Below are 70,713 nucleotides of genomic sequence, written 5' to 3'. Positions count from 1 at the left end.
ACTCAATGCTCTCCTGACCTCTTTAGGATCCTCGATAGTGTGGATATGATAAACCAAAAAATGGGGACCAACCTTACATGGCACGACGTAAACTGGGTATACAATAGTCAAAAGGGAAAAGACATAGGTTATTACTTTAAGTCTAGAGTTCCCTCTGTTAGATTGATTTCCTGTATACTCGAGTTGAATAAGGGCATGGATGAAGATTTCCTCATCGTCTCAAGTGGATGGCATAATGGTTTGCATTGCCCTACCTAAGATGGGGAACCAGGTAGGGTTCCCAAGGTCTTTAGACTAATTTAGGGCATCCATCTCCCCATAACTTATTGTTTTTAGTTTCCAATAAATAATTTTGTGACTTATAGTTTCTTTATTCTTTTGCAGACGAGTTCCACACTACTCCGAACAAAAGTTTGGTGAACTTTGCATACCTAAACCGAATTCTCAAGTTAGAGATTTTTCTCCATCGAGATGGGTAACTTCTGGCAATGCACGTGATCCTCAAATTCACGCCTATCTCCAATCGTTTTCAAAGTCCCAAAAACATGATTAGAGCGAAGGATCTGAGGCTAGCCTTAATTGACGTGGCTGTTCTCGAATTTGTGATTAAGCCTCCTCCTTCCGGTACTCAAGATGCTCAATTACCAGCTTCGCTTACAGCCAAATTGCTATATTCCCAAGAGCAACCTATTCCTTCTGACGACGAGCAAGAGGAACACACACCCAAACCTACTTAGGAGGATTTGGACAAAGACTTTGAAGTCTTCTATCGTGAAGATCCCAAAAACTCCCCTACCCTTACCCACCATCACCTCGCCACCACTTGAGTTAGTACCAGTCAGGAAGCAACCAACATCCTAGAAGTCATGGTTCTAGACGAAAAGACTCCTGATTTATTGGCACTACTCACTGCCCACGCTGGGGGTAACTCTCTCATGATGCCCGTAGTACCTCAACCACCAACCCTTACCCCAGGTTAGGCCGCCACTACCGAGGCCATTGAAAAGAAAAGAAAAATGGGAAAAGCATCTTAAGGCTCCGAAGAAGGGGAAATTCCTCAACCTGTGCAACAACTCCCCACTAAAGAGCCCAAAACCACAGGCGCTCATTAAAAGAAAGGTGCCGCTACTGGGACTAGCAAAGGCACCGAAGGAGAGCAACGTCCCAAACCCTCCATCTGGAACCCCGCTTTTGTCCTTAGCTCGGGAGACCCTATAACTTCCAAGGCATCCCTAAGGGATCCTAAGAAAGGAAGATTTGGGTTGGTCTCGAAATGCCTAGAGAAGGCTTTTCTGCTCCCGGAGGACATGCAAGAGCTTCAGAGGTTAAGGAAATGTGAAGTACTCCTTTCACTAAAAAGGGACCTTGCCAAGGTTAGATTCCATCCTCTTACCTTGTTAGCACTTTGCGCTTGACTTCGTTCGATCAATCATTAATGTTACCATTTTTTCCTAACAGGCTGTGCAAGCATCTTTCATTGCCGAGTAGTGGGTGGATCATGCCCTATCTAAGTCCCGCGAGGCAGAGGGCAAGCTCACTCAATCGGAAAAAGCCCTAGCTATTTCCGAGAAAAGATTCAAAGACACCCTTTTTCACTTAGTCGAAGTTTAAAAAGGGCGCAAAAACGCTGAAGCTACCTGGCAGCGTCTGAAAAGCAAGCTGAGGAGTTGCGAGTTTCCTTGAAAAAATCTGAAACACAACTGGCCTTGGCCATGGAGAAGACCAAGTAGCAGCAAAAATAGCTTGAGGATAAAGATTGTGAAAGGGCCAAGGCTGAGCAGGCTACCTACAATGCTGGGATGACCAAAACTACCCAGAGTTTGACTGCTTAGCTCAGGGATGTAGCTCGGACTTTTTGTGCAGAAGTTTGGAGCGAAGCCCTTAACACTGTAGGAGTAATGGCAGCTTCTGACTTGAGGGGAGCCAACAAGGTGTACTATCCTCCCGCTCTTTGCCTCGCTCCAAGCATTGCTTCTCCTCCTCCTAACCCGAGCTCTACCTCTTCGACGCCCCAATCAACCATCACTTTAGCCATTAAGCCTGCCTTTGGGATAGACAAAGGACAGCCAGCTTCCACTCCCGTAGTGGAGTTAGAATCCGAGGAGGTTGCTGAAGTTGAACAGCTAAATAGGAAAAAGAAAGACAAAGAGAAAGAAGTCGCTGCTTGACTTCTCAAACATAGAGTATAGATTAGTCTTGATAAGGGTTAGGTTTAGATGATACCCTCTTTTGTAATCTGTACCTGAACTTAAACGAATATATTTCACTTTTATTTCCCTCCTATTTGCATAATCTTTACTTTTTTATGTTATTAAGTATTTCCTCATGCTCTTCTGATATAAGCATGTGACTTTAAATACATTAAATTTCTTCAAACTCAATTTCAACTTTTAAGCATATCCCTTTAGCTCGTATAAACCTTTACTTAAAACGCTTGGGATTTAACCTCATTCGCCCAAAGATTAAGTTTGATCAACCATTGAGTCTCTCTTGAACTTTCAAACCAATGGGTCTAATGAGACTAAGAATCATTTGGCTTTTAGCCTCTGTTTCACCCAAAAGTTAATTTACTTAAGGCCTATGATCCGAGGAGTCGAACAAACCCAAGGTTCCATTTAACACTTAGCCAATTTTCATATAAGAGTTAATTTACCCAAGGCATGTGACCTGAGGAGTCAAACAAGACCGAGGTTCTGTTTAACACATAACCAATTTCCATGTAAGAGTTAATTTACCCAAGGCCTGTGACTCGAGGAGTCAAACACGACCAAGGTTCTGTTTAACACTTAGTATTTTCACATAAGAGTTAATTTACCCAAGGCCTGTGACCCGAGGAGTTGAACAAGACCGAGGTTCTGTTTAACACTTAGTATTTAAGTTGAATTCAATAAAGATCCATTTGTAAGTAAAAAGAAGAAACCAATCAACAAACGGATGAAAATCAAATAGTACTTGTATTATTAATAATAATACTTATGTAGATTATTTACATTCCATGGATGCGGGACTACATTCACATCCAAGTATTCTAAGTAATAAGCCCCAATGCTTGCTACCAAAGTTATCCTGTACGGGCCTTGCCAATTAGGGCCTAGCTTTCCCCATGATGGGTTTTTGGCTGTTCCCACTACTTTCCTCAAGACTAAATCTCCAGGTGCCAATGGCCTTTCCATAACTCTTTTATCATACCCTTACCTAAGTTTTTGCTAATAATGTGCCATCTTGACCATATCTACTTCTCTTCTCTCATCGATTAAATCTAGGTTCGCTGAAAGTAAATGATCATTCTCCTCTACACTAAATTGATCAGTTTTCAAGTTCGGGAAGCCCGTTTCAAGGAGTATAACTACTTCAGATCCGTAGGTCATTGAAAATGGGGTTTCTCCTGTTGATCTTTAGGGTGTGGTGCGATATGTCCACAACAAATGGGGTAATTCATCCACCTATCTTCCTTTCACATCGTCTAACCTTTTCTTCAATCCAGATATTGTTGATGCTTATTTTGGAAGCCCAGTAATAGAAAGAAGCCCAACAATATGGGTAGAGAAAAGTTAGTGGATTGATAGAAAAAACCACTAAGCCTGAATGGCAGGAACAATGGATTATAGGCCCATAAGTAAATAAATGGGCCTTAAGAAAAGTAAATGGGCCTAAAGGAGCCTAGAGAGAGAGAAGTAGTAAACCCATGGGCATTCTGCGATATAGAAAAGTAAGAATGGACCACAGCAAACCCGAGGTAATGAAGTAAGAATGTAAGAGGTTGATGGAAAGCCCATGAATCCTAATGATAAAAGATAAGGTGATTGGGCCAAGGATGCCCAAAAGAGTTAGTAAAAGCTCATGGGAATACAAAATTAGAAAATGGGCCAAGGATGCCCAAGGAAAGCAAATGGGCCAAGAATGCTCAAGAAGGAAGAAATGGGATAAAGGAGCCCGCAAGCAATGTAATGGATTAAGAAAGCCCAAAGTAGCATGAGTATAAATCGAATGACCATATTGAGTCATTGAGAGAAAAACAAGCAGCAGGCCTAAAGGAGCCCAGCATGCACGGGTCAAAGAACGCCACAGCAGGAATAGCAGAGTAGTATGGCAAGAATAGCAACAAGATTACGGAAGGAGAAAAGAATGGGCTAAAGGGTGAAAAACTCAAAATCAAGCAAGACCCAGCCCTTTAAAGGAGCAAGCCAATAAAGAATGGAAAGTTAGAAAACAGTTCACGCCATAAAAAGTCAAGGATGAGCAGCAGAATGCATAGATGAGTCTCCAGATCATGGCAAACGCATGAGCAGTAAACAAGCTTTTAACGTACACGGGAAGTAGAGCACGCACAAGGCCCAAGCACTACCAACCTATACCCAACCAATACAGGAGTGGTGGGGTATGGTCTAGCGGTGGGGGGAAGGGAAAGCCTATTCTGGGGTTTCTGCTCAAATTCTTTTAGGGGTTATGTCCTACTAGGATGACATACTACCCTAAAAAAGGAAGGATGAGTTAGAACCACTAAGTGCATGTCATAAGGGATAGTAAGAGAGAATACCCACACTATGGTGGATAAGAATGCCACGATGAACAAGCAAACAAAATAGTCTTCTTTGTCTAGTAATGGGGAGTGGCACAGCCAACACAGGTAAATGATGGTGGCTGGGCAGCTGACAAACCAGTGGGTGGTCAAGAAGAACACCCTAAACCAGACAAAAGCAGTTAAAGGCTAAAATGGTAAAAACCTGTCACGGTAGGTAGTATATAAAGGGCCTTGCTGTGCACAGTAACATCATCACAACGATAGCAACCACTAGGAGAAAATCACAACATCACCATCACCATAACACTACACAAGTAAGCACTAAGAAAGAAAGAAAAGGAGTGGAAAGAATCAAAGTAACAAAACGGAGAAAAAAGAGAAATGAGAGAAATAGAGAGGGTAGAATGGTAGGCATGCACTAATAGGCTAATCTCTTCTCTCCCTCTAAAGGCCTACCTTCTGTTGAGGATAACGAACTCGATTAGGCACAAGCCATTCAAGCATGTTCCCTTAAAGTGGATAATTTCTATAGCAGGATCATCTTGTGAGGTTACCTACGCTAAGGAAGGAGTTCCCTCTTTAGGCTTAACCTCGTAATACAATTGAACACGGCAAACTGATCTTTTCCTTCTTTGATTTTATCACTTATTGCTATTATTTCTTATCTTGTCTTTGAAATTTCACCTACAATGTGTTCTTTTTCCCTGTTTTAATTAAGGATCCCTTACTTGTTTTGCCTAATAGTAACGCATTTCTTTTATCATTATTTTATTGCATTTATCTGTCATAACTCTTTTGTAGCAACTTCGTCTACCATAGGCATGTGACTAAAGTTTTGGTAAACGGGGCATAGTTTGTGTGCAAGCCAGACTAAGGTGAGTTGCAATTAGATCGGTCCTAGCTCTCTTATCCAGAACACTTGGGCTCAGTACAGTAGGAAGCAATCCAGCCCAAAATCACAAAAGGCCCACCACAGATACTATGGCCTTACTAACTGCTTCTACCTACCTGTTTCCTTGTGGATACGCCGGAGTAAAATACCTGTTTCTAATACCCAGCTCTCCACAATACTTTCTAAAGGCCTTGCTATCAAATTGGAGCCTATTATCTGAGATCAAGGTATGAAGAATCCCAAATCTGGTAACAATGTTCCTCCAAATGAACCTCTTCGCATCTACATCACTAATGTTAGAAAGGATTCAGCCTCTACCCACTTTGTGAAGTAATCAATTCCGATGAGGAGCCATCTTCGGTTACCAGCAGCCCTTGAAAAGGGCCCCACAATGTCCAAGACCCATTGGGCGAATAGCCAAGGACTCGAGAGCAAATTCAAGATTCCTTCAGGTTGATGTATATTTGGAGCGTACCTTTGACATTGATCACATTTCCGTACATACTCCTAGGAATTTTTCTGCATACTAACCCACTAGTATCCCTGGGTGAGGGCTCTATGCGACAAAGACCTTCCCCCAGTGTGGCTTCCACAAATTCCCTTATGCAACTCCTCCAACAAGGGTTCTACAGCCTCTGGATGTATGCATAGTAAGTACAATTCCAAGTGGGAGTGTTTATACAATTTTTGCTCCTTAGAAAGCCAATATCGCAAGGCCTTCCTACATATCTTTTCGGCCTCAACTTTATCTTCGGGCAATGACCCGTCCTTTAAGAATGAAACCAAAGGGTCCATCCAACTCGCCCCAACTTGTATGCTATGTACCCTAATCAGAGGCTGATCATCCCGGTTAGGTGCTACCAAGTCCTCCACGATTATGACCCGAGGTAGGTTTGATCCTAAAGAAGTGGCCAAAATAGCCAACGAGTCTGCATGGGAGTTTTGCCCTCTTGGGATTTGCCTTAAGGTGAAATTGTTAAAACAAGATTGGACATGCCTAACTTTGTCAAGATACTCTTGCATTCATGGCTCTCTGGCCTCAAACTTACCATTAACCTACCAAACCACCAACCTTGAATTCGAGTACACTTCCACAACTTTCCCCCCAAGCCTAACAACCATCACCATCCCAGCCAATAAAGTTCCATACTCAACTTCATTATTTGTGGCCGGGAAGACCAACCATAGGGACTTTTCCAATATGAGCTTCTCGGGAGAAACTAGTACAATTCCCACTCCAGAACCTTTCTGATTTGCCACCCCATTTGTGTATATCTCCCAAGTAGCAAGAGAAGAGATTGTATCCACCAAAGTACCTGATATGAACTCCTTATCCTCCATAACATCTTTGATAAATTCTGCAATGAAGTCTGCTAAAACTTGCCCCTTTACAGTAGTACGAGGCAAGTATTTAATATTGAAGGCCCCAAGCATGGTTCCTTATTTAGCAATTCTTCCTGTATAGTCTAACTTCCGTAGTAATGCCTATAGAGGAAGTTGTGTGAGCACCACGATAGTATGCGCCTGGAAATAATGAGGGAGCTTCCTCGTAGCGTATATAATAGCTAACACCGCTTTTTCCAAGTGCAAGTAGCAAGTCTTTGCCTCTTACAAAAACTTGTTGATATAGTAAACAAGCCTTTGCATTCCATTCTCCATTCTAACCAAAACCAAACTTATTGCATGGTCGGTGACTACTATGTAGGCATATAATACCTCCTCCTTCTCGGGCCAGGAAAGAACAAGAGGATGTGACAAGTATTGCTTCAACTCTTCAAAGGCTATTACACACTCCTCGGTCCATTCAAAGTTTTTCCATTTATGAAGGAGCTGGAAAAATGGCTGACATCGATATGCTGACCAAGAAATAAACCTATTCAAAGCAGCTGTCATCCCTGTCAACTTTTGTACTTCCTTAGGATTCCTAAAAGGGTGTAAATCTGTAATAGTTTTGATCTGATCAGGGTTAACCTCTATTCTCTGGTGTGTAATCATGTACCCCAAAAATTTTCCCAAGCTAACACCGAAAGAGCACTTAGATGCATTGAGACGTAATTTATGCTTCCTAAGCACTACAAATACCTCCCTTAAATCCTTCAAGTTGTCCGAAACTTGCTTACTCTTCACCACCATATCATCAATGTATGCTTTAACGTTTCTCCCGATCTGCGATTCGAACATCCAAGTTACCATTCTTTGGTATGTAGACCTAGCATTCTTTAGGCCAAAAGGCATCACTTGATAGTGGTAATTCCTGGTAGGAGTCCGAAAGGCTGTCTTCTCTTGATCAGACAATGCTAAAGGTATTTGATGGTATCACTGAAAAGCATCCGAGAAACTCATCCAAAGATATCCAACCGTTGCATCCACCAATTGGTCAATCCGAGGAACTGGAAAAGGATCCTGGGGGCATACGTTGTTCAAATCCGTGAAATCAACGCAAACGTGCCATTTCCCGTTCTTCTTCCTTACCACCACAGTATTGGCCAACCATTCAGGATAGAAGGCTTCCTTGATTGCCCCCGCCTACTTCAATTTGTTGACCTCTTCTCTGACGGCTTCGGCATGCTCTTTTGAAGAACGTCGAGGCGATTGCCTCCTTGGTACATCCCCACAGTTTACATTCAGTTGATGATAAATAAACTCGGGATCAATCCTTGCTGCACCATAAGCACTCCAAGCAAAGACATTTACATTACTCTTCAAAAAATTGACCAATTCCATCTTTTTTTCAGGGGGCAGCCGAGCTCTGATTTGAAAATACCTATCCTCATCTGTATCAATCAAACTCCTCTCAAACTCTTCAAAAATTCTCTCCGAATCTTCAAAGAGCAATTGCTGTGACTTGGCACCACATTCAGCCTCGAGCATGTTAACTGCTATAGAGCCTCCTCTCCCCCAACAGAAGTTTTATCCACTGATTGTTGATTAATAGCAACCACCAAACATCGCCTAGCTACTGCCTAACTTCCCACCAATTTGCCTACTCGTCCCTATATGGGATACTTAACCTTCAAATGCAGAGTGGATGACACTGCCCTTATAGCATGAAGCCAAGGCCTCGCCAAAATAGCTGTATAGGGGGAATAGGCTTCCACCACGATAAAATTAACTTGCACCTCCTCGTCATCTACCTGAACAGGTAACTTGATCATTCCACTAAGGATTACAGTCCTCCCATCAAATCCAACTAGGGGTAAATCATACCTCTCTAGATCTTCGGGCTTGAGATTTAATTCTTTATACAAATCTAGGTACATAATTTCATCTCCACTCCCCTGGTCAACAAAGACCTTTTTTACATCATATCCCCCAATTCGAAGTGTCACCACTAGGGCATCATTGTGGGGTTGATAAGTCCCCACTTTATCCTCATTCGAGAAACCTAAGGTCCATGATGATCCCAATTTAGCCCTTTTAGATTCTAGGGCTTGATTTCTCGACTCTGGACCTAAAACTACGAGCATAACTGCCGAGCACGAGGACACATCATTCTTGGGCGTGGCAAAAATCACGTTAATTGTACTCAGTGCTGGCCGAGAAGCAAAATCTCTTTGGTACCCAGTCCCAGCCTATCCTGTCTGCCCCGTAGGTTGATGCAAAAACTGCTTCAACTTCCCTGCCTTCACCAATTGACCTAAATGATCACGCAAATTTCTATAGTCCTTAATCATATGTCCCCTCTCCTAATGATAATGGCAATAAAGACTCTGGTTCCATTTAGATGGGTCTCCCTCCATCTTATTAGGCCTTTTGAAGTATGACTCATTCTTTATCTTCTCGAGGATTTGATATACTGGCTCCTTAAACACCAAGCTAACAATTTGAGCACTAGCCCCCGATGGCTGGTTAATAAAATCCCTCCTGGGTCGGTTGTGATTATAACTCCCCGACTGATGATCCCTCTTCTCCGGGAAGGCTTTGGCCTTGCCTTTCCCTTGGGTCTGATACTCTTCAACCCGTTTATGCTCATCAATGCAGTCCATAAGTTGACGCATACTACGAGCATGTTTTATCGTCAAAGATTTTCTCAAGTCATGTTCAGTTGGAAGCCCGACCTTAAAGGTCCTTATAGCTACATCATCAAAGTCACCATCTATCTCATTGAATGTTTCCCAATACCTATCAGAATAGGTTTTTAAAGTCTCTCCTTCCTTCATCACCTTGGACAATAAGGAATCTAAGGGATTTGGGACCCTACTACACGTCACAAATCTTGCTTCGAACGCTCTTGTGAGTTCGTAAAAGGATCTTATGGAGCCTTCATCTAGCCCATCAAACCATCTCATGGCAACAAGCCCGAGGCTAGAAGGAAAAACTTTGCACATAAGAGCCTTGTTCCTTAAGTGGATAGCCATCCTTTGATTAAAATGGCTCACGTGCTCGATAGGATCGATTCTTCCATTGTAAATGTTAAAAGTAGGTTGCGTAAACCGATGGGGAAGCTTGTGTCTATCAATTCTCCTTGTAAAAGGTGATTTTGAAATCTGACAAAAGGCCTCGCTCATCGCATCATTCCCCATGCTCCTAGGGGGTGATCTTTCTCCTCTATTTTTCTAACTTATCAACTCGTGAGGATACAGAGTAAGATTCACTTGGAGGGGTCCTAGACCTTCGCCTATAGTTTCGATCTTTGCCCCCATCAGACCCTTCACTTGATAAGGATGTTGAACCCCTCTTGTCTCGTTCCCTCCGTCGCAACTTTTTACACAAATGGTCAATCTCTAGTTTTAGGTTCCGCGTTTCTTGATCATGCGAAATGTGACTTCTAGAAATGTGCTATGTGTGTTGCGTTTCCACCCTAACGCTTGGGGTGGGATTATGATCCCTATCTCTCCTGTGCTCCAGATTAACAAAGTGGTTATCATGCTGAGACCCCACAGATTCTTCCCTATCATTCCCTAGGTTAGCCATACTCTAAAAAGATTGGACTACAAATGAACTTCCCACAGACGGCGCCAATTGTAAGTACTAGAAAATTGATGGCCCAAATCCACTAAAAACAGTGATGCCTTGTCCCTCAAACCAAGCCTACTCAATAGAATTTTTATAGAGAGTGGGAAAACAGTTCTAACATAATTTTGGGACTAAGTTCAGGTCTAAAGCCGAGGAACCAAAAGTAGTGGAGAAAGACAATTCAGTAATAACTGAGGATATTGCTGTCCTCGGATGAGTCCGAGGACTGGCTCTTATATATGAATGACACAAATTCTATACCAAATAATTCACTGTTCACTTTCTTGTTTGTTTTATTCTTAGAGAATCATCGTCCCCTTAACTGGGAGGTTCCCCTCTCTTATATATCCTTCATCTTTGCATCCTAGCCCTTCACCTGTATGCCTCAGGACTTTTCTTAGGTCACTTGTCCCATTAGAGTTCTACTGAAGGTGGTAGAAGGGGTTGCTAGCTGTGAAACTACTATTCGATTGTCATTTCCTCATCAATGCAATTGATAAGGTTGTTACAGTGCATTCAATGCGGAGGCGGAAGGTATACCCTTTACAGGAAGCTTCCTTCCATCGTATTGGCCCTTTTCCATGATCCTTTTTCCTCGAAGTGGGTTCTCCCGAAAGGTTATTTGGCATCTTCCTCCCTTCTCGGGTCGATGAAGTCCTCGGGTCAAATACACTTTTGCAGGTGGAACTGTGCGATACTTCATGTTCCATCCTCTTCAGTCCTCAAACGCCCTACAGTAGCATTACTCAATGATTAAATGTGATCAACTTAATTATAGAAAAATTACATAAAATGACTACGTGGCCAATGTTCTGCACTCCTAATATTAAGTTAAAAATTTTGTATTATTGTTTGAACATTATGGAAAATGGATTGTAAAGAACCAACAGACATGAACGGCATCATCACCCAACAATAATGATTATCTGTGAAGGAACAGTGAACTTTGAATTTTTTTTTGGCTCATCACTATACATTAAGAACGTTGAATTTATTTTTTCAGACTACCCAGATTCAAGATTATCTGACTAATAGCTAGTGACAGTGTAGAATGTTGCCCGTTGCTGAATCAAGAACTAGGATTGGGTTTAAGTGATTAGATATACTTATGATAGTATGAAACGGTGTTCGTGATAGAGTTTGTTTTGTGAGAATGTAAATGCAAGTGTAGAAATGCTTCAATTAACGTAAATATCTATGATTTTTTACTGGTGTTTAAAAATAAAAAGATTTGCTAGGAAAGCACATACTATTGGTTCTGAGTGTTGTTACCCAAAAATGTCTCTGTTCTTTAATTTAGAGTTCTATTGGATAATAGTTGCAATTAAACTTTATCCTATATCCTCAATCCCTTTAGGATAATTGCAACTATTATTCTACATCCTCGATCCCTCTCGCTTTAATGAGATTGGATTAATTTCTGGGGAATGAGTTGTACTAAAAAAGTGGAAAAAAGGTCAATTATGAAGTTTGCTTTCTTGATGTGGCATTGATCCATTTTATTAGGACATTAGCCTCATTGAGGTGAACACTGTACAGAAGGAAGAAAGATTCGACAAGGTGTGTGAGGAGGGCAAAAGTTCTTTTGAGACTAATATGCATGCATTGTGGAATGGAGAGCTGAGTCCACTTGGGTTCAACAACAAAAGTAGTTGTCACTCGGATTTTGCAGATTTGGGAAATGATAAACTTCTAGGCAATTTTGCAGACAACAAATTTTTTTCATGACAGTTTGGAGAATAGATGGAGGTAAAAGGAAAGAACCAAAATCGTTGACGGCTAGTGTCATGAAATATGTGCAGGAGTTTAGGCAAGCCACCATTGTGCAACTAGGACGCAGACAGAAGTCAATAAACGGTTGCTTGGGCACCTCCCTTACCGGATGTACAAGGGTGAACTATGACAATGCCACAATGGAGGAACTTGAAAAGGCTGATAGTTAAGGGATAAAGGGGGAAGGATGGTAGTCTTATTAAGCAGAAGAGTTGATCACATTTGACTTGAAGCTGCTGCGGCCAAGAAAACCACCCAGTTTGCAATCAACATGATTCTGGAGGGTGACTCAGTTTGCAAGAGTTCTTATGTCAAACGGGTTATATGATTCCAAGATTGGACAGAGTAGGAAAGACAACCGGGGTGTTCTGAAAATGGAGTGCATCCTATGTCGACAGAAAGTGAAATTGAGGCAATTCATAGACTAGCCCGAATGCTCAATTTGTTGAAAACGTGGATAGAGGAAAATTCTGAGTGAATATAATGACAAAGGTTATTCTAGACGTAAGCCATAAACATGATTAAATAATAGAAAAGCCTGATCTCATTTGCATTTAAAAAAAAAAAAAAAAAAAAAAAAAACGAAATGCAAGTCAGTCTTGATAGTATTTTCACAACTAATTCAGATAGGGTCAGAAAATGTATTCACCTCTGTCCACGTCTTCATTCCTCCAGATCACATGCCAGTAAACCCAAAAGAGAAAAGAACATAGTTTTCAGATAAATAACAAGAATTGCCATAAAAAGGGAATGACCAAGAAAAAAAAAACATTATGGCTTTCCCAAAATCAAAGCAACTTTCTGATACATATTAGTACAATGAGCACCAAGAATTCCATACTAACACAACACCATCACTTCCCAATTTACCAGGTATCCCCTAGGGGACTCATTTTGACTTCAACTACAGTTACTTTGGAAATAAATACTCAAAACCCTAGCTTCAAGTAAGAATGGTCGACCTAATCATTATAGAGAACGGTGAGGACAGATTCTTAACCTATCTATGAAAGAAGATAAGAAACAATTGGTGATTAAACAATTAAGCTTTATGTTTTGCATAAACATCTCACAAACTGGTTAAATTGATTATAGCAACACCACATCAGCAGCAAATCCGTCCAATTTATGCCTGCAACAAAAGAAGAGAAGTAATTATATATTCAAGTAAGAAAAAATATATATGTAAACTAAAATTTTAAACCATGGATCCTGTTATATTCCTGATCCAAGGCTCAATATAGAAATAACTGGAAAAAGTAAGATTAACAACAAACTGGTTTCATGTAAATAAGCAAATCTAAAACAATTACACAGTTTGGATTTAGACTAGCCCATGGCATTTGTGTGTACATGTAGACACTGACTATTGAAGAAATTTCATAATGAGACAAATAATACATGCCATCCCCTGCTATAAAGACAAAGCAGGTCATATGCAAGATTTAGACTTGAGCACATCAAGAGAATAAACCCCCTACGGAACCTGCAACAAGGACACAGACAGAACAGAGAATTGTATATTTAATGATAAACGAAAAACTAGAGCACCAGGGACACTTTCTAGAACACTGATTACAAACACCATATATCATCACCCATGCTCATCCATTGATTTATGACAAAGCATAATTCAAAGAAGCCTTACCCCAGCTATATGAACTTGGCTACACAAATAATATCACTACACATTAGCCCATTAAATTTCCCTTACAATGCAAAAGCCTCACTTTTTTTCTAGGTGGAATTGCACTATTACACAACTTATTTTTATACAAAATCACCAATGAAAATAAGCTATACCAAACGCACACTGTATCTAGAAACCTGTAAGCTAATCATGAGGACCCACTTAAAGTTTTTTTTGCACATAGCCAAAACATCCTAGCCAGTTTACTATCCTTGTCAACTAGTACTCCAGCCTCAAAAGGAGAAACTTGATGAAAATTCCCCCAGGGGGGTTGGGGGGACTCTGACCAGTGTGCTTAAGTGTAAAAATCTTGATGCCACCAGTGGCATTTAATATGAATGAATTGTGGCATATTCATAGACAACCCCTGTATGAGATGGAAAAACTTAAATACTATATGATAAGTGAATTTCAAATCAGTCATGTAAAGTTCAATGAACTTGATGGAGGTGGCGGAGATCAAATATGTCCTGATACGGCAAAATAGGTGTAGTAACTCATTCTGGTTTTCATATATGAGGGCTGTCTGGCTAAAGCTAGAAAAGTTAAGAAATAAAAAGACAAGAGAGGACAGCAAAAATTTGGTAGCCTTTGACCAAGCATCTTAAATTTAAAGAATGGCAAAGTTACATACAGAAACCATCTTAGATAGTTCAGAGTTAAGTGAAAACATGTATGAAGGTTAGCCTAGGTTAGAAGTAGTCAATAGAAATTTCAAAGAATGGAAAAGTTTTATACTACCCTATTTGATGATATTAACAGAAACCATCTAAGAGAGTTAAGAGGTAAAAATAATAACGTACGAAGGTTAGGCTAGGTTAGTTGTCTACCATAAGGCAAATGTCAGTAGTGCAATACCAACAATGGATATATATAGCAAGGACATATTACAATTATATAGTCACAAGTAAAACACCTGCTGCTTTTTCTTCTTTGGCCTTCTCTTTCTTCGGGGTTTATGAGCATCAGAGTTGGAACTTAGGTTGCTACTGTGACCTGTCTTTGAGTTTGAGAAGCTCCTTGATTTATAGGAAGAACCACTTCGGCTATTTGATGTGTTGCTGGATGTTGACATTTCGGCCCGCTGTACTGATTTATTTTTGCTTGATGAAGGCCCGAATCTTGATTGAAAGCGACCTGAAGTTGATACGCTATTGGTGGATGGCCGGGGTGGAGGCATTAAAGCTCTGGCAGAAATCTGTCTCTATATAAAAATATTGAAGTGAAGAAAAGAAAAGAGTACATCAAAAGAGTTAATTTCTTCCTTCTAACAGTGCAACATTCAAATTAGAGTTAGACAACAAACCTGATTCCTTTCATCACTGGACATGCCAGATGCTGCTTTGCCTGAAGCACTAGAAGCCTGTTCCCTGCAAAAATCAATGACAAAAGTTTTAAAGGCACCATTAATGCAAAAACATTTTATTACAGGTATTACGATATAAAAGAGAAGTAGAAATGCAATATCATAAGGATAATAATTACAGCAGCCAATGTACCAGCGAAGAGATTGAATGGAAGACTTCAACTAAATCAGCATTGAGACCAGCTTTACAGCCAATTAACATTATCAATCATCTTGCTCTCAAAATTAGAAAAGAAGTTCTAAAGACTAGAATTTCCACTCAAAGATAATGATAAATACCTTGTACTCTTGTCAGTCCATTCATCATCTGCATCTGCTTCATCACTTGAACTACCACTAAGGAAGAAATCATCTTCACTTAGATCCAAAAGCCCATCATCCTCACTCCCTGTCTCTGTTGAGAGAAGTTCAAGTATGGCATCATTCTTGTGAGCATAACAAGACCCAAGGAGTACTTATGACCAAATCAAAGCTGAGATAGAGCAAATAATCAAAAGGTAAAAATCACAACATCAATCTTACACAGAGCTGGACATCATCACTGGCCACCAAGGTTGTACACGTACTTGAGTTTAATGATTACAAGTTTGATGGCTATGCTTGTCTATACAAAATCCAGCCCAATTATTGACATTTAATTAGATCTCAATCATTTTTGGAGTTTATAATTTTTTAGAAGTTCCTAAAGAATTTTCCATGTTATTTTATCATATCTACTTTTTAATATACAATTAACTTTGCAAGCCAGATCATGAAGCTTCAAATATCTGTCAGGAGCAAACATAGAAGCCTTTTAAAATATTTTGTTATCTGAAAATTTACAAAAGAGATCAAGTTGAACCATCAAGTAAGTTTCATTTAGCATGTGTACAAATATCAAACCTGCAAAAAATCATTGTAATGTACTAATGTTACATATTTACATTTTGTTTTAATGCTCCACAGAGAATGACCCAAATACTATGGCTGCTCAAAAAACTGAGTAACAAAACCCATCTGACTCATTTCAGATGATTTAGGATGCTGCTACAGTTAGCATTGGATTCTGTGATGTGAAATCTAATCAGTTTCAGTCAAATATCGGGTGTAGAGGAGTTTTATTTCCAAATACAACCAACCTAACATGTCTCGAAAGATCTAGGCCTCGCTGTCCACTACAACCACCATGTGAGGCCAGATCATGGTCAAGGGAAGCCAGACCTAGGCCTCACCGTGCCTCTCTCACCTGACAGAACTGACCAATTCCGACTGACAACTTGGAATGGAATCACATTTGTACAGCCAATCATTTTCAGAGCAGCATCAATTGATATTTTTGAAACCCAATCTGATCGGGTCAGAAGGCGGGTTGGTGCTAGACCCAACATGTGAACACAAGCAGAACCAAGCAAGATATGCATGTTCCACAAAACATATTCACAAAAAAAATATCTAGAACAGTCTTTGCAACAATATCCGACAATTTGAATTTATGTCAATGCTTGACAAACCAGCTAGGCCCAGTAATTATGCAAAATAAGTCAATCTCCAAACAAGATGTGGCAAAGTGCTAATGGAACTAGAGCAAAGTAAATACCTTCCAAATCCTTCCCACTAGCTGCAGCAGCTACTAAGTTGGCTTTGATTTGCTTGCGCAATTTATTTCTCGAATCAACTATGTCTGAGCCATCACCTCCAGTAAACAAAGACACATATTTCTCAGTCTTGGGGAAAAACTGCAATTCAATTAAACATGATCTTTTAGTCCCCAACAGCTTATCTTTATTGGTAAGCATTTTATTCACAAAAACAGGCCACAAGTCTGTGATCAAAGCAAAGCTGACTTTATAGCTCTTTCCATATAGGACAGAAATTCAAACAAACAGTTTAGCATTGTCATAAAGTACACAGTGAATCGCCACAGTATATGTTCAAAATATTGCTTTGGTAAGGTTAAAAGGCATGAAAAAGCTCATAAATTCTCATGGTGCAAACATTATCTAGTTAAGCTCAAAATATATCTACAAATGCCATATTGCCAAATTCTTGAAGCAACAGATCAGCATTCGATATTTATCTCACCCTAACATATTCAAGATCTTCTTTCAATTTAGAAAGTTGTTCAGCAATCTCTGCATCTTGTGCCTGACCAGATGAAGAACGTTGGGATTTCTCTAGACGTCTGATTCTTCTTTCTACCTTTCTTCTCTCTGAAAAGGGCACATATTCACTTGCATGAGTTAAGTAAAATGTTCATTCTCAATGCAATTAAGTTTCACACAATGCAAGAAAGTCAACCATGAACAAACTTCAAGGAAACATACCAAAAAATTTTATCTTCCTATCTCGCAAGAATATTTGGCGTTCAATAGCAAGACGAGAATGGATCTCCTGCTGTTTCTTGAGTCCTTCTAGCTTCTTCTCTTGAGCCTCCCGAACATCAGGTGGTAAATCCTTGAAAAAGTGAAATATTAGTTAGGATGCACTAAACTTCTTTTATTGGCAAGTTATACACGTACCCAGTGGGTTTTGAACCCATGAACTCACCCTCCACCCACTCCTATGGGAGGAGTAAATCCCATTTGAGCCAAAACTCATTGGCACTAGGGTGCACACAACAACTTTGTGAAAAATGACACACATTAATTCACCAAATGGGGAAAAATAGCACTAGCACTCGTTACATGGAATCAACTCTACGGAGGCAAATCTCAACTATACTAATAGAAGGTATACTAAAAGTAAGGGAATGAAGCATTAATCTTTAAATTGCAACTAGCTCAGCTAGCAATTTTCCATTTCATATTGTCAGCAATGCAACATAGAAAACCAATTTTTTGTTGTTGATAATTCAATAGATGGGGTGGGGGGATTTGAATTCAAAACACCAGGAGGTGCTAGTTGAGCTACAAGACCCTTGGCAGCCTGAAAACCATTATAAAAATCAAAAGCAAACAATAATTCCAGCATTTGAGACTCCACACACAACCCATGTGGTAATTTGACCCAAACAACCTAATTGTTTAGGCCACATACGATAAAAATGCCAATATTCAATTCTAAGAACTCTCCTTCCATTTTCCAACCTTTCTGATTTTTGTCTTTCTCAGCAACCAAACAGCGACTTAACTTTACTGAAAGGCACACAAAAACCTAACCCTAATAACGAAAAGAAAGTTCACTTCATAAACAAATTCAGACGCCATAATAAAACAAAACAAAACAAAAGGTACCTTCCTGAGCATGCGCTCGATGGATCGAATCTGGTTCTTGAGCGTGACGGGCTTGGCCTTAGGCTTGGGCTTGGCCTTCTTCTCTACGCCTAAGCTCTTCGATCGGCGAGCGGCGGGCTTGACCCTGCGCTTGCCATAGCCACCGTGGGCCATGGAGGTTGTTCGCTAAAATCGCTTAGATAAGCCGCGATTCTATTTGTGTTCGCTTCGCCCTAATGTAATGATAAAAATATATAAGCGATTTCTCTCTTTATTGGTATATATATGTATAATTCCGACATTGGTGGGTTTTTGTGAGTTTTAATGAATTAATGACAGTGATGGCTCACTCACTTTCTCGGCGTTTGTGACATTTTTTCTTTCTTGCTTTTCTAACCATGCGAATGATTTCTTTGTTTGTTTACTAGGTTTTGCTCAAAACTTTGTTACTAGTAGTAGTTACTACTACCATTTGCCCTCACTTGACATTGTGTGGCTTTTGTTTTGCCATATCGGCTCAAAGGCACTTCAAAATTCACCTTATTTGCCACGAGGCAGAGACATCTGGATTAAAAAAAAAAAAAAAAAAAAAAAAAAAAAAAAAAAAAAAAAAACCTAGTACCACAATCAAGAATAATTTTAGTATCGCATAAAATGCCACAATTATCCTACATGTCAAATTGTAATTAATTCACGTGAAAGTAACAAGCAACTTGCTTATTACTTTCACCTGAACTAATTACTAGGGTGGCCCAGTCCAAAATGCTTGATAAACTATGAAGTAGAGCCCCCAATTTATTTGTTTAAGGTGGGTGAAGAAATTACTACAATGGTAAGACCTTTTAAGGCCAACCTAACAGCCCAAGTGATGGAGTTTGAGGCCCAACTAGAATGTTATCTCCCTCTATGTCTTTCACATGAAGTCTCGGGGTGCATATTGAGCTCCCTCCCCTCTAGCAATGTCTCTCTTGATTCTTCTAGTGTATCAATTTCTCTCTCTAGATTTTCCAACCCTCATTTTCATTCCTTCAGCCCCTAGTGGGATTGTCATGATAATGGGAGAGGTTTTTTATGTTGGTGGGGCCCTTCTGGAATATATTCTTGACTAGATAAGGCCCACTTCTTGTGTTAGATATGACTATCTATAAACTTACACCCGCTACCAAACAGTGCACGATAGGCAATTTCCCCCAAGGCACTATTGTTACCGATTGGTTTGATCCTCGACCTATCGTTGATTTCTGGATTAATATAACCCATGATCTGCTACTAGGCCCATAGTTCTTGGGCATACATGGGCTAATGGGTTGGGCCCATACCTAATGCCCGTACAATTACCACTTTTTTTTTTTTTTTCCTTCTGATACTTATAGTTTGCCATGTAAATTGTTGTGGCATTTTATGTAGTTTTAGATTTTTTGCACAAACTATTGCACAACTTCTTATGGCAAAAAGTTGTGGAATAGTTTGTGGTTCTGAAACCATTCATTCAATAAAGAGTCATGTTAATGAGTTTCCTTAGGCTAATTGTTAATAAACAATTTTAGAAAAATTTTGACATCACTTTTATAAGAATGTAAAAAGCTATAAAAAATATTTTTTTTTTTTATAAAAATTTTCTAAAAATATTTCATAAATCAATACCTTAAGGCATTCGTTAACTTTTCCTTTCAATAAATCAAAATAGTGTACCCTTCAAACTCCTCATATTTTTTTTTATTGGATGTGAATTTTGAAAATCTAATTTTTAGATTGCATGTTTATTATGTTTATAACATGCATATTAAATTTCATTCAAATTGGGTGTTATTTACTATTCAATTAATAAACTTATTCTTTTATGTAAAATTATATACTATAAAATCTTGAAATTTAAATATTTGATTAACAATACTAACTTGTGTGACCCACCACCTTTACTTAACCATTCATAATTTATCAAATGAGTTAACAAGTTGTAAGATTGAGTGTAAGTTTGGATCCAGAGTTATGCGTTTTGCGTTATGCGTTTTGCTTCTTTCTTTTTTTTTTCTTTTTTTTTTTTTTCTACACGCGTTTCAGGGGACAAGCGGAACAGTAGAGTACTGTTCAGTACTGTTTGGCCCCTTTTTTTGACTTTTCTGTCAATCAGTGGGTCCGTGCACTATTCACGGACCCACAAATTTCATTTTTTATCAATTTTTTCATTAAATATGGGTCCCACAGTACTATTCACACATTTAAAAATTATTTTGCTACAGTGTTTTAAGTTTTAAGTTTTCAGTTTCAACAAAATAAGTTCTATCCAAACAGACCCTGAGTGTAAGAATAGTTGCACCCCCATAGTATTGTTGATATATACTATCCTATTGGCAACAGAAAATTTGTTTTTTACTTTTTGTTGCAGTTTTTTTTTTTTTTAATTAACAAAATTAACTTAAAAAAAGAAGAAGCAAAATTTAATATTTTTGTCATACATTTAGCATAAAAGCTATTATATTTTTTGTCTAATATTTAGCAAATAAATTATCAGAAACTTTGGAATACCAAACGTACACATAGTTGTTGTATATAAATCTCATAGTTTTAGATAGCTTTATTTACTTATTTTTTTAAGAAGCTTATTTAGTTCAAAAACCATGTAATATTATAATATGAAGTTATGAACAAAATATGTTTAAGGCAAAATTTTGGTGGGGCCAAAGGGGAGGGAAGAAAGACCCATTTTTTTGACTAAAATGGGCTAAAGTTGTGCATGCCCAAATTTGCAATATAGCCAGTAGGGCTGGTGTGGAGGATAGGGAATGGAAAGTGTGTCCATATATATGGTGATAAATGGGTGCCTACCTTGAACGTACCATGCTAAAGTCCTCTCCTTGAGATGGGGTCTGGATGCCTAGACAAGAGTAGCAAAGCTACTTGACTTAAACACAAATTAGTAGAATCTTTCACTTATCCGAGAAGTGTTCAACGAAGAGGAAGCAGAGATGATATCCAGAATTTTAATAGAAAATCCAAGCATACCAACTCGTCAAGTAAGTTTGGACCCATAGCAAGGCAAGAGCTTTCTCTGTTCATTCTACCTAGCTTAATTTTGAGCATCGTCCAACCCAACCTATGCGGAATGCTCGAATTTTGTAGACACAGAGAGTGCATGTATAGAGGGCAATATGGCAGTCCGAGGTGCCGAAATAGTTAAACGGTGCTTCTATATATGGAGATTCTGCAATTAAATATATTTATATCCCGTGCAATGTGAGATATGTGGAGGGGAGGTTGAATCCATATCCCAAGCAATGGGGGAGTGTCAGGGAGATGGCTTTTAAAAGCTGTGATTTTATACATTTGATGGAGGACGTTACGTAATGGTGATACAAACCCAAAATTTCTCATTAGAAAGAGCCCAAATCAAGCATTGTTATATAGATCTATTAGTGGTTTGTACCTTCATTGTCTTATATTAATAAATTCATATATTTTCCTTGATGCAAGTATTTATTTTGTCATTTTATGAATGCTCTTAATATGAATGGTGTTTACTTTCAATATGTATGTGTGTGTGTGTGGGGTGTTTAGTGTTGACTTGAGTTTGAGTGGTTAAAAAAAGATGGCCTACACAAATTAATTTCGTGTATTTTTCTTTCAGTACTATTTGTAAATATTTTGTTTGACAAATTAGCAACAAATTATTATGCCTATATCATATGATGTTTTTAGATGTCTAAGTGATTGTTTTAAGCGTTTATGAATATTTTGGTTTTCGTCTTCCTCGTTTCATTAGTGTTTTCTCTAGGATTTTTAAGAAAATAAATTCAGTTTTGTGTTAAAAAAAATGTTTATTTACACTATTTGCTTTTTTCAAAAAAAAAAAAAAAAATCCTCTACATTTTTCCCCTTCTAATACTTTTAGCCATTTAAAAAAGTATACATACTCTAGATAGGTGCATATATTAATGTTGAAAGATAAGAATTTTTCACTATTACCCCAAAATTCATGGAATAACCATGTCCTCCCTCGGTACTATACAATCTCCCGAGGTGGGTAAGCCGAATGAACAAAAAATGTCAATCGCATTAACTTGAAATAGATAGAGAAGATAAAAATAGAAATTAGTAGATTAGATTAAGAGTTTATAAGGAGACCAAAAATCAAGGAAATGTCTCTAACTCTAAAACTTTATGATCTCGTGAACTTCGTATTAATGTAGTTAGTCTGTGGAGGTTCTTATTGAGCTACCTCCTTGCAAGTGTCCTCTTCTTACAGCAGCTTGAGATAGCCCTATATATATGGCATATTTCAAGCTCGCCACTTAGTCTCGGCCCTCTCGGGTTATAATTTATTAGGGTTTCAAATTATTAAGAGTTGGATAATTAGATAAGGATACGAATATATGATACATTGTTAGCTTAGTTTTTGAATAAATCTTACCTACTTAACTCCAACCCCTACCCCTCTTCCCCCTCATTTTATTAAGATATGATAGGATTTGAACTTATGACACTTATTCTATGTTGATTACTAATAAGTTAGCTGGATTCTACACGAAGTCTAAGCATTTGAACAAAGTTGATAAAGCTAAAAACAGTAATTTATCAATCATAAAGACTCAAAAAAGATTTATTTCTTATCAATGCAAAGGGCACATAATTTAAACACTAAAATAAACAATTAAAAAAAAAAAAAAAAAAGCACACCAAAGTTTTATTTTAATCAAGCTGTAGGCATAGAATGTAAATGAGATCTGGCGATGCGACCTTTAGCTCCTTTTGGATAGAACCCACCGGGTTTATGCTCATTACCTCCACCATACACAATCCTTAATACCTCTTCTGGGGACCTTTCAAATGCAATGGAGTTTCTATTTCCAGCAAGTACGTTCCCTATGATCTTTCCCTCAGCACCTTCAACTAGGGGAACCACAAGGCCTTCGTCTTTAAAACCTGCATGCCCAAGCTTATTCCTTAATTCTGAAAAGCGATCTGTAAACTCTGCCACAGTTATTCCATATGGTGGCACCTTCACTGTTGCACGCTCGTATAATAAGGTTCGAATAATTGCATCTTGGCCTGATTCCACGGCTAAAAGGCCTGCAACAAGCTGAACATATCCACATCCACATTTTGTTAAAATAATGGTTTAATGATGTGAACTTGACTTCTATCTCTACTCTACCAGGCAATCTACCTCTCATCTCAAAAAATGGTTGGGTTTAACTTAAACCTAGCATAACTTTTATCAATGTTATATCACTCAATATATAAATCAAATGTAAATTTTGACAAATCCACCATTGAATAACTTGAATTATATTGTCTTCTTATAACTTATACGCATGAAAAATATAAAGATGACTAGAGATTAATAATTATGTCATCTATAAAATGTTTAAAATTTCAATTTTTTACTTTAAAATTGGTAGAAAAAAGAAGTTTGTGGATTAAAAAGTAAATTACATTGATTGATACAAACTTTGGCATGCATGTTAAAAATATGGAGAACATATAATCCAACAATAGGATTTTTAAAATATTAATCCAATAAAAAAACTATTAAGTGAATTATACTATGTATAACTTGATTGTGGACCTTTAAAAAATTACAAATTTACTTGTTAAGCTTTATCATTTCGTAGCGGAAAAATGATAGTTTTTTCTATAAAAACAATGGTAGTGTGTGTGAATATATTTACATGCACATAGAAGCAATATATTGTTATTACTGTCTATTTCATAGAACATTACTAGGGATCAATAATCAAGTTTAACTCTTGGTTACCCTTTTGGAAGCAGGGGCTTGTAGTTTTGAATTTGCTCCAACATAGCCAGTGAGTCCAACATAAGGAATAAGGTAAGATGCAAGGAGAAAGTTTAGTCCACTGGCATAAGGATCAAAAGGTGGGGCCAATGGTCGCCCAAATGCACGATCAACCACTTTTGCAAATGATGTTGCACTTAAATCCAATAATGGTCTTGGAAATCCTTTAACTATTTTTTGAATGGCCCTGCATCAAAAACTTAGTAATTAGTACCATTATTTATAATTTTATAGCTATGATAGTATTTAAAATCTATAGTATCTACATTATGATGATTGGTCTTTATCATCATGTCAAAGCATCAACATGGAATTCAAATCCAAATCACTTATTCAAGGGCAAAAATCTTTGTCAATTAAACTAACTGAAACCCGTTAGCCATTAAACACACACAAAAAAGAGTGAAAGAAATTAAATAATGATTTCAAGAGAGAAACCTCAAGTGTCCAACTTCTTGGAAAGCAAATTGCTTGATAATATCCTGGGTAAAAGGGTCTAGCTTTGCCCTTTTAGCACCAATAGGTGATGGACCTCCCTTGGTTAAATTTGGAGCAAATTTATCTAAGCCATAACCCAAAGAGCCATGCAAAAAGAATTCAGCTTCCAAGAACTCTAAGTTCAGAGGAAATTCCAAAAGATCCACGTCTGATTTTGAGATTGATGAATAATCGTAGTCTATGATTAGTTCAAAAGAATAAAATTTGGGAAGGAAGAGGAGGGAGACTAGTAAAGTGGTGATGGTGGCTGTGCTAGTAGCAGTTAGTGCCATAGTTTGTTTTGTTGGCTATTTTTGCTAGCTAGTAGTAGATATGTGAGATTCATGCTACTGTTTATATTTATATATAATATTTGGCTGATACATATGTGTTACAATAACAATAATTCTAAGACCACAACATATTTCACACATTTTATCACAACTCTTCTATGTGGCTGACTGTGATTGATGGAGAAAAAGTGATAGGTCTATGTGAAAGTGATACATAATCTGCCACATAAGATAGTTGTAGAAAAAGATATGTTAAGAGTTGTGGTCCTAGAATAAATTGTGGTTGATACACGAGGAATATTAGGAGGGTAGGTTTGTATGATTCAAAAGTATATTGTGGTGGTTAGTGAATGGGGGATGATTTGAAATGTAAAATCAATAATGCTTTTTTTAAGTTGTGAATTTATGATGTATTGATGCTAATGTGGACTTTGTCAGAACCAACTCTAAAAGCTAAACTGGTCATTGCATCATTTAGAAAATACATAATTTTATAGAGCACGTGTATGTCATGGATTCAAATCATATTAGTAGCAATTTGTTAAAGAAAGAGAAAAAGATGGATTCAAATCCTATTTAAAAGCAAATTGTTAAAGAAAGAGAAAAAGATGAAGATGGTAGACCAGAATTTGATTATAGAAACTTTCAGGGCCCCATTTATGACTTGGCTCACACTAATTGATGGAACAGGTAGGTTTTTCCGTGCAATAGCTCTAATAACAACCAATTCTACCATTTTCTTTTGTGATTGCTGAGCTGATTGATTATGATTAGTATTCAAGAAACGTGATGTTAATATTGGTCCGAGTGAAAGTGATATTGTACTAATTACAATTTGTCAACTCAACAAATAATAAAAATAAATATTGTAAAATTTATTAAGTATGTACCATTGTTGGGGTTCCAATAGGATTTGACTTACATCCATATACATTGAATATGTTCGTTGTGTGAAACATGAATGTCTCTTAGGAGATTTATGCACACACTCTTCATAAATCCGTGAAATGGTCTCTTTCTAACGAATTTGTTAGCAAAATCGTGTTAAATGACAAAAAAATTCGGGATTTTAGAAGGTGGTTTGAGTTTAAAAAAATAAATAAATAAGAAGCTTGCATATGCTAGAGATACTTAAAAGTTCTGGTAATATCCAAAAGTGTTGATACTATGCTGTTGGAGTGTCATCTGATGATTCTATTACCCTCATTGCTACCAATTTAAAAACAATTGCACTAATATTTTACTTTATCACAAAGCCATCCATAAATATGACTTCTGCTGATAGAGAAGGAATGTCTAGCTCATTAATTTAATGGACAATCTCTTCAATGCTCGATTGTGTCTGTACGCAGTTTTGAAATTTTGCGCAAAAGCCCCTTCAATCTCCTTAGGGGGTGTTTGGTCGTTGTGATGTGCCCTCAATGTGATGCATATTACGATGAAGTGACATTAAAATTTTTAGTTTATTTTATTTTTTCTAACATTACAATAATTTAAAATTACAAAATATATCGCATATTTTAATTTTATTACATTCCTAAACAATGTAATGTTGTATTCTTGTGTTGAAATTACATTAATGTAAGATTAAAATAACGTAATATTACAGTGTAATGTAACATCACGGCAAACCAAACACCCCCTCAGTGTCATTAATGCACATATCATCTTCCTTCTTGAGATGCACAATCAAATTGCTAGCTCTTCTTCTCCTAATCAGTTTCTGAAAACATTTGGCATCTTTGTCCACAAAGATAATCCAGTTGCTATGAACTTTTTGTGTCCCCATTAATTTTTCTGTTCATGAGGTTCCTCAATTTGATTTTAACTTCTCTAAGCAACTCAACTTTGCTATTAGTACTTGATATGACAAGCTAAGCATAACCGGCATCATTATATTATTAAGTTTCAACAAATTACAAATTAAGGGTCACACAAAATCCATAACTTGAAGTAGAGTGTTGTCTTGACAATATCAAGAATTGATAGAACCACTAGACTCGAGCAAAGTGATAGATTCCTTCAATAAGGAAGTCAGTTTAGTCCAAGGAGAGAGGGATATGGGAAGGAAAAAGCTACCCCTATTTTGTAGCATGCTATAACGTTTGGTCAAAAACAAAATTTTCCGTGATTTGGTTTTTATGGATTCTGAATTTTAATGTATTCCATCTTCTTCCATAGTCACAAAATTCAATCTTGGTTATAGGATATACCACCTTTAAAATTCATCAACTTCTAAAAACGCACTGCCTATAATACTGGGCTAACGTACAAAAATTACTAAAATAGGAAAGCTTTTATAGACTGAAAACTGAGAAGTTCAGCTATAATTCACAAAAAAAAAAAAAAGAAAAAAAAAAAAAAAAAAAAAGGTTCTCAACTCATGGAAAATTTGTCAAAATAAATGAACAGTTATAAACTTATAATTGATGACAGCTCTAGCTTTCTTTTATTTGACAAATTTACATGAATTTGTAAAGTACCTACATTAATCTTCTAAGAAGAAAGAAACTTGCAACTTCCTCATAAATTTGCTGGTCAAATATGGTATGCACTCCAATGATAAAAGTTTATAGAATACTTGTTTGCAGTCAAAATTTCTATTGCACTATAAAGGTAGCACGGTCAGTTAGGGACTATTCTTCATGAAACGGAGGCCACTAATTCGAATCTCCCTTCCCCTCCCCTTGGACTAACTTACAAAAAAATTGCCTTAAATTTTTTGGGGTTCAATCTTCTAAGCAGAAAATTCATGTGATAGTTTCAGCTCAAGTTTATACAAGATAGAAACAATATTTGCCTGCAACAACTGAACTGTACATCTTACATAATGATGGGTTGTTCTCCCTCAAGCTCAGATATAACTATTAATGAGTCTGTCAATTGAAGGGAGAGGGGTTCTGACTTGGGAATTGGGTTAATAACCTGCAATAATGAAAGGTTAAATGAGATGCCTCAACTTATTTTATTCAAAACCAAATTAAGATATCATACCTTCTTGTTGTTTTTCACATAACCTATGGCAACTTCTCGCCGTAAATATGCTCTTTCAGTGAGCTCAGAGAATGATGGATCCTCTCCTTCTTTCATGTAAAGGTTAATATCCTATCAGGGAAAATACAGGCAAATGAATTATATGGCTAGAATGGACAATGGGCAGGTAATCACATAGGAGGATTATTGCTGAAAGGTCACTGGTTATACCAGAATATTCTAGTTTTTCACTTGGTTTACATTAAGAGGTGCATTTTATTCAAATATTTTCAAATAAATATATCAATACATAAACCACAGTGGCTAGGGTTCACGGAATAGCAATAGTGTTCATGAATGACTGTTCACATAATTGCTGATCAGACATTAGAGATTTCCCAAAATGTTTTATCAGTAAAAAATGAAGCAATGAAAACCATTTAAACTATTTGTGAGAATCTTTAAATTTAAGTGCAATGATTTGGCACGTTGGCAGCCCATGAGACTATGAGAGGAACCCAGTTACCTAGCAGTGAGTGCTAATCCTTTTCCTAGAAATTTTACTGATAATTTTACGTTCACCTCTCTGCTTTTGTGAACTCAACTATCATGATATGCAATATGATATATCAATGTGTGGAGCTGGATCCCAAGGTGGCAATTTGTGTTAATGTGTCGGGTTTGTATCATGTCGATTCATGAGTATTTGACTATGTGGATCGACACTAACCCGACACGTTTATTAATTGATTAGGATTCCTCAACCCTAACACGACTTGTTTATTAAACAGGTCAGTTGTATCGACCCATTTATCAGATTTTATCAAAGCGAAAAAAAAAAAAATATATATATATATATATATACAAATCTTAGTATTAACCCAATTTATTTGAACTATGAAAAACCAAACAGATATATTTTTTAATATAAAATTCAGAATTAATAAGTAACTTCATCATAAATAATTATTCAAAACTAAAACATATCTCAAAATCACAAATAATCAATCATAATATGTCAACCAAAATAAACCAAAACAACTAATAAGTTTAAATATCTAGGGTTTTGAAGGATATATTAGTAAAATGACATTTAGTTAAATGCGTCAAACAGGTCAAACAGGTTTCATGGGTTGGATATAAATATGACTTGTTTATTAAAGGGGTCAGTTGTGTCAACCTAATTATGACACAAACCGTTAAACCTCAACCCATAACTTGCTAACTTTAGATTGTGTTGAGTTTAGCCTTAACCCATAACCTGCTAACTTCAAATTGTGCCAAGTTAGGTGGTTGAAATTTATTTTTTGGACAACCATGTCTTTTTATCCTGTAACCAAGACACTACCCCCCAACTGGTAAATGTGCCAGAGGTCCCCCAATCCTTAACCACCTCATTATCCTCAATTTTAGGAAGAGTTCTTAAGAACTAGATCAAGACATGAGGTAGATGGGATTACCTTCACATATATTTCATCACCCTCTGCATTAAGGATGTCTTTCCACACCTCATTCAGTTCACTATTCTCTGCCACTGTTATGCACAAACAGATAATTACTATCTAGTATGAAGTGAAACATTACAAATAATGTGACAGACGGTATAGTGCAAGGATTCAAGACCTTGGGCTGTTACAAGGCTCATTACTTCCTCTGCTGCAATGTAAGTCAAGGATGGCTTGATTCTTGTAATCTGTAGGAACCACAGGAGTTTGATAGATATTATTAATGTGGAAAATACCCATCAAAGATTACAAATGTTCAAAAAATAAAAAATAAAAACTAAGTCTGTTGAAGTATTACTTGTTTGCCCAATTTCGAGTCAATAATCTCTGCAACCAGATTTTGTACCTGCAATACAATCATTCATCACCCTGCTCTTTTCTCACAAAACTTTTTGATAATTCAATATTTACAATGGGGTGGGGGGATTTGAACCACGGACGTCTCCATTGGAAACATCAGAAGGTGCCACAGGAGCTGCAAGGCTCTTGGCACTCTTTTCTCACAAAACTTCTTCATTACTAATATTCTTGGAGTAATAAATCCCAGAAACTAATTTTTAAAAGTTGAATATGAGGATTGATATGACGAAACTTAAGTGATCAATTTTCACCTTCACTCCAAGTTTGTTGATGATATTTTCAGCAAGGAGAAGAGAATATGCGGAATGCTTGTCTGCCCTGGATGGATCTGAAGAGAGAATGGTTAATGCCAAGGCAACTTTCAACTAACTGAAACATCATGCATTGTTACCTCCAATAAGCCACTCTCTATCACATATGACAGCAATTGACAAGGGAATATCTTCACCAATGTTGAATGAATTTTGAATATTCACTATGGTTTCCTTCAAGGTGTCATAGTTCATAGGGTTTCCAATCTGCAGCATATGAAAAGGAATGAAGGATTAGAAGAAAAGCAAGAAAGCAGAAGAAAGAAACAAACAAATTGGGAGAAAAGGGATCAACTCTCTAGGTTTACTGGAACAGTACCCTGTGAGAAACCCGGACATTTTTTAGTTTGCCTTGACCAGCAATGATTCTTGCCCTATTCCTGTCATCTAAAGGTACATCTGATAATATCTCCTGCATACACATAGGTAATAATGAGTTATGAAGAACCTTAATGCATGTGATTTTTGAAAAACATGTCCCATCAAGCTTCGCAAAATACATCCATATCAATTACCAAAGATATCTTTGTCAAGATAGCAACTAGTTGGTTCGTCTATCTTCTCAAAAGAATTTTTTTTTTTTAAATAGCAACCAGTTGGTGGCCAAGTTCATTTGAAACCAAACAAGCAGGATACCCATCTTCAGTAAGTTGATGCATATTGGCTGTCAAGCTTTTGATGAAAACATTCAAGAAATGGATATAATGAGCAAGCGTGATAGTACCTTTAATATGGACCACAAATATTAAAGATGCTCAAAAAACATCTTTTGCCTGACTAGAGGACTATACATTGAAGAATAAAATTTGCAGAGAGACCTGCAACATTTAAATGAATGCAAGGCTGGTGTTACTAAATTCTCCCAACACTAACTCCATATTATACATTTATTGAGGTGGAGAAAGTTGTGCATCCATCATTCACTCTTCTTGTTGATCTTCATAATTACTTTCAGATTGACTTATCAATAATATATCCCCAATCTCTGACCCCATAATGTCACAAAAATTATTAATGTCGAGTATATCTCAGGCTCAGTCACTAAAGATATCATATGCATTTCCATCATGAATGTTCTAATTAATATGCCAGTGCTTATAGCCTAATTTTGACACCCTTGAACTCCAAGATTGAAAATGCTCAGATTTGAATTAATGTACAAGCTCACAACGTATGGTAGACACAGTATGATGTTCCCAAAGGAAAATAGGAGCTATACCAATACACTGCCAGGTCCAAGATAATTGTCATATTCTTCTATCATTTCCACAACATCTGGGCGCCACCCCAGCAAAAGTATGTATTCTTTTGGTCCAGTGTTCCAGTCTGATGCCTGCAGTCATGTACAAAACAATTACCCAGACTGATATCCAAAGTTTTAAAGAATACTGTCATTTGATCAATTATCTCTTTTGGGAATTTGTACCTTGGAACCTGATTTGTTGGGACGTTTTACAATATTTTCAAGTCGTGTTTTTTTCAATTCAGAGGAATGGCATGCCAAATCACCGTTCATTTTTAGAACTTGCTGATTTTGAGTGGAACTACTCCCTTCTTTGAGAACATTTAAATATTCAACTTGTCCTCTCTTTGTTCCTTGAACAGGGGAAATGAACAGTATCTGAAATAGGAAAGTGCAATGATACTTTAAAGTACGCGGAAAAAAAAAAAAAAAAAAAAAAAAAATCAAAGGAGGGAGTGTCATGACCCAATCATCAAAATGAAAAAATTTAAATAATTTCTTGGAGAACTCATCTTTCCTTATATAAAATAATAATAATAATACTAAATATATCATATTTGAATAAAATCAATCATGACCTTATCAGAGAACACAATGGCATAAAGAAAATTCCATACACAACATAGGTTCATCAACATTAGAGGGTGTTAGAATAACGGTTAAGTGATTAACTTCAACCTTTTGTAACAGCTTAAGCTTTTGGTTATATTGGTAATTTATCATGGTATTAGAGCAAGTGGTCATGAGTTCAAACCTTGTCTCAGCTTTGCCTCCCATTTAAAAAGTTAAAATTCCACGTGTTCTACCCCACTTATTAAGGGAGAGTCTAGGCTCACACACGGGTGGGAGTGTAGAATAATTGTAGAGTGATTAAATTCACAATTTCTTACTAGCTTAAACTTTTGAGACAGTTGGTAATTTATCAAAGAGTTTCGACCATTGTCCAGTGTACAGCTGTGTGCTGTTAGTGCTCATCCACAGCGATAACATGGCAGCACATTGCACATCGAGAGTTTTCCCCTGAAGTAAGAGTTTTAGAAACTAAGTGCAAACCTTCCAATGGTTCTAGGGACTAATAATTCTACTGGTTCATTTGACAATGTCGTATATAGACTATTTCACCACATGAAATCAAATATGTATATAAATTAATCATATAAATTTTATAATCAATAAGGAATTATATTATTACAATGAGAACTCTAAATTGTAAATTCTCCTAAAGAATTACAGATTTATGAAATCAGCTAATGAATTACAATAAAAGCCAAGCAACACAAGACACAAGATTTTATGTAGTTCAGCGAGCTATATGCCAACAAAAGGTCCACTATCAATGATAAGGATTGCAACTGCACTCAAACTTTCACAAACATAAATCCAAATCTCCAATACACCCAAAGGTACTCACTAACACACAAGAACGAAACTTGTTTTCTAACCCTTTCTCATACACACCGATATCTTTCACCTCCAAAAGAACTACTAAACTACCCTTTGAAGAACCTTACTCAAGTTCGAGTACCTCCTCTCCTCTGTGTGGGAAGACCTCTTGATCAAATCCACTGAACCCTTCAAAGTGTCACCTATATATAAGACTCCGGCCCAAAGAATAAAACATTACTTCCTTGACAATAAATGCCAACTACTTCTTTGACAAGGAATACACTTCCTTTCATACCAAGTAAACTCTATTAGTTAACTGAATCACACTAGAAATTTGAGGCAATTTCTAACAAAAATCTATTTTCTTTGTAAGGCCAGAAAAGATCAATGAAACCAACCTACCAAACATATCAATTATATGGTTTGATGAATAGCAATTATTTTAGCTTCTGCAATTATCAAATACTCTAAATTTGTTGTCACAAACTTTTTAGTTGGGATGAACAAAATGCAAACAGTGCGCTAGCACCTTGGATGGTTCAGTGACCATCAAGGTCTGGAAACATTAACATAACATCTTGAGAGAGAGAGAGAAATCTAATGTATTCAGTTTCACAAGTCACAAGAACTCTCCAAGTTGTGGTGCCTATTAAATTATAAAATAAAGAGTAAATAAATTATGTTTAGATATCCATCATGTCCACATACTTTGTCAGTTTGCTGCAGAATTTCATTGTCGTTTGGATGGAAGTATATCTTCCCACTCCGGTAAAGACCACAAACAACTGCCTGAAAGGACATCCATTTATAGAAAATATGAAAATAAGCAGCCCCATACTGAAGATTATTTATAAGCAAAATTAAATTTGGTAGTTAGCATTACCTCTTGAAACCCTCGCCTTATCTCTCTATAGGTCATTCCAGCTAGATTGGGAAAGCTACAAAGATTAAATACATTTTCTGCAATATGTAGACATAAACTAATTAGATTTTTTAGTAGAAACTACATAATCACTAGATGGAAATGGGGGCTTAAGAAATAGTGTGTCACTAATTTTGTTTATAAATCTGGAGTAAAACAACACATTATTAGGTGGGACAACCATTTGACCAAATAACAAGTAAAAAATTCGGATAGAGAATGTTATAAGTAGAGCATTAATGGTAGATTTTGTTATCCTATCAACACATTCACAAGAAGCTTCTCTCCCTCTCTGGGAAAAATGCTGGATATCATAACACTTTAGAGAATTTGTATAGTACTTCCATAATTAAGCAAGTGCCTGTAGATCTTTATGAGCCCATTCTGCCGAGAGCATTGAACAAATAATTTGGATGCAACATCTTCTACTGGTTCTACTTTCAGTCCTGAGATTGATTTCAAGAGTTCACATGTATTGGGATTTGAAACCTGCATTCGTTAAAGAGGACTTTTTCAACTTGACTAGGCAGAGTGAATCTTAAAACATAAAACAATTAGAAACTACCAATAACTAATATACCTCAACAATGGTGGGGACAGATTCCATCTTCGGAATTGGTTGTAGCGCTAATACAGATAAAAATGCATCAGTATCAACTTCATACCTAATCAATTGAAGACCTGGAGTTAGGAAAATTTAAAAGTGAAATTTTAAGAATCTTGGCTAAAAAAAATGCTTTTACACTACTCAAAATGATCTTATGAGCCACAGATACTGATGCGTACAATGGGGCATGTCATCGGTGCTTCCAATTGTGTCATTCATAATCAAAGTAACATGCCTATTAGCTCTTACTACTAAGTCATCTTTTGATTGAAACATGGAATAACAGGTTAACAAGTTAATGCCTAGAATACAAGGGCATTCCCCATTAAATGCAGAATTCTGATGAATATAAAATGTAGTCCATTGATAATAATACAACTTTGCCATATCCTTGGACAGTCTGAAAGGCTATGGAGGGAAAGCAGCTTTAAACCAAAAAATTAGAATAAACATGAAAAACCTAACCAGTTCTTTTAAGTTCATCAGGTTCTTACTTATCTCCCTTTGTTGGAAGTATAATTATTGCACGTGCTTTGTTTGCCGCAGCGTTTTCAAAGGATATTGTCAAACTAAGGCTGCAACTGTAAAAGTGGAAAAAAAAAAGGTAAGAGATGGAATCAATTCAAGTTTAGATAATTATATCTCCCCAAATTACAAGTTATATCTTATATTTATTTAAAATCTTAAAACCTGAAATGAGAGAGCCATGATAAACTCTATGAATGACAAAGTCCCATTCCCAAAAGAAACTAGCTTTCTGAGAGAAAAAAAAAGGGATTGACAAAGGTAACTGAAGAAATAGAGCCTGTAACAATAAAGCACCATTTGGTTCACAGTGTCAGCCAAAATCAACATGTTTGCTAGCTATATATCATACAGGTAGCATTCAATCTGAACACTGGGTACCATGCATGCATGCATTTAAGTCAAGCAATATCATAATGTCCACATGCATTTCTTTCAATTTTAAAGCCCTCCAGATCAGCAAAAGCAAATTGAAGGATAAAAAAAAATTCGGAGTGGTGCATTAGAAGCTGTAGTAACTATCAGTCTTAAAAACTCAAGCTGTTAGAAAGTGAGCTCGTAGAATATTGATTTTAAATTTTCTCTTTCCCATCAGCTTAGGCATTTGGAATAAGTGATAGTTTATCATGGTATTAAAGCTAGTGATCTTGAGTTTGATTCAGCAAAAAAATAAAAAAGTGATCTTGAGTTTGAAACTCGTCTTTACTCTATCTTCCATTTAAAGTTAAAAAACTAGATGTATTGAGAGATTCTAGACTCACACATGAGAAGTCTTAGAATATTGATTAAGTGATTAACTTCAAACTTTCCAATTAACTTGGGTTATTTGGCAAAAGTGATAGTTTTTCTGGACCAACAATGTATGTCAGGCTTATAAATACGATAACAAAAAGGTTGTTTGCAGAAGTAGTTGGGTAAACAAATAGAAGGATCAATTTTATACTTTTATTCATGCTATTTCAAGAATTTAAACTTCTTTCCAATGATTTCAGCAAATAACTTCAACCCCAATAGAGTAATTTTCCTGCTTTAACACTGCATATATATTATCTTAGGATTTCTTTTTTCTTTTTTTTGGTTTTATAGAGCTTAGATATTACTTTAGGATGTATCTTCACCAAAAGTCGAAAAACAACAAGGGGTCCAAAATTTGGGTGGCAGGCCCCTTGCAATGAAAGAAATCTTTCTCCTATTATATATATTTTTGATAGGTAATCTTTCTTCTATTACATTTTTTTTAGGCTACTTCACGCTTATTGTCACTAAGTAGCCTCGTTTCAATAATATCATTTTGACCTATCAAAAAAGAAAAAAAGATAAAGATAAAGATACTCTCAATCATAGAATAACAAAAACGACAACAACAATAACAATACTAATAGTAATAGTATTGATAATAATGACGATAACAATAAATAAAAAAAAACAATAACAACATCAAGAATAATATATAATAAATTTCATTGCTGCAGAATAGGCAACCATCAAGGGATCTCCAACCAAGTAACAATTGAAAAAGAAACTCTAGGCATAGTACTAGAGAAAAGAAAAAGGTATTTTCTGCAAGTTGCTTTTGTGATTAGAAGAAGGATTACTCAATATTTTACCTCTTTGTAAGGACATCAATATGATGGAGATCTCTGGCCATATTGTCTGCTATCTTGTCCATCTGCTTCCTTGGAAGATCGGACAGAAGAAGAATTCTCTGCCTCCTATAATTACATATGAAGATGATCAAAGAAGCCAGTAATAAAAGCATAGAGACTGATATAGAACCTATACAGGCAGTGCAAGACCAAATTACCTAACTGTAGCAGTACCTAAACGAACAGAATATTCATGATACTTATTTAGCTGCTTTAGTATGAAAGGCAGATGACTGTTAACTCCACATATAATGATATGATCACTCTCCAGAACATGAATTTGGGCTCCTTCTCTGATTTTTTGCATATTGTTCTGTCAAAAAAACTTCATAAGGATGCCATTTACTTAGAAGCACGCATAAGTATAAGCTTCTTGTTTCAAAATCTTACTCTGACTTGTTCAGTCATTGTGCTCAGCAGGCGAGAGTAAAACAATATGCCCCATATAGCAAGAACAAAGCCTATAACACGTTCAATGCGTGTTCTTTGCTGGAGTTCAACACATAAAGATTTTGTTTTATTCACAATATATGCGATTTTATGATCGTATAAAAAATACAAATGTGGTAGCAATTGAGGAAGTTAACAAAATTATCATATTCACAAGAGACACACTTTTAAATGCGTAGACGAAGAACACAGACATGCCCAAGCCTCCCAGCAGCAGTCCTCCAGAGATTGTCCACTACCCCTGTGTTATTCAACAGAGGAGATACCAGATAGGCAAATGATCATGAGTTTTATTTTCTGTAGGAATTAATCAATTTAATAGGAAATAAGTTGCTCTAGAAACAAGTGGAAAAGGATTAATAAAAACCTTTATTCAGGAGAAATGAAAACCAACTTAAAATTAACTACAAAAACTATACCCAAGGATTAAGATGATTTGATTTCTCATACTCAACGAAACTAGAGCTGAAGGGATTCCTTAAAGGCAAAATACAATATAAATATATCCATCACTGCTCTTAATTTCACATGATAATTTGTACTTTCTTCTACATTCTCAACCAACGTATCATGTAAATCATACAGAAAAGAAAGTTGAGCAATCCAAAGATCCAACATCAGCTAGCTATTGAAGAAGTGAATCATCAACATATGAGGAAACACATTTCGATAACAGTCATCCTAATGATAAATATATATATATATATATATATAAGCCTATTGTCCATTGCAATCTGTTACAAAATCTTGTAATGTTCACTTCATGACGGATATCCTTATAACAAAGCAAACAAAATATCACCCATCATCCTGAATTATGATACATTAACAAGAAATTTCTGGCTCAAGTTCTAGAACATTATACAATAAAGAGGACAAGATCCCTTGCTGGTACCAACTCCAACAAGAAAAGTGATAGGAGTATACAAGATGCGGGAAGCACAAAGAAATATTTACTTTAATTTACCCCTCGTTTGGGAGGAAGGAATGGAATGGAATGGAAATAAATGAAGAGAATAATTTTAGAATATTCTTTCCTTCTCTTGTTTGGGAGTTTTATTGGAGGGCTTTCAATTCCCTTGTTTGAGACTTTAAGTAGGAAGGAATGAAATTGATGGAGGGAATACTCACTCCTCTTTATTCCCTCAAAACTTTAAATTTTCATTCCCCCAAAAATCGGGAGGAATTGGCGGGAATGAAATTAAATTTAATGAATTTTTTACTAAAACTCTCAAAATACCCCTATATATTTATCCATTTATTTTAAAATAGGGATCTAATAATAATATTGTCATAAAATGATTTCATTCATTTCCTTCTATGTTACTCGCAAACAAGGTTACTTACCTTACCTTCCATTCCTTTTCATTAATTTATTTTAAAACATCCAAACAAAGTTACTTAATTCCATTCCATTCCTTTCTTTTCAATTCATTTCCCTCACTTAAATACATTCCATTCCTTATAATCATTCTATTCCATTCTACTACATTCTCTTATGAACTCCCAAACAAAGCCTAAAGGAGAGGGACAAAAAAGATGCAACTACATCTTTCAAAATTTTCCTTGCCATAGACTCTACAAAATGAGACTTATGGTTGTATAATGTATAAACAAAACTACTCAAAGCAGACAATGCTATCTCAAATATGGAAAATACCATCAATAGGGATGTATCAAAGTTTCTCCTAAAATTGGTAGATTGTAAGTTACCTGAACTTGAAGAACATGAAACCACCAATAACAACAAACAAGAAGCACGCTACAAGGAGCACCACAAAAAACCTACAAAACATCAATGAGAACATAAAGGCTTTGTTAAATTCATGAACACATTCATCAAGTACATAGAAGGCACATGAAACAGCATTTTCAACATCTTTGATCTATAAGCAGTGGCAGCATAAATTACCAAAAGTAATCCAATCACTGAAATTTAGACTACAGGGAGAGGCATTACAGATATCAAATCACAAGTTAAACCTCTCTTCTTGTTGTGGAGTTTTTCAAATAAATTTGTTAGTTTCCACAAGGGGAAAGTGCACTCTGCCCATATAGAATCAAAAGATGTTCTTAGAATTATATTGACTGAAAACTTCATTTGACAGAATGGTTTTCCACATTTTCTAGTCCATCCCAAGAGATTTAGCTTGGCCTTCTAAATCTACATAATGATAATGGTCATAACACCAACATTGGCATTCTCCAAAGCTGCCATATTTCTGCAATTTCCCAAATAAATGATGCATGCACAATAGAATTAAAAAATAACTGAAAATTATAATTTAATATCAATATGTGATACATGGTGTCCCTTGCAAGAAAGAGAATCACATGATACGTTTTTGAAATTGAAAATTCATTTGAAGTGTATGGCATACTATATAATTCCAAAAGGAAGACATATATTATGTATAATTTACACCGAAGCCACATCATTTTGAATGCTAAATAAGTACACAAACAGGGATCATACTTAACTTACATGGCAACATTTTTCTCAAGTTGGATGTTAAATAAGTACAACCACCGTGCAAAGCTCCATCTAATATCTTGAAATGAAGGCAAGGACACATCCAATTGAAGAGGCCTAGGTTTATTCAGGGAATTAGATATACAAGCAAAAGGCAAGCTTGTTGCCCCAAAAGTCTGAACCATACTGGGAAGCATTTTTTGGACCATCTTTGTCAATGAGTTAACAAAATTTAGCTGCTTCAGTCTGAGTAGGAAATACAATGACATCGATCCCATCAATATCTTAGTCTGATAATCCTGCACAATGAGTAAATTACATCAGGATCTCTACTACATATTACCACCAGCAACATAGCATGGATCAAAGATATAAATTGAACCCCATTGGTATGCTCTTCTAGACCCAAAGGGATAAGTGCAGAATTAGTTTGTACAACTTATCAAGGTCAACTCATTGTTAATAGAGAACACAAAAGTGATTCAAGTATCTACACATTCATTGGCCAAACAATAAAATAAAATGAAGGATCTAAGTAGTTCCAAGGGTCATAAAACTTGGTGAGATCTTCCACTCATCCAGAAGTGCAATTTTTTTTTTTTTTTTTTAAGTAAACTCATTCAATTGTCATCAGCTGGATCAGTGAAAGATTGAAGGCCACTCAAAGCTGATAAATCTCCTTAGAAAAGCAAAAGATATCTTCTCTTGAGAGATCTTAATATTTCCAAATTGATTATACACTATCCAAGATCTCAAGAAAAAAAAATTTGAGGAAGCAAATTTCTGGACCAAAAAATGGAGGAAGCTAATTTCCAGCAATAGAAAAACAATAAATAAAAAATTTATAAAAAAAGGCTCTATTTCATATTCTTTCACTTTTTTTTGATGAATTATTCCATATTATTTCACTAAATACTTACCAAAGAACCATCATTCCTGTCCATCCTAAAGAATTTGTCATTGAAATCATCTGAAACATTTATGTACATAGTTGAGTCTAACCTATCTTCAGTTCGTTGAAAACTGGCCTCCCATTTCCCTGTAGAAGTTATCATAATTATTCACTGGTTAGGCACCTAAAGTAATGTGGTTAAGTCAATTTAAAAACAATTGTAGAAAGCACAAAATATATGTTCATCACCAGTAAATGATATAAAAACAAGAATCTATCTTCAAATGAGTCTAACACATTTGAAAATTTTGAATCCCCTGATAAAACAGTGTATAAGGATACTTTGATTAACCCTAACAACATTTTATTGTACTCAATCAGTTAATACTATGCAAATTGGGGTTGAATTTGGAGAAATTTGTCTATGGACAGAGTTTAACTCTAAACCAATTTGAAGGAAAATTCCTTCAAACCCACTACATGGCGATTCATGAAATCATCCATGTGTACTTTTAGTCACATGACCTAGTTAATGAGTCATGGGACTTGTATAAATAATTTGATGAGTCATGATTTAATACACTTGGATGCTTTATGAATTGCCACATAATGGGTTGGAAAAGATTCCTCCAAACCAGTTTAGAGGAAAACTTTTTCCATTGTGTCTTGGGTTAATTTGATTAGCCCTTACACCGTTCTATTATGCGCAATCAATAATAATATGCAAATTCAAGCATGCCCTCACAAGAGGCAAACATTTACAAACTTCGTGTCTAAAGTATGTAGTCCAACATTCCCCCTCAAGGTGAATCAAAGATATTGCACATGCCCAACTTGCTTAAAGTAGTATGAAACTCTACTTGAGACTCCTTTGGTTAAAATGACTACTACTTTCTCTCTAGTCTTCACAAGCATTGTATAGATAATGCCATCATCAAGCTTCTCCTTGATGAAATGTCTGCCAATCTCAACATGTTTAGTCCTATCACGTTGTACTAGATTATGCAATAGTTTCTCTCTAGATTGTAAGAAATATTAATGGCTACCTTGTTGACACAATATAATCGCATATGTTCTTGCATGTTAAATGCCCAATTCTCTAAACATCATCTTCACCCAAAGAAGTTCTCAAAAACCATACATTGCATGAAATTCAGCCTCTACATGGGACTTGGCTACAACTATTTGTTTCTTGCTTCTCCAAGTGACCAAATTACTTCCAACATAGGTATTGTACCCTAAAATAGATCTTCTATTAATAATAGTATCTGTCCAATCTGCCACTGTACAGGATCCTACCAATAAGTGACCATGATTAGAGAATAGTAATTTCGACCATGAGCGAATTTCAAATATTGAAGAATACGGTAAACAACATTCATATGAGATACTCGAGGTGCATGCATGAATTGGCTAACCACACTAACAAAATAAGCAATGTTTGGGTGAGTGTGAAATAGATAAATCAGTCTTTACCATCTAATACATCCTCTAGATCTTCATCTAGTCTATGATTCCATCAAGGTATCACAAGAAAAGTTGTCAATACCGTACCATAGGCTATTTCAATTTGACCATCAAAACAAAATATTTTGGTACCAGTTAATATTTGTGTAACTTTTTATATAATCCACAAATTTTATAAGCTTAGTATATTAGCCCAATAAGCATATTTTTATTTTATAAACCCCCCTTTTTTTTCTTTTTTTCATTTAATTCTTGTACAGGCAAAATATCAATACTGGCCCCTAAAGAAAAGCCTTGGAATAGCAGATATAGATCAATATTTCCTGTCTCAGGGGGTATTCATACAAGTTTAGTGGCTGGTATAATGCAGTATTGACAAACCTTGTAACTAAGTCTTTCTATTTCTTCAAAGAGATCAGGACATATCTCCGCTGGACATAAATATATTTTTCTTGGACCTTAATTACTTCGATACTCAAAAACTATTCAAATCTCCAAGGTCCTTTTATTTCAAATTCAGCATCTAAATATCCTTTCAATATGTTTACTCCCTCAAGATCATCACCCGTTATCATCGACATAATCAATAAAAGCAATAGCCTTACCTTGAGGTGAGTGCTTAACAAATAAGGTGTGATCACTCTGAGCTTGTCTGTATCCATAACCCCACATGGTGGTCTAAACTGTTTAAACTATCTCTAGGTGATTATTTCAATTTGTACAATGATTTCTTCAATCTATACACCTTCCCTTGAGTTGAGAAACTTCTAAACTAGGAGGAACATCCATATAAACCGCATCTTCTAAATCACCACGGAGGAAGCCATTTTTTACTTCGAGCTGATTTAGAGTTCAGTTCAAATTAGCTGCTAATGACAGAAGAATTTGTATGGAAGTCATCCGAGCCATTGGAGCGAATTTCTCCTAAAACTCAATCCAGTAGGTCTGAATGAACCACTTTGCAAACAATCTAGCCTTGTACCTCTCAATGGACTCATTTTCCTTGTGCATAACAGCATAAACCCACTTGCAACAAACTATTGTTTTCCTTTCAGGACTAATTCCTAAGTATTGCTTTTATGCAATGCTGTCATTTCCTCAATCATGGAATCTTTCCACTTAAGGTTAGTAAGAACATCCTAAACACTACAAGGAATGGGAACAGAAGACAAGTGAGACACAAAGGAACGATAGCTGGGTGAAAGATTTTGATATGAGCTGTAATTCAATATTGGACGCTGAGTGCAAAATCTAGATAGGTGGAAAGTTCTGATAAGAGATGTAATTTAATATTGGATGCTGAGTGTAAGATCTAAATCCCTTACAAAGGGCAATAGGGGCATCTAGATTTTATCATTCTTATCAGGATTAGAAGTAGGAATGGGATTGGAGATATCACCTGAACCTCAGGGTTGGTTGACATGGAGTTGGCAGGGTGATCTTAACCTCCTGTCTCCTGGAGTACTTAGGGAAACATCCCTGCTGATGGGAGGGAACTCCCCCTCCACCTGAGAGGGCTCTTCCTGTTCCACCTCATCAAGCTGCTGAGATTCCATCACAAAAGGCAGATGCAGTGGCTGTTGGAGTAATATTTTTATGGTTCAAATGGTCAACTTCAGTGACAAAGGAGGAAGTAATCACAAGGGACACACAAGAGTGAGAATGAAGCTCCTTTTCACTAATTCTCTAACACTGAGGAGGAGTGTGTGAGCCAAAAAAATTAGAACAAGACTCAAAGAAAGTGACATCCATGGAGGCAAAATTTAACAGGAGTGGGGATGATAAAAATGATATCCTTTCTATGTAACAAAATAGCCAAGAAAGATACCTCAAGTGCAGGAGGATCTAAATTACCATTTGTTGGGTCAAAAAATGCAAGCATGCATCTAACTAGGAATATAATTGTAACAATGTTGGTCAATAAGTATCAAAAAGTAATTCCATAGACAAGATGTGGTATTGTTGGGGAAAAAAATGAAATCATTATAACGGTATTGGTTGGCATGGCTCCTTTAAAACATTAGATTTATAGTCAAACTGCGAAGTGCGTCAAGTGGCAATCAGTCCAATTGATATTTGAGTGATCTAAGTACTTCTGAAAAAGCGCAGATATATGATGTACAGATCAAGGACAAACAACCAACAGCAGGCTCAAAATAGGCAATTTCAAGACAGGAAGTAAGGCTGCCATCCAAAAAGATGGAAGACAACAACATCAAGAATAATTAAATTCAGTCAATACTCCAAGGGAAGCTCAATGTGTGACAGATGAGTGAAAGAAATTGATTTAATAAAATATTTTGTGAACAATTGAGCAATGAAAATTTAAGGCTGCCTCTGTATCAAAAACAAAACAAAAAAATGAGAAGGAAAAACATAAATAAGCTATTTTCGAAGATAATCAGCTAACTTAAGCCTGTAGGTGCACCTTGAAAAACTAACAGGAAGTGAATCATTTGCATTATAAATCATATCATAGCCATAATATGGAAAGATAATTTGTCCATGACCTAACAGTTGACAATCGACTGAAAATCATTAGAAAGAACCATTTGAATGAGCTTCCCAAACAGAGCATGCATGATACATCTGTTTAAAACTTTATACAAAGATTTAGACGATGGGTGGAAACAAAGAACTGGACAAGAATAGGTCAAAAAAGTAAGCAAATTTATTTTATGTGTTGATAGGAACTGGGAAGATGAATTCATTTGTGTGTGTGTATGGAGAGAGAGAGAGAGAGAGAGAGAGAGAGAGAAATTCATAGATGCATTTATGTTATTGTTTTATTTAGAGAGTTTATAACTCACTTCCATTCTGTAATATGGAACTCCGTGCATGTATAGCTGAATATTTTATCCACCAGAACTGGCCTGTCATTGATATCCTGAAAAGTATCATGTCAGTGTCAGCCTCCTATAGCTTCAACTCTACAGTAAAAATTGAAGAGAACATTGTTTTCACATAAAACAGAACCTTTTTATACATGCAACATGTGAGCAACATCTGCCATTATTTAACAAAAATAAGCACCAACAAATGCATAAGGCACTAAATTTTCCCTTTGTTACGCCACATGCCTTGATTACAATTTTTTAAACTGTAAATCTAGCCAAATTTCACACGTGATGCTAAAAAGTAATGTTTTATGCAAAAACTAAACGTAGTATTCCAGCACACCTGTTCATGTAACAGTTTAGATATATAAGAATAGAAAAGAAAACAGAGGCAGAGAAGGAGAGGAAGAAAAATTATAAATACAGAGCTATCCTACAGTTGACATAATGAGTGAGACAAATTTTGGACTCAGTGCTTATTGCAAATGAGTGCCTAGACAGCAGATTGAAGTGTCATTCACCGGGTGTCGTTTGTAAGTTGGACATCGAAAAAGCCTATGATCATGTAAATTGGGATGCCTTATTCTATTTGTTGAATAGGATGGGTTTTGGGTTGAAGTGGAGGGGGTGGATTAAGGCTTGCATAACTACTGTTCATTTCTCTATTCTTATGAATGGATCCTAGACAGGTTTTTTAGGAAGTTCTCGTGATTTGAGACAAGGTGATTTGTTGTCCCCTCTTCTTTTCCTTTTGATTATGGAAGTATTAAGTCGGATTCTAAAGAAAACTGAGGATAGTGGTTTGCTTCATGTTTTTCATGTGGGACCAATTAACTCTATTGGGGTACGCATATCACATTTGTTGTTTGCAGATGATAACATTTTGTTCTGTGATGCTTCTAGAGAACAAGTGTTGTCCATTAGGTTGGCTTTGTCTTGCTTTCAAGCTTTTACTGGCTTAAAAGTAAATGGGGAAGAGTGAGATTGTCCCAGTTGGGGAGGTTGGTAATATAGGTGCTTTGGCTAACATTCTCTGTTGAAGGGTGGGTAGCCTGCCTATGAAATATTTGGGAATGTCGTTGGGTACTCCGTATAAGATAGCATCCATTTGGAATCCTATTTTGGAGAAGATGGAAAAGAAACTTTCAGGTTGGAAGCATCTGTATTTGTCTAAGGGTGGTAGACTTACTATTTTGAAGAGTACCCTTTCTAGTCTTCCTATATACTACCTATCCTTATTTACCATCCCTGTAGCTATGGCTAATAGGTTGGAACGTATTCAAAGAAATTTTTTATGGGGGTCTTCAAAGGAGTGTTTCCAAGTATTTTTTGGTGGCTTGGGAGAAGGTGTGTTCAACTTTTGAGATGGGTGGCTTGGGGATTAGGAATTTAGTGCATTTCAATTAAGTCCTATTAGGAAAATGGTAATGGAGGTTTGGCCAAGAAGGAACCCATCTCTAGCAAAGGGTTGTTGCCACTAAATATGGAGAGGGTCATTTTTTTTTTTTTGGGGGGGGGGGGGGGTGGTATGGAATACTAAAGTATGCAGAAGGGCCCATGGGTGTGGCCTTTGGCGTGGTATTAATGACGGTTGGGAGAGATTCTCCAAACATTTGGCCCTAGTGGTGGGTGATGGCTCTCGTATTCTTTTTTGGCATGATAGGTGAGTTGGGGATATCTCACTTAAAATGCTCTATCCTCAGTTATATGCGTGTTCAAATGATAAGGAAGCGTGTATTTCTGATGTATTGTGTCATAGGGGGGTGAATATGATAGATTTTGGAATTTGAGATTTTAAAGGGAATTTCACAAGAGGGAATTAGAATCTGCCTTCTCTTTCCTTAATTTCATTCAATCTCAGATTCATAGGGGTGTTGGATGTGATAGTTCCCATTGGTGTCTCAATGGGAATGGTAAGTTTGATATTCGATCCTATTACAATAAGATCCAGGGTGCTCCTATCCCTAGTTTCCCTTGGAAGGGTATTTGGAAAGTTAAGGTTCCTAAAGGGGTAGCTTTCTTCATGTGGACAGCAGCTCATGGTCAGATACTTACCTTGGATAATCTAATGCTCCGGGGTCTCTCTTTGGTGAATCGGTGCTATATGTGCTGCTGTAATGAGGAATCTGTGGATTATCTTCTCCTACACTATCCTGTAGCTCACTCTTTATGGGTGCAAATGTTACAGGTATTCGGGATCCAATGGGTCATGCCAGGTTCCATGGAGAGTTTGGTGTTTTGTTGGAGCTATTGGCTGGGGAAATTTACTTCGGACATATGGAATATGGTTCCTAGCTGTTTGATGTGGGTTGTTTGGATGGAAAGAAATCGGTGCTCTTTTGAGGCTAAAGAGAAATCGTTTGTTGAGTTACAAGCTCTATGCCAGAGTACTATTTTTTATTGGTCTAGGTGTTGGGGTTCTTCAAGTTGTTCTTCCATCATTTAGTTTCTTACTTCCCTTAGAATTGTCCCTTAAGTTTCTTTTTCTATCTTTGTTGTTGTTTGTTTCTTTTTCTTGTGTTCACCGTCATGAACACCTTGTATTTACTTTATTCGTTTTTTCTTCATGATTAATACTATTCTTATTACTTATCAAAAAAAGGTCAACTTCATATCTTGTGATCGCTAGAGAAATGAAAGGAGTATCAATTAGAAACACGGATGAAATCCGAACACATCAAATAAATAATTGAGTAGCAGAGGAAACTAAGAGGCAAAGGCAAAACAACATTTCAAACACAATAAGGCTTAAATCAATATAAGGAGGAGCTAGCCCTCTTTTAAACTTCCACAGTTTGTTCAAAAAGATGTCACATGGTATTTGTTTTAAGCCAATCATTAATGACATTCTACTTATGCATTGTTGGTCTATTTCCTAAAAACCTAAGCTTTTTTTGAGAGAGTTTCAACCTATGATGTCTGCCGTTGATGAAGCTTTTTATAATTAGACTAAAACACCGATTGGTTTTTGGTGTAGGCGAAAATTGTACCCCAGATATCTTATTTAACCATAAAAAACTTTACCAATTGAGCTAACTAGAAAACCACTAAATCAAAGCATCGTTTGAATAACAAGTAAAATTACTAAAATCACGCGCACATGAAACATGCAGACTAAGCAATCCATGGAATGAATTCGGTTTATACTAACTTGATTGCAATTAAGTTCAATCAAGTTATTCAAACACACACAAAATTATAAATGCCAATCAACTCCTCACAATCACATAAAACAGAGTCCTTAAAAACAGAGAAAATTGCCATTTATAAATATTAGAATAGGGATTGTGGTTGAAAGTACAAGAAGTTTAGTAACACGTACGCTCTTTAACGTTCTAACCATAAAATGGAAAAAAAAAAAAAAAACCAAAAAAGGAAATGTGAAAAAGCATTTTTAAGCAAATACACACACATATATGTATATATGAAGATTTTATTACCTCTTGGAGTTGGGAGTGGAAACTCGGCCGAGTCTGGGAACTCGTGGAGGTAAAATCCATGCCTGCGAGCTTTGCAGTTGACTCAGTAGCATCTCTGTATTTTTGGTGTGTGTGAGAGAGAGAGAAAGAGAGAGAGAGAGAAAGATTTGAGAATCGATGCTATTGTATTATTATTATTGTTATAACGGATATAAAGAGAAGAAAAGAAAAACAGAACGTAATTTGTTTTTTTTTTTTTTTTGTTTGGTTGTTAGTGTAGTGTTGGCTGGAGAAATGAAATGAAAAGACAAAAAAACCAAAGATTAAAGGGTACGTACAGTAGATAGCAGAAAACCGCAAGGAGCTAAATTTGCGAAGCAGAAAGATGGGTCACTCATGTCAGAAAGCTTTACTAGTCCTTTTCTCAGTCCTAAAGGGCACAAAATTTCTGGACCACTTCACTGTCACGGACACGGTCACGAGCTCGTCTATGGAGTAACCGACAAGATATCATTTTCGGTCACATAGACACACAAGTGCTGCTGAGTGCTGATAACATTTTTATTTTTTTATGGACCCCAAAATATTTAAATATTTATTTGGATGTCAAAATAAAATAAAACACCTTTCAACGTTTATGAATCATTTTGTGGGTTCTGACTTCTGAGCTAATGGTCAAATTATCACTTGCACCCAAACAAAAAAAAAAATTTGAGCACCATCTTATTATTATCGAGTTTCTTTTATGCTCTTAATTTTTAGGTGGTAGTTTAGTTAACTCAATTGATAAAGTTAACTCAATTGATAAAGTTAGCACAATCCATGCTAGCATGTCCCCCCCTACGTGAGTGCACCAATGTAGTTGGCACACAGCCCACACCTAACTCACTTAAGTCTTTCAAAAGGCTTGCCCGTGAGGTTAACACAAAACAACAAGCTATTCCACCAGAGGGTAGTACAGATAGAAGACCGGGGTTGGAACCAGAAGATGATCAAGGGTCCAAAAAGAAGCGGAGGACAGGGTGTGAGTGGTTTGAGCAGGAAAATTTTCAGGTGGAGACTGGTGTCCAGTCCCACCAATCTCAATGAGTTGCCTTAGCTGGAACTGTCGTGGGCTTGGGAACCCACAGACAGAAGAAGAGCTTGCCACGTTGGTGAGCAAAAAAGATCCCAAAATGGTTTTCCTGATGGAAACCAAAGTTGAAAAAAATACTATGGAAAGAATTGGTAGAAAACTGCAGTTTGCTAACATTTTTATTGTTCCTCGTGTTAACACAGGTGGTGGTTTGGCTTTACTTTGGAAGGCAGATTGTTCTGTGGATGTCCAGTCTTTTTCTGGGAATCACATTGATGCTATTGTGGACCATGGAGTTGATGACGCCTGGCAGTTTACGGGTTTCTATGGAGACCCTGACACCGCCAGCCGGGAAAACTCCTGGTCTTTGCTTCGTGCTTTAAATAGTCGCTTCTCTCTTCCTTGGCTTTGTATGGGCGACTTTAATGAAATATTGTTGGGTGAGGAGAAACTTGGCTGGCTTGATCGACCTGAAAGACAGATGCAACTATTTAGAGATGCCTTGGATGATTGTAGATTGAAGGACTTGGGTTTCAATGGCTACCCATTTACATGGTGCAATAGGAGGCCTGGGGCGCACAATGTATGGATCCGCTTGGATAGAGGTGTTGCTACAGTGGAATGGATGTTGAGGTTCCCTACTTCCCGAATCCATCATTTGGATGCTTTTCATTCAGACCACAAGCCTATTTTACTATGCACAGATTCAGAATTGAAACGTTTCTATAGGCGGGGCAGGCCTTTCAGATTTGAGGCCATGTGGGTCAAGGATGATTCATGCGAACAGGTAATCCAAGATTCTTGGGGTACGGCAAGGCTTGCAACCTCGGTTTGGGGGTTTAATAATAAGCTCGAATCTGTCCAAGGTAGTCTGCAAACTTAGAACCGTCAATCTTTTGGTCATGTCCGTAATTCCTTAGCCAAAAAACTGAAGGAACTGAAGGTAGTGGAGGAATCAGGTGGGTATGTTTCAGATCCTCCCGTGTGTATTTGCTTCGAACTGAAATTGAGCAATTGAAAAGCAAGGAAGAATGCATGTGGAAGCAGCGTTCACGTACAACTTGGCTGAAGGAAGGTGATAGAAACACTAGCTATTTTCACTGTAGAGCTACCCAAAGAAATAAACATAATCTTATTTTGGGCTTGGAAGATGAGGCCGGCCAATGGGTTGATGAGGAAGAAGATTTGGGAAGAGTGGTGGAAGACTATTTTCAAAATATGTTTACTTCATCCAACCCAAGTCAGTTTGAGGAAATTCTTGCGGGCTTGCAACCAGTGATCACAGCTGAAATGAGTGCCTCCTTAAGCCGTGAATACCAAGCTGAAGAAGTGCTCCTTGCTCTTAAACAAATGGCCCCACTCACTGCTCCTGGGCCTGACGGTATGTCCCCCATATTTTACAAAACTTATTGGCACATTGTTGGTGAGGATGTTATCTCTATTGTTCTTCATGCTTTAAATTCGGGTATGGTCCATGAGTCTCTTAATTCCACCTTCATTGCATTGATCCCTAAAGTTAAAAATCCGAAAAGAGTAGCAGAATTTAGACCAATTAGTTTGTGTAACGTTGTTTACAAATTAATTGCCAAGGTGGTGGTCAACCGCCTGAAAAAAATTCTAACCCATGTAATTGATGATTCTCAAAGTGCTTTTCTCTTGGGTAGACTTATCACTGATAATGTCCTCGTGGCATTTGAAACCTTGCACTACCTTAAACGAAAAACCCAAGGTAGATTGGGATTCATGGCTCTAAAATTGGACATGAGCAAGGCTTATGACCGGGTGGAATGGGTTTTTTTGGTGAAGGTTATGGAACATTTAGGCTTCCCGAGTAGGTTGATCTCCCTCATATCATCTTGCATGAGCACTGTCTCCTATTCTGTCATTCTCAATGGCCAACCGGTGGGTCACATTAAACCTACCAGGGGGCTTCGACAGGGTGACCCACTATCACCCTACTTGTTTCTCCTTTGTGCTATGGGTTTGCAGGGCCTAATAAAAAAAGCTGAAAATAATGGGGACATCAGAAGGGTATCTATTTGCAGAAATGGTCCACGAGTTTCTCATCTATTTTTTGCAGATGACAGTGTCCTCTTTTGTCGGGCAAGAGTGAAGGAATGCCAGAGGATCCTTGATTTGCTCTCAGTCTATGAAAAAGGCTCCGGGCAAAAAATTAACAGGGAAAAAACAAACATCTTCTTCAGTACCAACACCCACCCTGACATGCAACATCAGATTCAACACCTCTTAGGTGTGCCACCTATCCGTCAGTATGAAAAATATTTGGGGTTGCCAGCTTTGGTGGGGCGTGCCAAAAAACAAAGCTTTACCTATATCAAAGAAAGGATTTGGAGGAAACTTCAAGGTTGGAAGGAGAAACTCCTTTCACAAGCTGGTAGAGAGGTGTTAATCAAATCTGTCATTCAGGCGATTCCCACTTACACTATGAGCTGATTTAAGCTCCCCAAAGGCTTGATAAAGGAATTGGAGACTCTCATTCGAAAATTCTGGTGGGGGTATAGTGGGGAAAATAGAAAAGTTCATTGGGTTAAGTGGGAGAGACTGTGTAAAGATAAGGAGAAGGGAGGGATGGGATTTAAAGACATTGAAAAATTTAATGATTCTTTGTTGGCAAAGCAGGTGTGGCGCATGATTAATAATCTAGACTCGCTATGTCATAGAGTCTTCAAAGCTCGTTTCTTTCCGGACTGTTCAATACTTGAAGCTAAGGATTCTACCTTAGGGTCCTATGCATGGAAGAGCATTATAGGTGCTAGAGATGTGATTCGGGAAGGGATGGTTTGGAGGATTGGGAATGGGCATTCTGTAAGAATAAGGGAGGACAAGTGGCTACCGGTTAAATCACCACAGATCGGTCATATCACCACTGCCCACAGTTGCACCAGGAGCCAAAGTGAGTTCCCTCATTGATTCAGATCTGAGAGGGTGGAATTCAACACTGGTAAACCAGATCTTTCTCCCTCATGAAGCCTCTGTCATTTGCGGCATGCCTCTAAGCACAAGACTTCCGCCTGACCGCATTATATGGAGCCTTACTCCCTCTGGTATGTTTACAACCAAGAGTGCCTATAAGCTTCTTGTTACTCGCAATGCTACTAATCATGCAGGTACATCCTCGTCGGTGAACCAGAGACAGTTTTGGAGGAAGTTGTGGCAGCTTAGAGTTCCAAATAAACTTAAGCACTTTGCCTGGCGTGCTTGTAATGATGCCTTGCCAACTTTGTCAAATCTAGTTCAGAGACACATTGCCACAAATGAAATCTGCAGCGCATGCCAAGCCCAGCCCGAGGACACTCTTCATGCTCTTTGGTCTTGCTCGACACTTGAATCGGTTTGGAGTCCACTGTCCTGGTCTCAGCCTTGCGCTAATACTCATACATCAAGCTTCCAAGGTCTTCTTGATAAATTTATGCAGGTTAAGGAAGACTACAGGTCCGAAATCTTCATCACCATTGCCTGGATGTTGTGGAATCGTCGCAATGCACTGAGGCTCAATCTCACAGTCCAGCCCATCAACCATATTAGTTCCCTGGCTGGAAGCTATCTTCAAGAATTCCTGGACACTCTGGACCAGACTCCAGCTGCCACGGACCATCCTTTGCCCCAGCAATGGCAGCCACCAGATGAAAGCTCGTTCAAAGCCAACTTCGATGCCGCGGTCTTCAAGAATTCCAACCATGCAGGGATAGGCGTGATCATTCGGGACTGGCGTGGTGAGGCCGTTGGTGCATTATCCATGTCAGTTCCTGCAACGTAGTCAGTCGTGGAGTTAGAAGCCCTTGTCTGTCGTAGAGCGGTGCAATTTGCGGTGGAGCTAGGACTTCAGGATGTCGTGTTTGAAGGTGACTCTCTCCAAGTGATTCAAGCTATCTCACAAGAAACGTTGGATTACTTATCTTATGGTCACATTATTGAGGACATTCGCACCCAAGTTGCTGCAATTTCTTCTCATGATTTTTATTTTAATACTAGGCACTGCAACGTTGTAGCAGATGCTCTAGCCAAAAAAGGCAAGTTCTCTAGAGAGTCTCGGGTTTGGACTGTTTCCCTTCCTGATGACATTGTTTCTCTTGTAGCTTTTGACATTCATTGAGGTTTGTTTTCCTGAATAAAAGCCTAGTCTTCTCACAAACTGGTTTCTCAAAAAAAAAAAAAAATTGATAAAGTTTTTGACGATTAAATAAGATATTTGGGTTCAATTCTCGTCTATATAAAAAATTGATAAAGAATTATCATCAAAAACAGACGTGATAAATTGAAACTCTCTTAACAAAAAAAACTCCCAAATATTTTTATTCTTTGTTATTTTCTATTTTGATTGATTTGTTGCGTATCATTATTAGCAGAGGAAAATTTGAAGCTCTAAAAGACTTTACATGTGATTCATGCATCATGTGATTTCTCATTTGATTAAGTTAATGCATATTATCATTAGCAAAGGAACTTTAAATATTTTTTTAGTTTTACATCACATGTGATACATAACGTGAAGCTTTGGGTTTTGAAACGAATTAGATTAATCAAAATAAGAGTTTTTACATTAACATCACGTGGATTTCTGTATGCCACGTGGCCATGTGCTTTCCTGGGCCGCACTGCCACTAGTACCAAGTACCAACCCCCTTTCCTCCATTAATTTTTTCTTTCTTTCTTGCACCAAATCATTAATTTATTTGGGCAGATCGACGAAAGAGGCAGAGCTTTTGGAAAAAAAGTTGGACCCCCCTAAACTTTATTCAACTTAAAATGGAAAAGACAAAAATGTTCATTTCCATTTTTTGGTATCAAAGGGACCAGCTGAATGGGATAGCAACAATCCAACTATCCAAGCTGGCCATCGACTCGTATGCTGCTCCTTGGCGTTCAATGTTAACCAACGAAACTGGCCCGGCCCACCCTGTCAATCATTATGAGATAGTTGGGTTGGGCTCCATTATGGGTACTGGCCCATTCAATTGGAGTAATGCCAGGGAGAGATCTATTTCCGCACTCTATTTATGTTATGCGTCAACTCTTCATTGAATTCAAGTATTTTATACTGATCAATAAAGTACATGATGACTTACCTTGCATCTGTCACACATTTATCAATACCTCCGTGTACAACCCACCGAGCCCACACACAGCACAACTATAGCAACAAGTCCCCCTACTAAAACCCCACAATACAGAAAACAAGAAGTACATAAACACAAAAATTTCTCAATTATCAAAGTAATGAGTTGTTATTGGTGACTAAAAAAAAAAAATTATAGCAGTGACAAGTTCATATGAGAATTAGTTAAGGCTTGCTAACTTAATTGTTGTGAAAAATATTTAGTTTGTAGCTTGTTAGAAATACTGAATGATTGTATTGTATTTCATAATCAAAGAATATATATGAGTGCCTTTATATATAGGAGGCATATGTGTGCAGTACAAGTAAGCACATGTGTGCGATACAAGTAAAGTGTAGTACTAGTACAAGTACAAATGTGCTATACAAGTAAACTAGCTAGGCCTAAAGCCCATAACATAATATACATTTACAGCCCCCCTCAAACTCAAGGTGGATGTGAGACCAGCTTGAGGTTGTCAACCAAATCACGAGTGCGTTCCTTAGGAAGTGATTTGGTGAAGATATCTGCAAATTGATCTTTGGAGGAGATGGAGAAAAGCTTGAAAGCACCATGGATAAGATGATAACGGATAAAATGACAATCAATCTCAATGTGTTTAGTCCGTTCATGGAAGATATCATTATGAGCAATATGAATGGCACTCTAGTTGTCACAATAAAGGGGAGTAGCAGAGGATTTGGACACACCCAAATCCTTAAGAAGCCATCGTAGCCAAAGGAGCTCAGATGTGGTATTAGCAAGAGCACGATATTCTACTTCAATACTAGAGCGGGCCACGAAAGTTTGTTTCTTACTTCACCAAGAAATCAAGGAAGAACCAAGGAGAAAACAATAACCTGTAGTGGACCTGTGATCAGTGGGATTTCCTGCCCAATCATCATCAGAGAATGCACGAAGTACAAGAGGAGACTGAGCTGAGTAGAAAAAGCCATGGAAGAGAGTGCCCTTCAGGTATCGAAGAATGCGTAAAACTGCAGCATAGTGAGTTGATCATGGAGTAGACAGATACTAGCTTACCTGATGAACAACATAAGAGATGTCTGGACGAGTAACTGTGAGATAAACTAGGCTGCCAACCAATCATCTGTAAAGAGAAGGATTTTACAATGGTTTCCCCCCCAAAGGTGTCAAATGCACATTAAGTTCAACTGGAGTGTCAACAATTTTGCTATCAGTGAGTCCAGCTCGAGACAAAAGGTCAGAAGCATACTTAGCTTGAGTAATATAGAGACCATTTGTGGAATGAGTAATTTCAAGACCTAAGAAATAGCTGAGATGTCCAAGATCTTTCATCTTAAACTGCTGACTGAGAAAATCCTTGAGTTCTTGAATGCCACTGAGGTCATCACCAGTTATGATCATATCATCCACATATAGAAGAAGCAAAATATTACCTTTATTAGTGGGACGAAGAAATAAGGCAGAATCATATGGACTGGCAATGTAACCCAAGCGAAAAATAGTGGAGCTGAACTTAGCAAACCAAACTTGTGGAGCTTGTTTAAGGCCATAAGTGCACATCAAAGGTGACAAACCTTGTTTGATTCAACAAAGAGACCAAGAGGAGGTTGCATATAGACTTCTTCACTCAGATCCCCATTAAGGAATGCATTTTTAACATCCATCTGAAAAAAATTTCATTTACTAGCAGCAGCAGCAACAGCTAAGAGGGCGCGAACAGATGAGATACGAGCTACTAGAGCAAAGGTTTCTTCATAATCAATCCCATACTTCTATGTAAAATTTTTTGCAACAAGACGAGCCTTGTAGCGCTCAATGGACCTATCAGAGTGAGTTCTGATCTTATAGATCCACTTACAACCAACCACAGACTGTCTAGGAGGGAGAGTGACCAGATCTCAAGTATGGTTTTTCGTTAATGCATCAAGTTCCTCTTTCATTGCTGTGCAGGCCGGAAATAAGACTGTTGAGTTTAACCTCACTTGGGCTCACAACTTGTTTATAGGGTGGGCTTTATGATTTCCTACTTTGGGTCGTTCTCGGCACAGAAACTCAAAGTAATATCCCTCATTCCTTCCTCAAATACTGTTTTTGCTTCCTTTTTTCTGAACCCCTTTTTCTTCCCCAACTTCTCCTATTTATAGTTTTAAGTTAGTGGGGAGATCATGATTACTGCCATTGTTAGTGCAATTGAAGGTCCAATATTATCTGTTGTAAGTGGATGTTTAGGTGAAAGTGGAATGCAGCAATTATGGCTTTGGAACTTGGTTCCAATTTAGGTGAATATGCTCGGTAGTGATGTTCCTCGAACTGCCAAGCATCCTATGGTACGTCAGGACAAGATTTCATTGATTGTTCGGGAAATTTATGCCGAGCATAGGTTAGGGCCGAGGCTCAAAACTCGTATTTCGTGAAGGTAGTTTCAAGCAGAACTTAAAGTGATGGGGCCGTGCCATTGGGCCTGAGCCCAGGGCCCATCTGGATCTTGGGACCTCGGTGCCATACATTAGCCCCCCTTTGATTCATACCCGGCTGCAGGGAAGAATCAAGGAGCCGACCGGACCTTTTGGTTTCGAAAGTCCTATGGCCATGGACTCATGCAGTTATGGCTTCTCATTAATGCTCTTCTCAAAAGACGCGCTATTCTGGGGCGCTAGGTGCAGCTGTCATTATTGCCTGACGGTTCGTGAATCGAAGCGGCGCGTGTGTCGGTTATCTTTGGCATTCGCAGGGGCTTTCATGAATCGTGCCCATTTATTGCTTGATTAAACGTTCCCATGCCCTCTTCTGCTCCTATAAATAGCTCTCTTCAGAACGTTCTTTCACTTTTTCCACCTCTGATTTCTTGAGCATACTTTCTGCCGATCACTTCTTTGTGCGCTTACTCACCAGCCCAGAGTTCCTTTCTCCCTTAGAACCCAAAGTAAGTTCTCTTCCATTTCCTATCCCTTCAACTTTTTTCTTCGAGTTCCCTTTCATAGTATTAAGTTTCAAAAATGGGTTACTCTTATCTCCTAGAGGCCCCGGCTGCCTTGGCCACCTTTAGGCAAAAGTTTAATGTTCCCGATGACGTGGAAATGACTTACTGCCATAAGAGCGAAATCGCTCTCCATCGAAGGCATGGTACAGCCTTTTTTCCTTTAATGGAAATTCTAGAGGGCTAGGTTAGGTTCCCCGTAGATCCCCTTTTGATAAACACACTTAGGTACTACGGGCTGTGTCCCGACCAGTTTCTCCACAACTTTTACCGGGTAGTTAGCTACGTTAGTAGGTTGAACCACACCTTTGATTTACAGTTAGATTACCATGATGTTAACCACATGTATAGTCTCTGTGGGAACAAAGCCTCCAACTTTTACCTAAAAACTAGAGATAATCGGGTACGGCTGATATCATGCCTACCTTACTCGAATAGGAACTCGGTCGGGGAGTTTGTTCGGGTGCGTGGCAACTGGTTTGCCGGGGAGGTCCCTTGCCCTCTTTCACGGCATGAAGTGGGTTCGTACCAATCTCTTGACTTAACCGTTTTCCCCCGCCCTCCTTTTTTCCTTTTATTTCCTTTTTACTGAAGTAGATTTTCGTTATCGGATATTGATATAACATTTGTTCTTTTGCAGATGACAAAGTGTTCATTCCGGACATCAGAACAATCCACGTCAAAGACTTAAACTTCATCCTCCGTTCCGAGGTATTCATGCACTAGGACGGACAGCTCTGAGCCTCGCACCTGATTCTCGAAGTAGAGCCCGTTTGTTCCACCTGGCAGTTCCTTTAAACAGGCGCTATTGGTTGAAAGTCCATTTTTGTCGTACATCGACGTTCGGTATGCAAATTTTCTGCCACCGAAGCTCACGACTAGAGAGGCGAGGGAGTTCGGAAAGTGCTACACCTGCTCGGACGAGCTAGCTCTTTTGCGGGACGAGTTTGCGGAGTGTGTGTCTCGGCGTCTTCGAGAGTTAGCTCACGAGGCTATTCAAGAAGAGGCCTTTATTTAAGAGCAAGCTCAGCCCGAGAACCCTATTGCGGAGGCCGAGCATCCTGTGCCTGAAGCGACCAACTTGTCGGCTGCAGATACCCATCTCGGCGAAGACATGGTGACTAGGAGGGTCATGACCATCGATCGTTTCGTGCCTGGTGCATGACAACCCACCCAACCCCCACCATCTTAGGGTAGAAGCCAAGTGCCTCCCCCTCCACCCTTTTCTCACGCTGGACGGGCTTGGAAAAAACAGAAGGTTGCCGATCAACTGTCTACGGGTCTGAGAGACGTAGCTGTCCAGACTCCTCCCCGGCCAACAGGAGGTATCGTCATTCACGAGCCGTAAACCCAGGTCGGGCCTGGCGTTGCGTCCTCCTCCCAAGCCGCACCAGCGTGGAAACCTAAGTTTTTGCTGGACGACAAGCCTCTGCCTTCGACTGCCTGTGTGCGGATGTGGGAGAAAGGCAAGGGTGGTCGCATTGCTCAGACCCTGGCCGAGGGTCTTCTTCTTCCCGACGACGTGCATGCTTTTAAGGACGGGTTGAAGGAGTCCGTGGGGCACCCGTTAGAGTGGTATACTATTGCGGTAATTCTTTGTTCGTCTATTACTTCCCATTAATTTCTTTTAATTTCAGTACTAACTTCTGTGTTTGTCAGGCTGCTCAACTGGCTCACATACCGGCCAGCCGTGCAAAGGATCTTGCCGAAGAGGTCGATCGTGAGAAGGGGGCGTTGGAGTTAGCTGCCAAAACGGCGAAGGAAAAACTGAAGACAGCTGAATCTGCCGAGAAGAAGGCTGTTGCCGCGGAAAAAAAATAGAGCGTTGGCGGAGAAGAGGTGCTCGAAGCTCTTGGCTAAGCAGAGCGAAACAGACGTGAAGCTGGCTGAAGCGATTAGCCTAAACACCTCCCAAGCCGAGGAACTTACCGACCTAAGGGCAACTTTGGAGGCCTGTGAGCAGAAATGGTATAACGAAGGGTTTGTCGATGCCGAGAGATCTGCGGAACCGGTGGTGGCCCAAGCTCGAAGGCTGGGTTTTGAGGCTGGGTGGTTTACCACCCTACAAGCTCTAGGCGTTCCTGAGGATTCCCCCTTGAGAGACCCCGGCCAGATTCCCTTTCCGAGCCCCGTTTCTGCTGTGCAGGAGCCAACTGTGCCCGCCGAGGAGGAAGAAACAGCAAGCATGAGGGAGCTAGTGGAACAGATTGATGCTCATGCAAAGCCGGATAAGATGGAAGCCACCAGCATCCTGACTGTACAAGACTTACTCGGTGAGGACCTACATTTTCCCGTGACCGACCAGCGGCAGCACGAAGTGACAGATCCAGATAGGCCTTCCTCCTGATTAAGTTACTTGCCGTCCAGCTCATTTCATGTTTTTTCTTCTTTTTACAGCATTTTTTATTTTATTTTGTTATTGGTTTATTTACCTATGTCACCGGGTTGTGGTGGCTAAAAAATTTCCTTATTTCACGGGGATGACCCGTAAACGGTTGCCGAGTTTTGGCGATGAGATATTAATCCTGCTTTTAACTTTTTAAATGATTTTCTGTTCGTTGCGTGTTTTCTTGGATTATGTCTGCAAGCGTTTCATTTTGACCTTCTGTGCCACCTTTCTTTATCTATTTTTGTGGTTACTTCTTCTTTAGTAAGTTGGGCTGGGAGCTGCCTGCATGGTGGGTTAGTTTCCCTGATTGTAAATGGCATGATGCCTCGAAACCTAGTGCAGGGTTCTCTCTTGCTCGGCGATTTTGGATGATCGGAGAATGAAATTGCAGTCCTTAATGTTTGTAAGGGTGTTAAGGTTTCCACCTGCTCAGCGATTTTGATCGAACCGAGGATGAGGTTTCTGTCCTTAGAGTTTTTTTCTTTTTGTAACGATAAGGTTTCCACCTGCTCGGCGATTTTGATCGAACCGAGGATGAGGCTTCTGTCCTTAGAGTTTTTTTTTTTTTTTTTTTTTTTTTTTTTTTTTTTTTTTTCTTCTTACAACATTTTTTATTTTATTTGTACAAAACATGCAATTTTCTTAAAGTGCAATGACGGAATCAAAAACAGCGTAGACAAGTAACTTCATCATTAACTTGATTTTAGCAAAGTACAAAGTTTTGACTTACATTTCAGTGTATGGATGATCACGGATAAAACTTCTTTAGGTTGTGGACATTCCATGGCCGGGGGAGTGGCCTCTCGTCAAGGTCTTCCAGGTAGTAAGCCCCTGCACCGGCAATGGCGGTGATTCTGTACAGTCCTTCCCATGTTTAAGCAAACTTGCCTGCAGCCACGTCTCACATGTTTCCCACGACCTTCCTTAGCACTAATTCTCTAGCGCTGAATTCCCTACCCTTTATATCTTGGTTGTATCTCTGGGCAAGTTTCTGCTGATACTCCGCGAGCCGTATGGTTGCTGCCTCTCGGCATTCTTCTAACCAGTCTAAGCGCTCCATCATCAGGTCGGCGTTCTGGACGGGGTCAAATCCTGCGACCCGTGCACTGCACAAACTCACTTTGGTTGGTACCACAGCCTCCGCCCCATATGTCAAAGAGAAAAGGGTCTCACTTGTGGATCTTCTGGGAATCGTACTGTAAGCCCATAAAATGTTAGGTAGCTCTTCAACCCACCTCCCCTTTACCTCGTCCAGCCTCCTCTTTAACCTGTTCAAAATCATCTTGTTCACTGCCTCAGCTTGGCCGTTGCTTTGAGGGTATGCCGGAGTTGAATACTTGTTCTTAACGCTGAGATCGCCGCAGAAGGCCTGGAAAACTTTACTATCGAACTGTAGCCCATTGTCTGATACCAGTGAGTTCGGCACCCCAAACCTTGTGACTATGTTTTTCCATACAAACTTTTTCACGTCGATATCCCTGATATTGGCCAAGGCCTCAGCTTCCGCCCACTTCGTGAAATAATCAACTGCCACCAATACAAAACGGCGGTTACCTGTTGCTCGGGGAAAAGGGTCGAGGATGTCCAGCCCCCATTGTGCAAACGGCTATGGACTGCTGACGGGGTTTAGAAGACCTGCTGGCTGGTGGATCAGAGGGGCGTGTTTTTGGCATTGTTCACACCTCCAGACATATTCCGAGGCATCCTTTTGCATCTGTGGCCACCAAAACCCCTAGGTCATCGCACTGTGTGCTAAAGAACGCCCCCCAACATGGCCACCACACACTCCGTCATGCAGCTCGGACAGAAGTTCGTTTACTTTCTCGGGATGAAGGCATAAAAGGTAAGGGCCTGCGAAAGACCTCCAGTACAATTTGCGATCTGCCGACAGCCAGTACTGGGGAGCCACCCGACGAATCTTTTTAGCCTCCTTTTCATCGTCCGGAACTTTATCCTCGGTTAAGAAATCTATGATCTGGTTCATCCAGCACGGATTGGTCACTGATACCATAGCCACCTCAACCCTGGCTGGGTTATAATTATTTTTCACATCGATACTTGGCTCCCTTATAAGCTCTATTTTGACGAGCCGAGGAGTATCCTCGGTAGCGGATGAGGCCAACGTGGCCAATGAGTCGGCATGTCTGTTTTGTGCCCAACCTACCTGGGCCACCTTCACTGTCCCAAATTGGCTAATGATTTGCTTAGCTGTACTCAAATAGGCTTTCATCCGAGAGTCCCGAGCTTCAAAGCTTCCTATGATCTGATAAACTACCAGCCGAGAGTCTGAATAAATCTCCACATCATTCGCGCCCAGATGCAATACGGCCCTCAATCCGGCTAGAAAGGCCTCGTATTCGGTTTCGTTGTTTGAGGCTTTGAATCCCAATCTGAAGGAGTGTTCTAGTCGTATGCCCTCCGGGGTGATTATGACAATATTAGCTCCGGCCCCTATAGCATTCGATGCGCCGTCTACAAACACCTTCCATGGACGACTTTCTGCATTACAGATTATCTTCCCGTCGTTCTTAGGGGTGAATTCTGCAATGAAATCAACAAGAACCTGTCCCTTCATCAAGCTTCGTGGCCGGTACCTTATGTCGAACAAACCCAACCAGGTTCCCCCACTTGGCTATTCGGCTCGTGAAGTCCGATTTTTTTAACAATGACTGCAGGGGATACTCGGTGAGGACGAATACCGTATGAGCCTGAAAGTAATGCGACAACTTCCTCATGGCGTGCACCAGTGCCAATACTAACTTCTCTAGGGGCAGGTATCTCGTCTCGGCATCTACTAAGGTTTTGTTAATGTAATACACTGACTGCTGTACTCCTTGGTCTCTTAGTAACACAGCACTCACGGCGTGGTTGGACACCGAGAGGTACATAAACAAATCCTCCCTGGACTCCAGGGCCATTAACATGGGCGCTTTTGCCAAATATTCCTTCAGATCTCGAAAAGCCTTGTCACATTCCTCGTCCCACTGAAACCCCTTCCACTTCTTCAGAAGTTGATAAAACGGTCTGCAGCGATCGGCAAATTTGGAGATGAATCGGTTTAGGGCGGCTAACATCCCGGTTAGCACTTGTACTTCCTTGGGATTGCTCGGTGGTCTGAGGCGATTCACGGCCTCTATTTGGTCGGGGTTGGCCTTTATCCCCCGAGTAGAAATCAGATAACTCAAGAACTTGCCAGCCCCCACACCGAAAGTACACTTCTCAGCGTTCAGGCGCAACTTATGCTGCCGAAGTATCTCAAACACTCCCCAGAGGTCTTCCGTATGTTGCGACTCCTTTCTGCTCTTTACCACCATGTCGTCAATGTATACTTCCACTGTGCACCCAATTTTCTCTCGAAACATCCTCATCATCATTTGCTGGTACGTGGCTCCGGCGTTCTTCAATCCAAACGGCATGACTTCGTAGTGATAGTTTGCACTCGGGGAGATAAATGCTGTCTTTTCTCGATCCTCCGGCACCAAGGCAATCTGGTGATACCCCTGGAAAACATCCAAGAAGCTCATCCTCGGGTGCCCATAAGTGGCGTCTACTAATTGATCAATCTTGGGCATTGGGAATGGATCCTTGGGACATGCCCAATTTAAGTCTGTGAAATCCACACAAACTCTCTATTTACCGTTCTTTTTCTTTACTACCACCGTATTTGCTAACCATTTCGGGAAGAATATTTCTCTTATCACTCTTGCCTCCTTCAGCCTCTAGACTTCCAAGTTTACCGCGTCAACATGCTTCTTTGATGCTCTTCTCCGTTTTTGCTTTTTCGGGGGGAATGATGGGTCTACGTTAAGCTTGTGGACAATGAACTCGGGATCTACGCCGGGCACTTTACACGGATTCCAGGCAAAAACATCCACATTTTGCAAAAGGAACAACAACATCTCTACCTTTTCTCGGTCATTCATGTTTGTGCCTATCTGGAAATACCTGTCAGTGTCTGGAAAAATTCTAACCTTCAAAACCTCCTTGGCAACGTCCGCCCCCGTTTCCCCTCGGGGCTTCTGTAATTGCTATAAAGTTTCTTTTTCGGTGACCTCCGCTTGTCCAATCTGTTCGCTCTTCCATCTGACCGCGGCGACAAGACACTGCCTAGCCACTCGTTGGTTCCCTCGTACCACGACGACTTCATACTCGATGGGAAATTTGACTTTCACGTGTAGGGTGGACGGAACGGCCTTCATTGCGTGAATCCACGGCCTTCCCAGGATTGCAGTGTACGGTGAGAATAATCGGACTACTATAAAGGTCACTATTACTTCCTTGCCTTCCATGTCCACCGAGAGAGAAATATGTCCTTCGGGAATCACGACTCTTCCATCAAACAAGACCAGCGGCGTATCATACTTCACTAAATCCTGACTCTTCAATCCGAGCCCTTCGAACAGATCCAGGTACATTACGTCAGCTCCACTTCCTTGGTCTATCATCACTCTTTTCACCAAGAACCCGCTTATCCAAGCTGTTACTACCAACGCATCATCATGAGGTTGGATCGTCCCCTCCAAGTCTTCCTCACTGAAAGAGATGGTCAGCCGACCAACTTTCATCCCTTTCTCGGCTGATTCTCCCTCCGCGTAGGCCACTGTCAGTACTCCCTTAGCTGCTGCCGTACCTTTCGGGGCAGCGTGGATGACTTCGATCACTCCCAGCGGTGGTGGGAGGGGATTCATTTTTTGCTGAACACCCTGGCCGGCCTCCCGGTCTACGGAGTCCACTACGAACTCTTTCAGATACCCTGCTTTTACTAGCTGCTCGAGATGATCTTTTAGCACCCGACACTGCTCGGTGGTGTGCCCTTTATCCCTATGGTATGTGCAGTACAAGTTTTGATTCCTCCGAGAGGGGTCACCCTCCATCTTGTTCGGCCACCTGAAGAACGATTCATTCTTAATCCGATTTAGAATTTTGTGCACAGGCTCCTTGAACGCCACATTAACTCTTTCAATTTGCGCCTCTGGTTCCTGCATCCTGAAATCTTTTTTCGGTCTTGTCGGAATAATGCCCTGCCGAGATCTTCCGAGTAATGGGGCTTTCCCCTTATTTAGCAGTCGATCATCTTCCAGGCGCTTATACTCCTCAATGCGTCTCATAAGTTGCCTCATATCCTCGGGAGGTCTTTTCGTCAACGACTCCCATAGTTCAGAATCCTCGGGGAGCCCCATCCTGAAGGTGCTTGTTGCTATCTTTTCATTTTCTCCACTGATCTCGTTGTAGAGTTCCCAGTACCGGTTGGCGTAACTCCGAAGGGTTTCACCGACCCTCATCTTTATGGAAAGTAGCGCATCCACCGGCTGCGGTACTCGGCTGCATGTCACAAATCTACTGCCGAACTCTTGGATTAGCTCGGCAAAGCTGCAAATGGAACCTTTTCATAACCCATTAAACCATCTCAGGGCCATGGAGCTGAGACTAGAGGGGAATACCTTACATATCAACACATCATTGTGTGCATGCAAGGACATCATGTGGATATAATGACTGACATGCTCCACAGGGTCTGTCTTCCCATCGTAGGAATTGAATGGTGGTTGTGTAAATCGACTCGGCATAGGGGCCCATTCAATTTCATCGGAGAATGGTGACCGAGTAGCCCTTCGTAAGGCTCGGCTCATGGCGTCCATGGCAGTATTGTGGGTTCGCCATTCCTCTGGCGAATCCAATCCTCGGTCGTCATATCCATGCGAACGTGAACGGTTCCGGCGACGATGTGTCTCTCGGGAGTGTGAGTGATTCCTGCGCCGGCGTGATTCTCGAGAGGGTGATCGATTTTGGAATTGTTGGGTACCGGATTGTCTAGAGTCCTCTTCGCCTCGATTTCCCGTGCTATCATCTCTCCTTTGCCGGTGGTTTCGGTCCCTTTCTTGGCGTCGACCCCTTGCTTCCAGCTCTAGATCCATTACCAGTCTATGCAACCGCTCCAGCTCTCGGTCCCTATCATCATACTGCCCGTGTCCTGAGACACCCGACATTGTTCGGTGGGTCTGGTCCGATCCTTCTCCCAGGCCAGACTCTTCCTCTCCTTACAGACGCTCCATATCTTCGCGTCCTTTCTGTCTTCTTTCCCGCCACGTGGATCCCCGAGAAGATCCTACCAAACCGCTGTGGGCGCGCCCTCCCGAATGCCCCTCGGACATTTCCCTTGTTTGAGTCTCAGTCGAACCACAGCTTCGTAGGAGAGCCCCACGGTGGGCACCAATTGTGCAGGCCGAAAATGAGACTGTTGGGCTTAACCTCACTTGGACTCACAACTTATTTATAGGGTGGGCTTTAGGATTTCCTATTTTGGGTCGTTCTCAGCATAGAAACTTAAAGTAATATCCCTCCTTCCTTCCTCAAATACTGTTTTTGCTTCCTTTTTTCTGAACCCCTTTTTCTTCCCCAACTTCTCCTATTTATAGTTCTAAGTTAGTGGGGAGATCATGATTACTGCCATTGTTAGTGCAATTGAAAGTCCAATATTATCTGTTGAAAGTGGATGTTTAGGTGAGAGTGGAATGCAGCGATTATGGGTTTGGAACTTGGTTCCAAATCAGGTGAATATGCTTAGTAGTGATGTTCCCTGAATTGCTGAGCATCCTATGGTACGTCCGGACAAGATTTCATTGATTGTTCGGGAAATTTATGCCGAGCATAGGTTAGGGCCGAGGCTCAAAACTCGTATTTTGTGAAGGTAGTTTCAAGCAGAACTTAAAGTGATGGGGCCATGCCATTGGGCCTGAGCCCAGGGCCCATCTGGGTCTTGGGACCTCGGTGCTGTACAATTGCAATCTGCCATAAAGGGTCAGTGGAGGCCTCATGATAGGTCTGAGGCTCGTGAAGAGTAGTAAGGGCAGTGTAACAATGATAATCAAGTAAATGTAGAGGAATGGATCTTACCTAGGTTGAGTGGCGAAGTGGAATGTCTTGTAGAGGATCTTCAAGTGGAGTAGGAGCAGGGGACCCAGGCTCAAGGTGAGGTAGCTCGTCATCAACCTGTTCATCTTTGACCTATCTAGGAGAAGCATAAAAAATATTTGGAGAGAAGTTCAAAGGAGGATCAAAAGTTTTTGTAGAAGGAACAAGAGACTCATCTGGAAAGATTTCTAAAACAGAGGAGGTAGTTAGGGAAGAACGAAAGTGAGAAAGTTCAATAAACAATTGGTGTTCCCAAAAGACAACATTACGAGAAACACGAAGACGATGAGAGACAGGATCAAAACACCTATACCCTTTTTGAGTTTCACCATAACCAAGGAAACAACAAAGTCTAGATCGAGGCTCAAGTTTGTTGTGCTCATGAGGTTAAAGGAGAATGAAACAGGCAGATCCAAAGGAGCGAAGATGATGATAGTCAGGGGGTAACCCAAACAGATGCTCATACGAAGTCTGATTATGGGTGACAGTGCTTGGAATGTGATTAATCGCATGAACAGCATGAAGAGCAGCTTCACCCCAAAATGGGGCAGGAACTTTGGCAGAAAGAAGAAGAGCACGAACAGTGTCAAGAATATGACGAAATTTTCTTTCAACTTGATCATTTTGCTGAGAGGTACCTGGACAAGTTAGATTATGTACAGTGCCATAGGAATGTAACAGAGCTTGAAACGCATATTGAGTATATTCAAGAGCATTATCAGATCGAAAAGTTTTGATACGTTTGGAGAATTGTGTTTCAACCATTTTTGCAAAGTTACTGTATATTGGTAAAATTTCAGAATGCGATTTCATAGGAAAGATCCAACTATAACAAGAATAATCATCAATAAAAATAACAAAATATCGAGATCCACCAATACTAGCAACAGGAGAAGGTCCCCAAACATCAAAATGAATTAACTCAAAAATACTATTAGAAATGGATTCACTGTTATTAAAAGGCAAGACTGGTTGTTTTCCTAACTGACATGAAGTATAATCAAAATTGTCTTTGGACATAGAACCTAACAGACCCTTAAAAGCTAGCTGTTGTACCCAAGAAGATGGTGCATGACCAAGACAAGAATGCCAAAGTGCGAGAGATGGTAAGGAAGAAACTGCAGTAGTTGCAGTAATAACAGAAATAGGAGCAACAGGTGGAAGATGAAGATTGTCCACGGGAAACATACGCCAAACTCTAGGACTGGTCCCAAGCTCCTACCCCATCCTCGGATCTTGCATAATGCACCCAGAATAGTAAAAAATAAGACGATAACCTAGTTCAGCTAATTGTCCCATAGAACACAAATTATAGGATAGGTCAGGTACATGGAAGACTCCAGGAATAGAGAGGTTAGAGGTCGAAACAAAACCTACGAGCAGCCTGAGCTATGATCTCTTGTAGTTTAGTAGGGGAGAGGTTGATAGTGGATCCAGAAGATTGGGACTCAGCTAAAATGGAAGCCATCGGCGGAGTAGGCTCAATGTTAGCAACAGCAGCAGTAGATTTTTTGCGACGGTAACAAATCTCAATGGTGTGGCCAGGACGCTTGCAATAATTGCAAAAGTTTTTGTTAGTTTGCTTGCGACGATTGCTAGAGCCAGAGGAATCACCTGATTATTGAGGTTGCTCTATAAGTGGAGGAGTAATAGCCAAAACATTGAGCTTATTCTGAGCTTGAAGGGTTGCAAGACGAGATTCTTCTCTAACCAACTCGTTCACAGCAGTATCAAGAGAAGGAGCAGTACTGCGATTTAAGAGTTGTCCTCGAATGGGCTCAAAGTCTTGTGAAGTGACATCAGGAATTCATAGAGATGAAATTCATCTCTAATGGAAGCATATTGCTGAGCATGCCCAAGTTGGATCAGAAAGGTCAATTTGGTCCCAAATGAAGCAAAATTGATCATAGTAGTCATTGATGGATTGCCTTGGTTCTTGCCTGAGTTGATGCAATTCAACCACTAACTGATATTTCATGGATCCGTGAGTAGTGGAGTACCTTTTGGCCAACATATCCCATGCTGATTTTGCATCATCAAAGCTGCTCAACAGATTGGAGATGAAGGGAATGGAAGTGTTCCGAATCCATGTGAGGATCATGTGGTTATGACTATCCCATTCAATCATGCGACCAAGGAAGGAAGCATCTTCTTCACTTGCTCCCTTGATAGGAATGGTGACTGCACCAGTACAGTAATGTCAGAGTATGCGACCCTTAAGAAAACTGTGCATAGTTTGAAACCAAGATAAGTAATTCTTGTTCCCCTCCAATATAGTATTGATGGGGCAAGGAAGAAAAAAAATCCTTTTTATCCATTTAGAGACACAATATGCAAAAACAGACTGAAAAAATGAAATCTACGCAAAAAACTGGGTAAGGAGAACCTGGACTGTAAAAGTCAACCCTGAAGAAAAGTCAACAGTCAAGTCAACGGCTGGTCAAAGTCAACGGTCAACGGTCAGTAGATGACGTGGCAATGACGTCAGCAGATGACTGGATGTTGACGTAGCTAGGGCTGACGTGGCGTAGATGACGTCAAGGGTGACGTCAGTGTGAACTGAGGATGGCATGTGGGGCGATGATGCAGAAACTTCGGCGGCACGTGAGGGCGCATGCTGGCTCCGATGACTGCGAGGCTTTCACCGACGGGTAGATCGGTTCAAGATGATCTCAGTGATACCTCTAGAAATGTAATTGGAGCAATATTCGCGGCGGGATGACATGTGCAGTGATCTGTGCGGTGTTGGACTCCTCAACAACAGCGGCTGCAGGTTCGGAACCTGAAGACAATGGCTAGAAGACGTCGAAGGTTCAACGGCGAGAGGCTACGACGACTGTTGTGATGGTGGAAGCGATGTTGAGAGTGGAGTAACATCAATAAAGACAAGACTGCTAAGAAAAGGTCAGAGCAATGGCTCTGATACCATATTAAAAATATTGAATGATTGTATTGTATTTCATAATCAAAGAATATACATGAGTGCCTTTATATATAGGATGCATATATGTGCAGTACAAGTAAGCATATGTGTGTGGTACAAGTAAAGTGTAGTACAAGTACAAATACAAGTGTGCTATATAGGTAAACTAGCTGGGCCTACAGCCCATAACATAATATACATTAACATAGCTCATACAAAGAATCTCATTTTAACCCCCCCAATCTAACCACTCCCAACTACTTGTTATTTGAAGAAACCATCCATTTGATTGATATTTTTAACAAAAAGGAAAAGATGTGATAACAAATCTAGCCTTTTAATAGATTTTCAAATAGCTATCTCAAATTCAAACTGATTACATCTCGCTTCTCCTCTCGAGAATTTCATAATCAAATCTTCATTTCATGTTCACTCTAGATTTTCCTCTTTGTTTCTCTCTACTTTGGATTAAAAAAAAAAAAAAAAAAAAAAAAAAAAAAAAAGAAGAAGAAGAAGGTCTTGGGAGAAAATCCTCTCCCACCTTACTATCTTTCCACTTAATTTTCTTCTTTATCAAAAATGGAAAATAAGAACTCTCACATTTTATTTCCCCTCATTTTTCATCTTCCTAAGAAAAGGAAAATTATGGATTCAAGTTGGTCACAAAATATTGGTAACTTGATATTCATACGACTACTTATTAGCTTTATCTAGAGCTTGGATTCTTCTCGTGCTAGTAACATCACAATAGCATTAATCAATACCCTACCTATGAGAATAAATTTACATGTCCATCGGACTCATTGGCAGCACTTATTATTTATTAATGATTCAAACGAGACAGATATTTCCGTCATTGGTCAATGTTTCATGTTAATTTAATAAATAGACCACCTTTATGAAAGAGACTTTTTTTTTTTTTTTTTTTTTTTTTTACAAAATAACCTAGTTTAAGTGTATATGTGTGTAAAATTCAAGGGTGCATGGTGGTAAAAAAGACCTCAAATTAGTTCGCACCCAAAGGATTATGTTGGAAGTAAAAGACTAAAAATGTGCTGGAGTTGGAAATTATGAAAGCAACGATTGATAAAGAGTATTAAATCACCTTCGTGCATTTAATTCGCTTGTTAACAAAATCCTAAAACTAATTCTTTCTTTTTCAAATGTTAGGATTTCCTTTCATTTTCTCCATATGTGACAATGAGTGCACAAGGGCTAGCTATATCTTTTGCTAGGGCAGCCACTAAGAATCAGCACATAATCTTCACTCAGTCACCATCATCCTCCTGTAATGAGGCTTTCTCACTTTTCTTACTGTGAAGGAAGTAATAACATAATAATAATAATACATTTCAAGTAATAACA

At 38.9% G+C, this 70,713-nt stretch overlaps 8 protein-coding genes across 10 annotated transcripts in view; 1 reads left to right on the top strand and 7 right to left on the bottom strand.

The window, feature by feature from the left end:
• Positions 1-8,407: 8,407 nt before the first annotated feature.
• On the bottom strand, positions 8,408-8,881 carry LOC115949885. Its single transcript, XM_031067151.1, has one exon. The coding sequence runs from the start codon at positions 8,879-8,881 to the stop codon at positions 8,408-8,410; it is 474 nt and encodes a 157-aa protein (XP_030923011.1).
• Positions 8,882-9,100: 219 nt separating this feature from the next.
• On the bottom strand, positions 9,101-9,937 carry LOC115949884. Its single transcript, XM_031067150.1, has one exon. It carries the CDS (start codon positions 9,935-9,937, stop codon positions 9,101-9,103), a length of 837 nt encoding a protein of 278 aa, XP_030923010.1.
• Positions 9,938-12,894: 2,957 nt separating this feature from the next.
• LOC115995037 (rRNA-processing protein EFG1) lies at positions 12,895-18,884 on the bottom strand. Of its 2 annotated transcripts, none has more exons than XM_031119445.1 (8): positions 18,412-18,884; positions 17,503-17,632; positions 17,261-17,388; positions 16,776-16,914; positions 15,479-15,593; positions 15,140-15,203; positions 14,750-15,037; positions 12,895-13,275 (listed from the first exon to the last, which is right to left on the bottom strand). In XM_031119445.1, exons 1-8 carry the CDS (start codon positions 18,562-18,564, stop codon positions 13,270-13,272), a joined length of 1,023 nt encoding a protein of 340 aa, XP_030975305.1. In that variant the 5' UTR covers positions 18,565-18,884; the 3' UTR covers positions 12,895-13,269. The 2 variants fall into 2 exon arrangements, with proteins under 2 accessions (XP_030975305.1, XP_030975306.1); XM_031119446.1 differs by having other exon boundaries at positions 14,750-15,031; positions 18,412-18,817.
• Positions 18,885-22,999: 4,115 nt separating this feature from the next.
• On the bottom strand, positions 23,000-24,974 carry LOC115950834 (desiccation-related protein PCC13-62-like). The gene is made up of 3 exons (XM_031068092.1): positions 24,623-24,974; positions 24,146-24,371; positions 23,000-23,467 (listed from the first exon to the last, which is right to left on the bottom strand). The coding sequence occupies exons 1-3, from the start codon at positions 24,952-24,954 to the stop codon at positions 23,081-23,083; spliced, it is 945 nt and encodes a 314-aa protein (XP_030923952.1). The 5' UTR covers positions 24,955-24,974; the 3' UTR covers positions 23,000-23,080.
• A 2,403-nt stretch (positions 24,975-27,377) lies between these two features.
• On the bottom strand, positions 27,378-48,211 carry LOC115994216 (putative ion channel POLLUX-like 2). Of its 2 annotated transcripts, none has more exons than XM_031118275.1 (24): positions 47,992-48,211; positions 44,525-44,601; positions 40,276-40,394; positions 39,368-39,654; positions 38,596-38,667; positions 37,048-37,123; positions 36,823-36,921; positions 36,591-36,745; positions 36,394-36,498; positions 34,756-34,842; positions 34,235-34,319; positions 33,996-34,143; positions 33,616-33,692; positions 33,441-33,521; positions 31,530-31,748; positions 31,323-31,436; positions 30,423-30,515; positions 30,184-30,310; positions 30,044-30,120; positions 29,731-29,778; positions 29,551-29,620; positions 29,388-29,461; positions 27,949-28,059; positions 27,378-27,879 (listed from the first exon to the last, which is right to left on the bottom strand). In XM_031118275.1, the coding sequence occupies exons 1-24, from the start codon at positions 48,081-48,083 to the stop codon at positions 27,778-27,780; spliced, it is 2,595 nt and encodes an 864-aa protein (XP_030974135.1). In that variant the 5' UTR covers positions 48,084-48,211; the 3' UTR covers positions 27,378-27,777. The 2 variants fall into 2 exon arrangements, with proteins under 2 accessions (XP_030974135.1, XP_030974136.1); XM_031118276.1 differs by having other exon boundaries at positions 31,530-31,724.
• Positions 48,212-49,055: 844 nt separating this feature from the next.
• Positions 49,056-49,928, top strand: LOC115949883. Its single transcript, XM_031067149.1, has one exon. The coding sequence runs from the start codon at positions 49,056-49,058 to the stop codon at positions 49,926-49,928; it is 873 nt and encodes a 290-aa protein (XP_030923009.1).
• A 13,613-nt stretch (positions 49,929-63,541) lies between these two features.
• LOC115949882 lies at positions 63,542-64,693 on the bottom strand. The gene has a single exon (XM_031067147.1). It carries the CDS (start codon positions 64,691-64,693, stop codon positions 63,542-63,544), a length of 1,152 nt encoding a protein of 383 aa, XP_030923007.1.
• Positions 64,694-70,629: 5,936 nt separating this feature from the next.
• Positions 70,630-70,713, bottom strand: part of LOC115995057 (serine/threonine receptor-like kinase NFP) — a 4,205-nt gene continuing 4,121 nt past the window's right edge. The window contains exon 2 of the mRNA XM_031119469.1: positions 70,630-70,713. This exon is cut by the window's right edge and continues 831 nt beyond it. The gene's annotated coding sequence lies outside the window, so the exon portion shown is untranslated.

Source organism: Quercus lobata, chromosome 6 (assembly GCF_001633185.2).
Source record: "Quercus lobata isolate SW786 chromosome 6, ValleyOak3.0 Primary Assembly, whole genome shotgun sequence".
In the NCBI taxonomy this organism is placed as follows: Eukaryota; Viridiplantae; Streptophyta; class Magnoliopsida; order Fagales; family Fagaceae; genus Quercus; species Quercus lobata.
This window is presented reverse-complemented; position numbering and strand designations above follow the sequence as displayed.

What these genes read in the sequence shown, in the direction of transcription:
- LOC115949885 (XM_031067151.1), bottom strand. Translation starts at nt 8,881, where the DNA reads ATGCTCGTAGTTTTAGGTCCAGAGTCGAGAAATCAAGCCCTAGAATCT.
- LOC115949884 (XM_031067150.1), bottom strand. Translation starts at nt 9,937, where the DNA reads ATGGGGAATGATGCGATGAGCGAGGCCTTTTGTCAGATTTCAAAATCA.
- LOC115995037 (XM_031119445.1), bottom strand. Translation starts at nt 18,564, where the DNA reads ATGGCCCACGGTGGCTATGGCAAGCGCAGGGTCAAGCCCGCCGCTCGC. An exon ending in TGGACTGACAAGAGTACAAG is followed by an intron (nt 15,204 to 15,478) that starts GTATTTATCATT and finishes TGATTTTTGCAG; the next exon opens with GGAACAGGCTTCTAGTGCTT. An exon ending in CCAGTGATGAAAGGAATCAG is followed by an intron (nt 15,038 to 15,139) that starts GTTTGTTGTCTA and finishes ATTTTTATATAG; the next exon opens with AGACAGATTTCTGCCAGAGC.
- LOC115950834 (XM_031068092.1), bottom strand. Translation starts at nt 24,954, where the DNA reads ATGGCACTAACTGCTACTAGCACAGCCACCATCACCACTTTACTAGTC. An exon ending in CAAGAAGTTGGACACTTGAG is followed by an intron (nt 24,372 to 24,622) that starts GTTTCTCTCTTG and finishes TTTTTGATGCAG; the next exon opens with GGCCATTCAAAAAATAGTTA. An exon ending in AAGCCCCTGCTTCCAAAAGG is followed by an intron (nt 23,468 to 24,145) that starts GTAACCAAGAGT and finishes GGATATGTTCAG; the next exon opens with CTTGTTGCAGGCCTTTTAGC.
- LOC115994216 (XM_031118275.1), bottom strand. Translation starts at nt 48,083, where the DNA reads ATGCTACTGAGTCAACTGCAAAGCTCGCAGGCATGGATTTTACCTCCA. An exon ending in TTCTGCAGCAAACTGACAAA is followed by an intron (nt 31,749 to 33,440) that starts GTATGTGGACAT and finishes CGTACTTTAAAG; the next exon opens with TATCATTGCACTTTCCTATT. An exon ending in TCAACAAACTTGGAGTGAAG is followed by an intron (nt 29,779 to 30,043) that starts GTGAAAATTGAT and finishes ATTGTATTGCAG; the next exon opens with GTACAAAATCTGGTTGCAGA.
- LOC115949883 (XM_031067149.1), top strand. Translation starts at nt 49,056, where the DNA reads ATGAGTTGCCTTAGCTGGAACTGTCGTGGGCTTGGGAACCCACAGACA.
- LOC115949882 (XM_031067147.1), bottom strand. Translation starts at nt 64,693, where the DNA reads ATGGGGCTCCCCGAGGATTCTGAACTATGGGAGTCGTTGACGAAAAGA.